The 72,089-nt window shown below is 32.4% G+C and overlaps 5 protein-coding genes across 5 annotated transcripts in view; 2 read left to right on the forward strand and 3 right to left on the reverse strand.

The window, feature by feature from the left end:
- The window catches only part of LOC124935002 (FCS-Like Zinc finger 8-like), a 7,588-nt gene extending 2,872 nt beyond the window's left edge, over positions 1-4,716 (reverse strand). Inside the window, exons 1-2 of the mRNA XM_047475470.1 lie at positions 3,930-4,716; positions 3,595-3,688 (exon numbers count right to left, since the gene is read on the reverse strand). Coding sequence (XP_047331426.1) covers positions 3,595-3,688; positions 3,930-4,567 — 732 coding nt within the window. The 5' untranslated portion in view covers positions 4,568-4,716. The remainder of the gene's footprint in view (positions 1-3,594; positions 3,689-3,929) is intronic.
- Positions 4,717-21,762: 17,046 nt separating this feature from the next.
- On the forward strand, positions 21,763-22,355 carry LOC124936323 (uncharacterized N-acetyltransferase p20-like). The gene has a single exon (XM_047476810.1). It carries the CDS (start codon positions 21,775-21,777, stop codon positions 22,297-22,299), a length of 525 nt encoding a protein of 174 aa, XP_047332766.1. The 5' UTR covers positions 21,763-21,774; the 3' UTR covers positions 22,300-22,355.
- Positions 22,356-24,561: 2,206 nt separating this feature from the next.
- LOC124935003 (non-specific lipid transfer protein GPI-anchored 5-like) lies at positions 24,562-25,219 on the reverse strand. The gene is made up of 3 exons (XM_047475471.1): positions 24,901-25,219; positions 24,759-24,818; positions 24,562-24,680 (listed from the first exon to the last, which is right to left on the reverse strand). Exons 1-3 carry the CDS (start codon positions 25,217-25,219, stop codon positions 24,562-24,564), a joined length of 498 nt encoding a protein of 165 aa, XP_047331427.1.
- Positions 25,220-42,563: 17,344 nt separating this feature from the next.
- LOC124936359 (uncharacterized N-acetyltransferase p20-like) lies at positions 42,564-43,257 on the forward strand. Its single transcript, XM_047476854.1, has one exon. It carries the CDS (start codon positions 42,579-42,581, stop codon positions 43,101-43,103), a length of 525 nt encoding a protein of 174 aa, XP_047332810.1. The 5' UTR covers positions 42,564-42,578; the 3' UTR covers positions 43,104-43,257.
- A 481-nt stretch (positions 43,258-43,738) lies between these two features.
- On the reverse strand, positions 43,739-44,397 carry LOC124935004 (non-specific lipid transfer protein GPI-anchored 5-like). The gene is made up of 3 exons (XM_047475472.1): positions 44,079-44,397; positions 43,937-43,996; positions 43,739-43,857 (listed from the first exon to the last, which is right to left on the reverse strand). Exons 1-3 carry the CDS (start codon positions 44,395-44,397, stop codon positions 43,739-43,741), a joined length of 498 nt encoding a protein of 165 aa, XP_047331428.1.
- Between the last annotated feature and the right edge of the window lie 27,692 nt (positions 44,398-72,089).

The raw sequence follows: 72,089 nt of genomic DNA on the forward strand, positions 1-72,089 counted from the left end.
GAGCTGCTCAAAGAGGTCTCTGAACCGGTCATTACGGGTACATCGCAGCAAGCCGACCAAGTCGAGGACGAAGTCGAAGAACAACTGCGGTCCCGGTCTAAAAGGCGACGATCTTCCGAACCGACCGGGCAACAACAACCGAAGAAGAAAAAGAAGAGCGTCTATGACTTCACGGACTCTGAATAGGGACTATCCTTCTTTCTCTTATTGGCCTTAGTATTTCTATATATTTTGTCTTTTCCGGTCATCTATATATAAATATATAAAGTTATTTTTGAATCCGGCCTTATTTTGCATTTCTACTTAGTTTTGATCATTTTAAATAAAATAATCAAAAGGGGAGAAATTGATAAGATAAAAGATAGAGACTCTTATAAAGACTTTTCCAAAAATTTTCTCAAACACTTTTCGAAAAATTCTCCCAAGTCAAAAATCCGGCCAAACAAAACAACCGGCCTACGGTTGCAAACTTACATGATTTTGATAATTTTAAATAAAATAATCAAAAAGGGAGAAATTGTTAGATAAAATAAGACCGGTTCAAATAAACCTAACTTAAATAAACCTTTCATGCAGGAACAAGGAACCGGACCGGATGAACAAGAGAACCGACTAAAGAAACCAAACCGGTCAAGCTACCAAACCGATCAAGAGTATTCGGAACGTGACCGCACAACGAAAGGATCGGTCAAAGCTCAAAACCGGAATCATCAAACAGCCGATCATCCACAAGACAAGAATAACCGGAAGAAGTCCGGTTACATCACTACCAAAAGACATTCGGCCAAGTCAAATGACCGACCAGCACAAGAAGACAATTTGGGTATCTGTTGAGAATGATACCAAAGGAACAGACTGAATACTTCCATATCCATGCAAGTCTGAGGAAAGACTGTAGGCTGCAGAAAACAGTACTACCGGATCCTTCTACTTCGGGATAAGCCAGAAAGGAAATCTTCCAAGTACAGACAATTGTCCAAACAGACAGTGCCTATATCAAGTAAAAGACAAACCCGGCAGGTTTGTCTTACACACCGGAAGAACAGACTGCCAGGTCTGAGACATAATACCAGGTCTGAGATTGACCATCAGGTCTGAGGAAACGACCGCAGGTCTGAACCTCTGAAACACTGAATCACTGCACTTCTGTTCAGCCAATCAGATTCAAGGCAGTGAAATATGACCGTTGGCATATTTCACCTATAAAAGGGGTAGCTGAAGAAGAGTAAATGCAGTGACTTAAGCGGGACATTAAGAGACAACAGTGTGATATTGAGATATTAAGAGCATTTACTACAAGTGATAAGAGTGTGCTGTTCTAGAAAGCCTAAGTGTTGAAAGTTAAAGTGTGTTTTACAATTTCGGTGTAAATTGTAAGAGTGTTATCGAGCAGGAAATAAGTCTCGATCGGCCTGTATTTGTATTCCTTAGTGAATATCCTTCTCGCGGTTTCGAGAGGAAGGGGTGACGTAGGAGTTTTATCTTCGAACATCCATAAAATCTGTCTTGCTATTTACTTTCTGCCGGCTTCATTATCTAACCGATTAACTTAACCACACCGCTCCAAACCGACTCTATACTAACCATACCGAATATCCAGATTACCGAAACCGACCCACCATTTCCAAATCTTCATCATCCAAAACCGACCGTGCCTATCATACAAGCGTGCCGCTTCAACCTGAAAGCAAACTTCTTCCGCGCTTGAACCTAGTTCAAGGGTTTGTGACAGGTTGTGTAGTATTGAAACCCCGGTGTTAATCTCTAATCGGATTAACCACCACCCTACGAGTGTGAACCTCTAACCGGTCCAACCCCCGGTTCACCAGCGGCGATCTAGATCCTAACACTTATTTATTTAAAGATTAAAATAATACTTATTTACAAATAACTAAGTGAAAAATTATTTATTTATTTTTTAATAATTTTTTGTTTTCAATATTCAATATAATATATTTTATTTATATTAACACAAAAAATAATAATATAATAAGAATTGGAATTTTGTAGGAATATATATTGTAGAATTACTATACGGACGGGTCGGATGTCTTTCTATTTTTTCATTCAGTCAATCAAAATATATATATATATATATATATATATATATATATATATATATATATATATATATATATATATATATATATATATATATATATATATATGAATATTTTAAAAATATTTTAATTAGTGAATTTAATGAAATAATTAATGGGATATCAAAATAATTATATTTGATTATATTTACAAAATGTATATTAAATCAAAATTTTATTTTATTTTAAAATGAGGACATGACTTAACTATAATATCTTTATAAAATTCTAAAATCTTTGTAAACAATCTCTTTCACAAGTCTCATTATCTCCTTAAATAATTTTAAGGCCACGTTCGAATTGGGGTTATTATAATAACCTAAAGGGAAAAAATAAATAATGATCGATGATGATTTTGAGGAAATAAAAATATTTTTGGTAAAATTATTTAAAAGGTATTGATATATAATAATAAAATAATAAATAATAATTTAAAATATATGGTATTTTAGTATTTTGAGTAATGAATTGAATAATGTGATTGATAAGAGGGGAGTGAAAAAATGTTTTAGTGGGTTGAGTTATTTAAATAACCACAACTGAACAAGGCATAGTCTATTATTATTATTATGGACTCGACTGATGGGTAAGTTAACTTATATTACTAGTTAAATAAAATAATTATAGTTAGAAATAGTGTTGGAAGAAAAAATGTTATTAATTTTTATTTTATTTTGTTTAAATTAAGAATCTTTATATCATACTCTTATTATTTGAAAGATAAAAATCTTTTATAAATATATATATATAAAGATAAATGATTTGGAGAGAGAATTTGGGTAAAGAATATGAGAGGAAATAACAATTAATAAGTTGATACCACATTATTCTCTCTTCCAAATTTCCTCCACTTGTCACTTCTATATATATATATATATATATATATATATATATATATATATATATATATATATATATTTATTAAAATAAATATTATTTTTTTTTGTTAAAAATTAAGACGTTTTAAATGAGCCTCTTATTATTTGAACTAATAGAATAAAAATGTTAGTATGTTAATATATATATTAAGATGTATTTTAAAACATTATCTAATCTAAATATTCTCATAAAATTTTTAAAATATTTTTTTTTAAATTAATTTAAAAAAAAAATTAATTCAAACCCAAATCCAATTCTAAAACTAAATTTTACAAAAATATATATATATATATATATATATATATATATATATATATATATATATATATATATATATATATATATATATATATATATATATATATATATATATATATATAAGAGAACAATAAATATAGAGAAATGTTGGAGAATATAAAAAATATCAATAAAATATCACTAGAATATTACATATCAAGCATTCAAAATTCATTCAATTTTCCTAACAAAATAAAAGAAACTAATAATTAAATATAAGAAATCCCACCATCCCTTTTTTATTACAACAATCATCCTCAAAACTTTATCTATAATAAAAGAAACTTTAGTAAAAAAATAACTCAAAATCTTTATTGACCCCAACACCAACATGATCTTCTTCTTTTTCTTCTATTTCCTCTAACATGATCTCTATCTGTCTGCATTCATGGCTACAAAAAGCCTTCTCCCCTCTGCAAACAAAACAATTAAAATATTATAAATTGGTTTCAAAATAATATTATTATTAATTATATCTCTAATGAATTATATTATTATGCCCATATCAAATTTCTAATTAAAATTTTGTTTTAAAATGCTATTTCATGCCGATTTACATAAAAAAAAAAAAAAAAAAAACTAGATTCATTTAAAAGTGTTTTCAAATGATCTAAATACATGCATATGCATAGAAGAATATGAACAGTCATAAACCTGTACATGTAGAGGTCTTCTCCTTGCTCGAGATTCTTCTTGCAACGGTAACACGAGAAGCTCAAGAACCTCTCTTTCATATTCATCACCAACCCTTTTCCACAACAGCTTTCCACAACACAATCATCAAAGATATGAATCGTTCTAGGATTCGGACCATACGAGGTTACACGAGTATAATCCTCAGAAAGCACCATCTCACTCGCCGACAAAGATTCCGACAGGGTTTTCTTCCATGCTGACAGTGAAACGGGATTCCTCCTAGTCTTGATACCGAAATCGGTCTGGGATTTGGCTGGAGAAGAATGGGAAAACAGGGGAAGATGAGGGATTTTTATCTTTAGATTATTGGATGCTAATAGAACTAGTGAGGATTTGGTGGGTTTGGGGAAATTTGAGCTGGATTCCTCATTTTTCAGAAGAACATTAGCAATTGCAAGACCGATTCCTTTAATGGAGTCAAACTGGTCCCGGTTTGTTTGAATTTGAGTTCGAGTTGCAGGGCCGAATGTGTTTCTTCTGAAAGTTAGGCTTGAAAATGATTCTGTTTGTTCTCTAAAGGGTTTCAATGTAAAACCATTGAGTAGTAATATAGGAAATAGAAAGAGATTCGAATTTTCAATTCCATAATCTTCCATTGGAGATTGCTTTCTGCAGATCTATTCTTTGAAGCTGATAATCTGCAAATCAAAATGAAACCTTTAGTGGGTTTTAATAATAGATTTTCAACCCACTTACTACTAAAAATGCTTTCTTGTCTCCATAGATTTCTCAAACAGAAGGTACGAGGAAGATGTAGATTTTCAGAGAACGCGGGAGAGAGAAGAAGATGCAAGGAAGGTGGGCGGATTGGGGGAGATATAAAGTCTTATTGCATTGGGATGAATAAGGTCAATAGGAGAGACTAGTATTTATAATTTATTCCTTTTTAATGTTTTGTGCATCATTAATCACTCCTTAAAAATTAAATTAATTTTATTTCAATTTTATAACATTTAAACAAAATATTAAATACTTTCACGATACAAATTATTATCAAAAACTAATTTATTTGGAAAAAAATCTCAATTTTTGAAAAACAAAATCCCATATCAAACAAGTCATTAAATATGAACATATATTGGTAATATTATTATTGTATTATAAATGAATTACTTGATAAATAATTATTTTCCTTTATTATATAAGATTGTACTTCTATTTTATTAACAAATACGTACTGGAGTACTAGGAAAAATAATTTACAACTAAGTAAATATGTTTCTTATAAGAGTATTGATATGGGAGCGAAATATTTGTAGCCAAAGAGTAGCAAATGAATGACATGGAGCGATGATTCGACTTGCTAACTAAGTATATATTTATTTTTCTTTTTTTTATTCATTAATAAATTTCTCCCTCTTATAACTACCCCTCCCTCTTAAATTATAAGACGTATTTAATAATATAAAAAAGTTTATTATTAAAAAATAATTAATAATTAATAATTTATCTTTTTAAATTTTTTATTATTATAAATATATATTTTTTTTAAATTATTGTAAATGTATTTTAATTATTTCTCTCTATATAATTTTTTTTATTTAAAAATTAAAATTTATTTTTAATAATAAAAATGATTCAAATTAAAATAAATATAATTAATTAAAAACATTTACTTGAGTAAATTTTTCTCTCCTCTCAATATTTATATTTCTTTTCTCTTAAATATATAAAATGGCACATTTAATATATTTTTTTTATAATTTTTATTATTAAAAAACTCTTAATAATTTCTCTTTTCAATTTTTTATTATTATAAATATATTTCTTTTAATTATTATACATGCAACTATAAATGTATTTTAATTATCAAATAATATTAGAACATACTCCAAGATTTTTTTTTATCTAGATTGAATATTAGTAATTTGAGTTTTATTTATTAGTTTATAGTTTAAGTCTAAATAATTTATCTCATGATACAATTTTAAATAAAGTAAATATTTATAATAATTTTAAAATAAAAAAATTAAAGAAAGAAATTATTAAATAATTTTTTAAAATAATAAAAAAAATTTAAGAGAGAAAAATTATTAAATATTTTTAGGTGATATACAATTTAAAATTAAAGAGAGAGAAAATGATAGACGTTTTTTTTTATGGTGACATGTGCATTGTCACATTATTCGCTGCCTCCAATCTCTACACTTTTTATCGCTCCATATCATTATCATCTTGATAATGATAGGGTGAGCGAAATATTTGTAGCCAAAGAGTAGCAAATGAATAATGAATGACGTGTAACGATGATTTTGATGACTAAGTATATATTTATTTTTCTTTTTTTTATTCATTAATAAATTTCTCCCTCTTATAACTCCTTATATTTTCTCCATCCCTCTTAAATTATAAGTCGTATTTAATAATATAAAAAGTTTATTACTAAAAAATAATTAATAATTAATAATTTATCTGTTTTTAATTTTTTATTATTATAAATATATATATATTTTTTAATTATTGTAAACGTATTTTAATTATTTCTCTCTATATAATTTTTTTTATTTAAAAATTAAAATTTATTTTCAATAATAAAAATGATTCAAATTAAAATAAATAATAATTAATTAAAAACATTTACTTGAGTTAATTTTTTTCACTTCTCAATATTTACATTTTTTTCTCCTAAATATTTAAAATGGCACATTTAATATATATTTTTTTATAATTTTTATTATTAAAAAACTCTTAATAATTTCTCTTTTTAATTTTTTATTATTATAATTTTTTTTTAATTATTATACATGCAACTATAAATGTATTTTAATTATTAAATAATATTAGAACATACTCCAAGATTTTTTTTATCTAGATTGAATATTAGTAATTTGAGTTTTATTTATTAGTTTATAGTTTAAGTCTAAATAATTTATCTCATGATCCAATTTTAAATAAAGTAAATATTTATAGAAATTTTATAATAAAAAAATTAAAGAGATAAATTATTAAATAGTTTTTTAAAATAATAAAAAAATTTAAGAGAGAGAAATTATTAAATATTTTTAAGCGACATATATAATTTAAAATTAAAGAGAGAGAAAATAATAAACGTTTCTCTTTTCATGGTGACATGTGCATTGTCACATCATTCGCTGTCCATTCTCTACATTTTTTTTAGCTCCCCTATCATTACTCTTTTTATAATTATAATTATGAGTTTAGGAATTAATAGTAAAATGATATTAAGAGGATCAAATGTGGTTAAGGTTTACAAATAATAGTGGTCGATATAAGTTTATTTTTAATTTTTTTTCAAAACTTTTTTTTATTATTCTAAATAGTTGTGGGTTACCTTAAAAGATGTTTAATTCTCTTAAATTAACTAAGTAGATTTTTCTTTTACAAAAAATAGTTTAATTGATTTGTTTATTGGGCCGCCTAAATGAAAAGGGATTTAGTGCAATTTCTTCAATTTCATCACTTGCTTTGCAGGAATGTACATGAAAGGTGCATTATTGCGGGAAAGAAGTCTTAAGAAATTTATTTTTCTTATGGACATCATTGTAACTTTGTTACTTTGACAATTCATAGGCTAAACATTTTCACCGGGTTCATACTCAAATAGGAAGACACGTAGACATAAATCTTGTTGCGTTGAATGAACCACCCTAGATTTTCACAACAAGCCCACAAGCGGTTCCACTTGAGCACGCCACTTTTGTCGCGTCAAATCCCGTAATGGAATCTTTAGAAACTCATGATTTGGGCAGCTTTGAGGAATCCATTCGATGTGGGGAAGAAATGAGACCAAAGGATACTAGGGAATGCCATATTGAGGAGACTGATGAGGTCGATCTGAATATCACCCCGAGAGATACGGTTAAGTTATGAGTGCACATTCATATTATTATAATCTCAATTCTTAAATTTGTTTTGTAAAAGTTTTCACTAAAAGAATGTTTTGATTTAAAAGAAAGTTATGATGGTGCGGATTGTTAGTCAATTCTAGACTATATAATGGTGATAAAAAAAAATCTTGTTTGATATTATTATTTAGAAAAACTTTTGATTATATGAAGAAAAAAGTACTTGTTGAACATAAATGTGGTTTACTTATATTTTTAAAATATTTGTAATATTTAATATTTTTTTAATATAAAAAATTGAATATATTGTTTTTTAAATTAATAAATGTAAAAATGTAATATTTGATGAGAAATTAAATTATTTGAAAATAATAGTAAAAATATCAATTCCAAATGCTATAATAAAAATCATTTTGGTAAAACAAATCAAAATTAGTCATGTTAATTGAAAAAATTATTGATTTATTTCCAAAATGTAAGATTATTGATTTATTTCCAAAATGTAAGATGTTTGTTTAGTCTAGATAAAAAATAGTATTCTTTAATTTCCAAAAAAAAAATAGTATTCTTTGAGTTTTCACCTTGTTGACTGTTCATTCAAGCTAAATAGAAAAAAAATAAAAAACTTACAAATGAAAATCACATAAACATTTTAATTATTCATTTCAATATATTAATGTGATGTTTGAGTGTGTCTTAAATCTTCAAATTTAAATTTCTTATCCATTTAAATTTCCATGACTTATTCATAGTTGACCGGTGGAAAGATGTTATTGCCTCAATTTGTTTTTATTGCTGTTTGATTTGTTTTTTTAAGTACTAGGTATGTCAATTTCTTTTTTCAATACTGTTTGTATATTTTTTTATGGTAAATTATTTAAACCCTGATAGTTCAGAATGAAGGGCTTTGAAGAAGGCAGAACAAATCAATATGAGTAATTTTAGGCATATATATTGGATCGGACTATATTTTTTCATATAGAAAAATTTAAGCCATAAAACAGATAGAATAATTCATATGATCAAATTGCTCACTTTCTAGATTTCTTCCAATATATATATTATATAACTAATGAGAAACCATCTAGGTTGAGGAAATGATCACTTAAGAGTCTAAAGTTTAGACACATATTTATATTTAATCCCTAAAACAAGTTGAATGATTATTTAGGCATATCTAGTTCATGTTTTTTGAGATGTATTCATCTCGTGTATTTTTTCCATCAAAACATGGATCTAAATCTTAATTACTATTTATTAACAGTTGTACGATATATTAGTCAATTCACTTCTCAAAAAGCAGTTTTATTTCTTAGGCCTTGTTCTTGTAAAGTTTTTTTATTTAATCTATACCAAATTAGTTTTTCAATCAATCACTTTTTACCAATCACATCACTCATTTCATCAACCAAAATACTAAAATACCCTCTATTTTAAATTATAATTTTATATTTTATTTATATATATTAATACCTTTTAAGTCATTTTACCAAAAATAATCATTATTTTCTCAAAATAATCAACCATCATTATTTTTCACTCTCTCCAGGTTATTCAAATAACCCCAATCAGAACAAGGCCTTAGGTTAGAAACTTCATATGTAACTATAGAAGATTAGGTTGTATATAGTTCTTTTAGTTAATGTATACAACTATTTAGAACTAATATTTCCACATACAAACGGGTCCTTGCATTGCAAATGGCAAGAGGATTAACAAGTATCACATATTAATCATTTCTAAAATCCTAACCCGTAACAAAACGTGGACCAATAATAAATTTGATGGGCGTCGAGTGTCTAATTGTCTATGACGTCCAGTGATCGCAAAAAATTGAATTTCATATAATTCCACCTGAAATTGAGTAGACCCAATTATTTAATTAGATAAAAAAATTAAGGGTCTAAATATTATCTATGTTGAAATTTTAAATTAATTCTATTAATTAAATAAAAATGAGAATTTAGATTAATAAATTAAATATAATTTAATTCAAATAAATATTAATTCATGCCAAATTCTGAATTTTTGGTGAATTATGAGTCATTTAATTGTTAAATGAATTTATTGTAATTATTTAATTTCCAACTATAAATATCCCTCTTATTGGAACTCTTAGTTCATCTCATATCCCTTCTTCAATATTTCATTATCTCTAGAATTCGAAAGATTTTTGTTTTTGTTTTATAGTATTCTTTGAGTTTTTCACTCAATTGAGTGTTATTTAAATTTTTCACTCAATTGAGTGTTTTTCAAGTTTTTCACTCGTCGCATTTCCGTTAAAACCTGGTGATCGATTTAGTTACTTTGTCAAGTTCGTAGTGATTCTGGTACTAAATCACTGCTAGATTTGTTATACCCTAAGAGACAACTATCTGTGATAAATTCCAGCACAAGGGAAGACGGTAGAACATTTTTTAAGAGAAATGTGTTAAGCACATGCCTCAAATCAACAATTTATTACGTTATATTATTTTTCATATTGTTTGTAACATCATATTATATATATATATATATATATATATATTATTTCAAGACAATATATCTAATAATATTAAAACAGTTTTATGTGCTAAGTTATTTAGTAGCTTTTGTCGTCAAATTTTTTTATTTTTGATGATTCAGAAATACGAGTTGCGATGTTGCAAAAGAGATGACGACTCATTTCGAAAGCTGAAATTATTCATCTCAAAAAGGAGAAGAATCAATTATTAAAGATAAGTCTTTATTATACACGTGTATATATATATATATATATTAATATATATATATATATATTAATATATATATATATATATATATATATATATATGTTAATTATTAACATTTTTTTTGTGTTGTGAAAAGTTTAATTTATAAACTAATTTATGTTGACATACAATTTTTCTTAAAGAAAGATTAGAAAACAAAAATTTGTTATCTTTTAAACTAAAAATGTGTTGATTACTAAAATTATTATTAATAATAAAAAAATATAACTAAAATGTTAAATTTTAATTTTCAGAAATTAATGGTTATATTTATTAATAGTAATAAAAAATAATCATAATTGAACGTATGGTTTCAATTTTAAAATAATTAATTATAATATATACATTCTTAAATTAATTAAGCGTTATAATTAATAAGAATACAGTACGATGATTATTATATAAAGATAGATGATCTATTTATTTATACATGTATATATACACATTGTTTTATATACTATATATTTTTTTATTATGGTATTGATATATTATTTTTGAATGTGTATATATTTATTTGTTGACAGAGTTGAGTCAAAGAAAAAGGATAATTTTTTCTAATTAAAGGAAATAGAAGGTCGTAATAGTAATAAAAACTAGAGACCAAGAAGTTGAGAGTTGTGTAGACTGAATTTGAAGACCCAAAAAGAACTCATAATTATGTGGTATTAATAGAGAGGGCCTATGTGGCTCTAGATCACAATAATAAGATCTTGTTTGATTTGGTCTTATAAGAAAAAATCTTAATTGATTTGATAAATGATGTGGCATATGTGCCGACATCATCGGATGTGTTGGGTCAAATTATTTTGACTAAACGTCAAAGTTCTTTGACTAATAGAATTTTGATGATATGTTGGGTGAAAACTTAATCTAAGCCGTCTAATCGTTTTTGGTGAAGGTTAATCGAAAACATGCTATATTAGACTAAGTCTAAATGAGGTTCATTAGACTAATTGGCCATTAGATGCATTGAGTTAGACGTGCAGTCTAACAGACGTAGTTAGACGTGCAGTCTAACAAGCGTAGTTAGACATGTAGTCTAATAGATACGTAGTTAGACGTGTAGTCTAACAGACGTAGTTAGACGTACAATCTAACAGATACGTAGTTAGACGTGCAGTCTAACATGCGTAGTTAGACGTGTAGTCTAACAGATACGTAGTTAGACGTACAGTCTAACAGGCGTAGTTAGACGTGTAGTCTAATAGATAAGTAGTTAGACGTGCAGTCTAACAGGCATAGTTAGACGTGTAGTCTAACAGGCGTAGTTAGACGTGCAGTCTAACAGATACGTAGTTAGACGTGTAGTTTAACAGGCGTAGTTAGACATGCAGTCTAACAGGCATAGTTAGACGTGCAGTCTAACAAGCGTAGTTAAATGTGTAGTCTAACAGGCATAGTTAGACGTGCAGTCTAACAAGCGTAGTTAGACGTGCAGTCTAACAGATGAAAGTTAGACGTGCAGTCTAACTCCTTCAGATTAGCCTGAAGGGATGCGTAGTTAGACGTGCCGTCTAACAGATGAAAGTTAGACGTGTAGTCTAACTCCTTCAGATTAGTCTGAAGGGATGCGTATTTAGACGTTCCGTCTGACAGATGAGAGTTAGACGTGCAGTCTAAATCCTTTAGATTAGTCTGAAGGGATGCGTGTTAGACGTGCCGTCTAATAGATGAAAGTTAGACGTGCAGTCTAACTTTTTCAAATTAGTCTGAAGGGAACCGTAATTAGACGTGTCGTCTAATCCCATTAGACCAGGTGATCTAATGGATCCTACTATTAGACGTGGGCGTCTAACTTCATTAGACTTGTCTGTCTAAGTGAAAAATGTTTAATGCCATTCTTAAGCAGTTGCTTGAAGCTAGCATCCGTCTACCCACGATCAACTAGCTATATGCTACTCTTGCTCCACTTTCCAGTGAAGATTAGTACGACAACCAATTAACTAATTCCACGTTAGTAAATATTCTTCCCATTACTTGTTTCTTGCAGAAATATCCTAGAAGAATATTTGACGCACTACCATATTGGTACAGCCACGATCCTGGTTCTCATAGTGTGTTGTGTACTATGGAGGCGTTCCAATGGAAGTTTGCCACATGCCATTATGGAAGATTCGACCGTTGGTACCTGTTCTCTATTTTAAGACTCCCAAGGACAACGGATGAACAATCGATCCATCGATACTCAGAGAATCATATGCAAACATACAAGACATATACATTGCTAAACATTGAAAAATAAGCATAAGAGAGATCTACTGAATTTACAATCTAAAGAGTTGCTTTCTTGCTTTACTGTGTGTTTATCAAGAGAGAGTTAGAATTAAAGTATTGTCTAACTAAGTGATATTCTTCAATATATTGTAAGTTGAACATAGTCGGTTCTGTTCAACAGTGAACTAGCCTTCAACTGTATTTGATTATAAAGAAACGTATAGTGAATCCTTCCGGTGGTTTGAAGAAGGGGTGACATAGGAGAGTTTGCTTCGAACATTTATAAACAAACTGCTGTGTTGTTTACATTCTGTCATCTTCTCATTCATTGGTTCTTAGCTTCAAACATGAGCAAACATTTCCGCACTTGAATCGTTCAAGAGTTTGCAAGGGTTTGTGAAGAATAGAAAGTGATTTAAATCCCTAACAGGATTTCTATCAAATCGTTTATCCGAAGTCGTCATCAATAGTCAGACACCCGTCTCTATTGATTACGTCGATCCTATCAATTGGTATCAGAGCCCTGTTTCTATTCTCAAGCTTTCACTAAGATTGTCGACCATAACCAAAGATGCCAGTGCTACCGCAATTCCCACATTCTTTAGAGAAAACTATATCGTGTGGAAGAAGAGTGTTCGTGCTCATCTCTCTTCTCTTCATGACGACATGTGGAGTATTATCACAGATGGTCCTATCAAGATCGATAAGGAGAAATCCGAATGGACCAGTGAAGACAAGAGGAAGAACAATCTCAACAACATGGCTTTAGATGTTCTGTATAGATCTCTTGATGATAGTATGCTCAACTACATCATTGTGTGTGATACTGCTAAGGAGATCTGGGACAGACTCACCCAACTGTGTGAGGGCAATGAGCAAATCAAGGAGAACAAGATTATGGTTTCCACTCAACAGTTTGACAGTTTCAAAATGCGTCCCGGAGAAACGATGAACGAGTTCGACACAAGGTTCAGCCAAGTTGTCTCCACTTTATCTATTCTTGGCAAGACCTATAGCAATAGGGAGCTTGCTATCAAGGTCATGAGTGTTCTTCCAATAGAATGGGACATAAAAACGATGTCTATGAAGGAATCCAAAGACCTCAACAAGATCTCGCTCTTCGATTTGTTCGCTGATCTCAAGGCCTACGAGTTCGAGTTGAACTCTAGGATTGAAGAAGATCAATCCACATCCATTATCATTGCCAAAGAGTTGGTGACCTATGAAGAGCTCCATACCGCTCCTGACGCGCAAACAACGGATCAGCAGCTTAGCAGCGATGCTATCTCTCTCTTCGTGAAGAAGTTTGGCGACTTCATGAAGAAGAAAACTCTAACTCAAGCTCTTCAAATTATATTGATAATAAGAAATTAAAAGCTAATGTTAAGTGTTACAACTGTGGCATTTTATGTCATTACCAATCGGAATGTCGGAAGCCGAAGCGTAAAGAGAAGAAAAATGACAATGAAAAGGAACTGAAGGCTCTTATGGCAGGGGACGGGAAGAACAAATGAAACCACCGTGATTCTTACTTCTCATCTAGCGACAATGATGAAGACGAGGTGGCTTGCTTCATGGCAAGAGAAGAAGAAGAAACTCAGGAAACTGAGGTATTTGATTTCTCTTCTGAAAAGTTTTCAAGGGAACAACTGGTAGCTGCACTAGATGACATGGTCATAAAGTACAGAAAGTTAGAAGAATCTCTAAATGAAACAAAATCTTCACCCAAAGTGTCTCAACCGGTTTTATCTCAAACTAAAGAATCAACTGTTTTTGAAAAGAAGGTAGTAGAGATCTCATCCGAGAATGAGATGCTCAAGGAACAAATCCAAACACTCTCTTCTGAAAATAAAAGATTAAACTATGTTATTAGTGCTTAGACGATGTCTGGAGAAGCTGTCAAATATCATATCAGTCTGTTGAAACCTGCTGGATCTAAATCTGGTTGAGTATTTGATGGCAATGACCCAAACCGGTCCTGCAAAACGTCAAACTCAACAACCAACAAGCTTTATTAAAGGGAGTTTAACTGATATTGAATCTGATCTCATTCATGAAGAAGTAGTTTTGAAGAATGAAATAACTTATGTTCCGTCGATTGTTAGCTGACTGAAAAATAAGTTAGAAGCAGCCAGTAAGTCTGGCAATCTAAAACCTGGCTCAAAGTCATGGAGTTTTAAAAGAAAATCATCTTCAAAAGCTAAGGGATCAGTGACTAGCAGGAATGCGTTTGCTAAGTCAAAATCATACGCATTAATCACAACACAAAATGGGAAATCCATCAGAATATCTCAAATATGGATTCCTAAGGGACTAATTGATCGAGGACCCAATTGAATGTGGGTACCAAAGTTTGTAAATAGTTTCTTGTGTAGGTGATGTAGGAGAGCTACAGGAAGGAAGCATGGAGCATACTCTTCTGAGTATACATTTTAGAAGATCAACAATGACATTTGCCATTCTAGAGGACTAAGTGTTTTTATGTTTTAGAAAATATTTTTGGTCCTAAGGACCTCAAAACATCTGTTAATTCATTTTGTTGATGCACAAAATGAGAGGGAAAATTTATCTTTGAAATAAAGATATATTCAGACGAAAGGCCTTAATCGGTCTAGTAGACAAGGTCGTCTAAGAGAAAATGCATGTACTTAGACATATTTTTACTCACACTCTATGCATCTAAGTCTATGTGTCTTGGTTAATAACCTGTGCGGTTAGACGTATACGTCTAATAGACGTTAGACACTTTTATGGCAAGAGAAAGTGGAAGCTCACGTCTAACCAAACACACGTCTAATACGTGTTGTTCATGCGTAATTAGACGTCGACGTCTAATAGACGTTAGACGTTTATAAGACACGTGATTAGACGCTTGCGTCTAATAGACCCATGCGTCTAATAGATGTTTAGATTTCATAGTTGTATGAGTAAGAAAAATGTCTAACTACGTGTGTATTAGACCCAAGGACAACTATCCCACGTGATGTGATATCTAATTTTCCCGCTCAAACATAAACAAAGTCATCTCCGAATAAAATGAAGACACGTGTCTTTCAAGTTAAGAGAGAATGACTAATATGCCCTCAATATAAAAGGAGAGACGATGAAACTGTTTTAAAAGAAATGTGCTAAACAATGCCTCGAATCAACTATTTATTCGATGATATTGTTCTTTATATATTTTATTTATTTCATTTATTTGTAACATTATATATATATTTATTATTTCAAGACAAGATATCTAACACTATCCAACCAAAATCTAATATTTTAATTAGTATTTAACGGTCTTATTTTCACAATTTAGTTATGAAAACAATCATCTTACAAAATGAATGAGCTCATTATTTGTTAAATAAAACATTCTCAAATGAGGAAAAAGACAAAATAGTCACTCAAAGACTGTGATTGGATTTAAATGTTTTGAAATAGACCGGCATCTATCAAAATATGTATAACTCATTCCCACCCTATTTTCTTATCTGCCAATTAATGTATGTTTTTGTTTCGGAAAATAATTTCTTTTAAAAATATTCCTAAATTTATTTAGAGCATTCAAAACATAAATACTTGAGCTGACCATTATTTCCTTTTTAACTTTAATAATATTGAAATATAGTAGTACATTTTTTTTGATATATATATATATATATATAAAAATACCATAACTATCTCCCTAATATTATGCCTATAAATACATCTAGAATATTTGACCAAATAATACAGCTAATATTATTCCTATAGTTACGTCCAAAATATTGGACCAAATAATACAGCTAATACTTTCCCTCAAGTGAGAGTAGAGAGATCACGAATGCCCAATTTGCGAAGAAGAAAAGTAAAAAATGAAAGTCCCAATGCCTTAGTCAATACGTCAGCTAACTGATGACCATTAGAAACATATTGGATGACAATGTCTCCAGAAATCATTTCATCTCGAATAAAGTGACAATCAATCTCAATATGCTTTGTACGATCATAAAAAACATGGTTACTAACGATGTGCAGAGTCGACTAATTGTCACAGAAAAAGTACATAGGGAACGTATGCAAAATGCCAAGAGTATTAAACAAAGATTTGAGACATTTTAGTTCGCAAGTAGTAACTGACATAGCACGATATTCAACTTTAGCAAAGGAACGAGCAACAATATGTTGCTTTTGGTACACCAAGAAATAGGAGAATGTCCAAGAAAAACTACATAGCCAATAAGAGAGCGAAGAGTGAAAGGACATACAACCCAATCACTATCCGAGTACGCTCGCAGAGTCAAAGACGATGTAGGTCGCAAACAAATACATTGGCCCGGATGACCCTTAAGATACCAAAGAACTCGCAAAGCAGCATTCAAATGGTGTTGCATCAGATTACTTAGAAACTGTGCTAGAGTGTGAACAACATAACTCAAATATAGGTGAGTAACCGAATGATATATACTAAGCGACCAACCAAACACCGATATTGGTCAGGTTGACCGAAGATATCAGTAGTAGACAAAGCAAAATGATGATTTTTCTCCATAGGTGTGTCAATAAGGCGACACCCAAACATACCAACTTTAGTTAATAAATCTAGCACATACTTGCGTTGGGATAAAAAAATCTCATCGAGACCTCGAGCCACCTAAATACCAAGAAAATACTTCAAACGCCCCAAGTATTTCATATGAAAATACGAGTGCAAGTAATCCTTGAAACGGGAAATCAGAGTGGAAGAATTACCAGCAATAATTAAATCATCCACATAAACCAACATATGGATAGAATATACATCTCAAATAATGCTAAATAGGGCATAACCAACATATGATTGAGTAGACCCATATGATCAAAATGCATCAGAAAACTTAGAGAACCACTACCAAGGAGCCTAGCGTAACCTATATAAAGATTTGCGTATGTGACAAACCATACCGAAAGGAGTAGAATAGCCTAGAGGAGGGTGTATATACACTTCCTCAGACAAGTCACCGTGCAAAAAATCCTTATGCACATCCATCTGATGAAGTTTCCAAGTAAAATAGCAGCAACAACAAGAAAAATGCATACCGTACCCATTTTTGTAATTGGAGCAATTTTTTATATAATCAATGTCAGCACGTTGTCGGTTACCATGAACCATTAGACGTGATTTATAACGTTCCACCGTTCCAGAAGAGGTACATTTAATTTTATAAACCTAATCGCTATTAATTGCTTGCTTACTAGTAGGCAACCAGGTTAAAGTCCAAGTACCGTTGTATTCCAAAGTAGACATTTCCTTAGTCATTGTTGTTTGCCATTACGATGATTTAATAGCCTCCAAAAGAGATGAATGCTCTTTTCTATCCGAAAGAGCTGCTAGATAACACTGATGAGTGACAAAAAATTATTATAATTTATATTACACTCAATGTCAACGGGCTTACCTAAGGTCCCTGAAGGTGATGGTGGTGTAGTAGTAGGGGGTCTATATTTTGTTGAACCACAATATTAGTCACATGAATGCGAACATGAGTCAAAAAAGTTTTGGTACGCAAGACACGACCCAATTCCTAGGGGACGAGGTAGTAGTTATGGACTGAGAGTGGTTGACCGAATTCCCCCTAAAGCCAATACCTATGTCATCATCCGAATAAACCCATAATGATGATTGATTAAAATATTTTTCCCATTTAGTTTTAGACATATCCGAAAGAGAATCCAAGTAAGGAAACTGATCTTCAAAAAATTGAACGTCACGACTTACAATTTTTTTTTGGAATTTAAGATCATATAACCGCCAACCTTTTTTACCAAACGGATGTCCCATAAATATACAACAACGTAAGCGTGTGTCAAATTTATCTTTAATATACGGGGAATTGGAGGCATAACATAAACAACCAAAAACCTTAAGAGAAGAATGAGGTGGCAGTTTACCAAAAAGACATTCATATAGAGTCTTAACATCTAACAAAGGTGTTGGCGTGAAATTGATTAGGTGCGCAATAGTAAATACACATTCTCCCAAAAATATCATAGAAGTTTAGCTTGAAAACGTAATGCACATGCCACATTAAGAATATGACGGTGCTTACGTTCAACTCTACCGTTTTGTTGATCCGTATCAACACAAGAAGTTTGTAAAAGAATGCATTTTTCGACAAAAAATGATTCCAAGGAGGTAAATTCACGACCATTATCCGAACGAAACACATGAATACGTTTATCAAATTGTGTTTTTACCATCTTATCAAATTCCTTAATCAAAGCACCAACTTTACTTTTGCAAAGCATAAAAAATAGCCACGTAGTGCGTGAAAAATCATCAATAAGATTAAGAAAATAACGAGCTCCATAACTCGATAAAACCTTGTTTGGTCTTCAAATATCAGAATGGACTAAAACAAAAACAATAGTAGCACGGGTAAAACTAATAGAAAAAGGAGAACGTATTTGTTTGCTCAAAGAACAAATATGACAGTTCATAGAACAACCTTTATTCAAAGTCTTTGAAATAAAAGGTAAAACAGAAATAACTTTTATAGAGGGATGACCTAAGCGTTGGTTCCATAACACATCAGATCCTTTATTAGAAACTGCATGAGCTTGAATTGTTGGAGCCACAATCAGATGAAAAATATAGACCCCTCAAGATAACACCTCCACTCCAATCAGGTTCCTCAAAGTGCTGTCCTGAATAAAACAAAGCGTATCAATAAAAATATTAATATAACGGTGGGAAACATTGAGTTGAGATATTGATAATAAATTACAAGTCATCGACGAGACATATAACACATTATCAAGAGACAATCTATAAAGCAAAACACTACCAATCTTTGTCACAAAGATCGCAAAACCATTAGGTAAACCAACACTAATATTAATTGAGCTAGTGTTTGTAAAAAAAAATAAGTTACCCGTCATATGATTCGAAACTAAGACATACTCTAGTATCAATAATCTAATTATTGTAAAAAGACATACTCGATAATTTGTTAGAAGAAGCATTGATGCTATTCATAGTTTGTAACAATTGTGACCAATGCTCATTGAAAATAGACAGAAAATATGCACAATCAATCGAACCGGTATACACTTCACTGGAGGAGGCGAATACCATGTGAGAGTCAAGGCTACACCCTGGAGTTGTGGTATTGCGACGAGGATCAGCCTGAGATGCGCGACCAGGTTGTGGTTGCTGTCCACCATGACCACCGTGAGCACCACTCTTAGCACGACGTTCTTGATACCACTTTGGATAGCCATAAATCCCAAAGAAACTATTATTCGCATGTCTATTTTTTTTATTACAATGGCTACAAACCAGCTTATTCGAGCCATTGTCGGACCTGTTAGGATGCCCTAAGACTGCAACATTGGCTGAAAAACCGACAACCTCAGTCCTAGGAGTAGATTTCCCTTCCGAAACAATCTGCTTTCGTTCCTCAAAAATAACCTTAGCATATGCAATATTAAGTGCATGTAAAGGATCCATCATTAGATTAGTGGATACACAATTACCAAATTTAGTAGCATCCAATCCCATACAAAATTGATGGAGAATAGCATGATTCCGAATCCATGTATACTCAAGTGCAGCTTCACATGTGCACTTTGGAAACTTCTCAATCGCAGCTAAATCATCCTTCAAACGACGCAATTTGGAATAGTATTAAAAACAGACTTATCATGTTGCTTACACTTAGCAATTTGAGACTTAAGCTCTAGAATGCGCGGTCCATTGCCCATGGAAAATTGCTCATGAAGATCATCCCACAAATCCTTAACCCTATCTGAATAAAGAATGCGACCCGAATCGATTCATCCAATGTATTCACGATCCACGCGTTAAGCATCGAATTAACGATACCCCATTGAGCAAAATCTTGATGAGTGGCTACTAGAGGTGTGATATCACCATCAAGGAAGCCTAGTTTATTCTTCACATGAAGATTGTTACGTATCATACGCCTCCAATCTTCATAATTATCACTAGTTAATATAACCAGACTAATAATCGAACTCGTACCTTCACTAGGATGAAGGTAATATGGAGAGAAAGGCTCATAACGAGCGTTAGAGGAGGTTGCAATAGTTGGTTCAGATTCCATGGCTGGGTTTAGAGCCGACTATGATTAATTAGAGGGAGAAGAGATTGAAAGAAAAAATTAACGTTGAAAATTTAAAAGAAAAATGAAATCTCTCACCGAGAGAGCTTTGATACCATAATAAGATGAAAAAGGGTATGTATATTTTTTTTATGTCTGCATTGTGAAATAATTCATACATATAAATAAATGATTCTATAACTACTCCTTAAATTATGTCTAGAATATTTGATCAAATAATACAACTATTATGCTTTTAATTACGTTCAGAATATTGGACCAAATAATACTGCTAATACTCTCTCAAGTGAGAGCAAAGAGATCAATGTTTTGAGATTCCAAAATCAAGCCATTGAATAAATAGGACTTATAAAACTCATGGACTTCTTTTTCGAAAGAAAAAAATATCTCAAGCGATAAGTATCTACTTCATTTTTTGTTGATGAATCACACCATACTTGCACATTAGTGTCATTCACATTGCTCTATAATAGCTGGTCAGTCTACATTCAAATAAAGTATTTATGATCAATTAACAAAGAATAAAAAATAAAAATATACAAAAATAAAATAAAATAAAAAGGGTCCTTTTCATCCAAATAGGGGGAAATATTTTCAATAAAAATAAAAAAGAGAAAATGATGAGAGTAAAAATCTTACCATTGGAGCTCACTTGAAAGACACATATATAAGTTTCACGTCATTCCAGACCAATTTCGCCTCTATTCTACAAGAATGTATCAATGAGAATTCTAAAATATAGAGAGCATTGATTTATTATGTTTTTCAATGTTTAAGAATTATTCTTCCTTTTAAAAATTTTAGGGTCTTAAAAGATCTTTGTATACAAGTTCAAGGGGTTTATTTATTCTTCTTCGTCAACGATCGAATTTTCCGTATATATGACTTGACACTGGAAAATCGAAGAAATATAATTTTGATCAAACTGATAATTCTAATGGAGGAAGAAACTTCGGTTGCTGCCAATCCTCTTGAAATTACTCTTCGACCGTTCGAACTCACCGACGTGGACGATTTCATGGTTTGGGCAACAGATGATCGGGTAACCCGATTTTGCTCATGGGACACGTATACTTCAATAGAATCCGCCGTCAAATGCATAACGGAGAACATCTTGCCCCATCCCTGGATTCGAGCTATATGCTTGAAAAACCGTCCGGTCGGATCTATCTCAGTAACACCAAACAAGGAAGACAAATTCCGGGGAGAGATTGGGTATACGTTGGCGGCAGATTATTGGGGGAGAGGGATTGCGACGGCGGCGGTGAAGATGGCAGTCAAGATAGTTTTCCGGGAATGGGTCTGGTTGGAGAGATTGGAAGCTTTGGTGGATGTGGAGAATTGGGGATCTCAAAGGGTCTTGGAAAAGTCTGGGTTTGAGAAAGAAGGGGTTTTGAGAAAGTTTTATTTGCATAAAGGGAAATTGAAGGATATGGTTATGTTTAGTCTTCTCCGTTCATAGGAATGAACTATTTTTATATTCCCTATTTGATTGTAATTTTTATTATCTGTGTTGGGTTAATACCAATTTATATTTCCTATGTTAAATGCTAATATTGTCATTTGTAATATGTTAACTTGTTTTGCTTGTATGCTTTATGTTTGTACTGATTTTCTTGTTTTAAAGATCAGATTTTTTGCTACCGAAGGGAGTGTTCCCCTGTTGCGAACCAATCAAAACTCAGCATCATTATTATATTAATAAATTAAAACTGGGTTGAAAGAAAAAGAGAGAATCCGGAACCCGTATTTTATTTCGGGTTCAGCAGAAACGGAATGAGTGAAGTTTCTTTCGCTTCACTCCGTTTTACATGACCATTGAAGAGACAGTCTACACTATTTTACATGAGGTTGTTCATGTAAAACTGATTGATATATATTCACGGTTGAGTGAAGCGAACTTAAATTGACTCTGATTAATAAATTATTCTTATAAATTTATTTGTGAGATATTTAAATGATTAAATAATAATTTATATAATTTTATTTTAAGATTAGTTTAAAATAATAATAATAAATTATATGATTTAAGATATTTAAATTAATTTTTATGAATGATTATAATTATATGTTATAATTGTGATATATTCAAATGAATTTGTACAAATTATTTCATAATGTATATATTTATATATTTAATATGCACAAATTTTTTATAATGTATTGAAATATATTTTGACAAATTATTAAAAAATTTATATAATTATATATTAAATATATACATATAAAAATATATTTTTAATTATTTTTGAAAGATATTTAAATTATTTTGTAAATATGTTTAAATGAATTTGTAAGACAAAAATATTTAGTTTTTTTTTTGTAATATATTTAAATAAATTAAAAAAATTTAAATTTTTTTTTAAGATATTTAAAAAATATATTTAAATTATTTTATATTATATATAATTATATATTAAATATAAATAAATGTTCATGTAAAACCACTAACACAATTATGTAAAAACATTTATACGTTAATGTAAAAACATTTATGCCTTCATGTAAGTCTGCAAAAAATAAAAAAAAACAAGCGCTACCAGGTGAAGCTTGCTTCACCCGGGTATTTACAACACTCAAATGTGTGAAACAAGCACTACCAGGTGAATCTTGCATCACTCAATATTTACACTGCTGATAAAAGTGAAGCAAACTTCACTAGGTATTTATATTTGTAAGATATTTAAATTATTTTGTAAATATATTTAAATGAATTTGTAAAACAAAATATTCAAATTTTTTTAATATATTTAAATAAATTTGTAAAACAAAATATTTTAAAATTTATTTTTAAGATATTTTAAAAAAATATTTAAATTATTTTATATTGTATATAATTATATATTAAATATATATAAATGTTCATGTAAACCACTAATATATTTATGTAAAAACATTTATACGTTCATGTAAAATCATTTATGCCTTCATGTAAATCTGCAAAAGAATAAAAAAAAAACAAGCGCTATCAGGTGAAGTTTGCTTCACCTGGTAGCTTATTTTTATTTTTTTATTCTTTTGAAGACTTACATGAAGACATAAATACTTTTACATGAACATATAAATGCTTTTACGTAAATGTGTTAATGGTTTTACATAAACATTTATATATATTTAATATATAATTATATACAATATAAAATAATTTAAATATTTTTTTTAAAATATCTTAAAAATAGATTTTAAAATATTTTGTTTTACAAATTTATTTAAATATATTACAAAATTTTTGGAACATGTTTGTTTTAGATTTGGTTTTCTCTTCTTTTGGTTGATGTAATCTAAGAGTTCCTTTAATTTTGTGTCCAGTACTATGTAATCTCAGACTATGTACCCACAAAAATCTTCAAAATAGTACATGATCAAACTTGCTATTATTGTCCAGTAATATGTACATAATCTATTTTTCATTTGGGCGATAACTTTTTTAAATATATAAAATCACAATATTTTTTCTAAATAAGTGTCATTTTTAAGACATAACAAATGCTCAATATCAACTAGAAATTTGTGATTAGTTTTAAAAATTAGACTAGTTTATATATAATAAACAAAACCATGGTGTAGTAAAACTAACCAATAAACATGTTTATTTATGAATAGAAGAGGAGGTGGAACTTCTATAGTCATACAAAAAAAAAAAATAACCCCTAAAGAGGTCACAAATAATAAATAATAAAGTCTATAGAACGACCAAAAAAATAAACGAAACTATTGAACATTCTCAAAATAACGATAGGTTAGATCCGAAATAAGCAATACATATGGCTACAAAGAGCAGGGAGATTGTCATCTTTGAAGAAGAGCCATTGTTGGTTGAAGGTATAGTTTTGGACCCAGAATCTGTAACATTCACAAGTAACTGTTAGTAAATAGTAAATGTAACATTTGTTATATTTATGTTATAATGTGTACTTTTACCTGAAGGGACTCTGTTTTGATTTCCTGGAGAACCTGCTGGAGAATTTGCTGGTGAACCAACTGCTCAATTGACAAATCACATAGAAAGTGAGGAATCTTACCACTAATAGTGTTTTGTGTGTGAATTTGTCAAGGTTCTTACCATTACAGCTTCTTAAGGAAGAAGTTTGAACATTACAAGCTCCCAGAAGTGCAATTGCTCGTGTTTGATCAATGTTAAACCTGGAAGAGGAGCTACCTTCGTTGAGAGCCTCACAAAGACACTGTGGTGATGATTGAACAACGGTTCCAAGCTGAGAGCAGCAGCTTGAAGAAGGAGTCGAAGAGTTCTTTGAGAGGTAGTTAAGGCACGGTGACAAGCTAATCAGGATAGGTGTGCAGCTCAAAGACTGAGCCATGACTCCTGTTATACAAAGCATAGCCGACACCACCAAAATCATCTCAATTTTCTGAATTGCCATTTGCGTATTGACTTTTGAAATTTATGTAGATTGAAGGTTTAGTTGTATTTGATCTAGGTTTGTGGTTTTTTTTGTAGTGGTGTAATGAAGGTGGCAAAATGTTTGTGACTGACTTTCAGCTACTTTGCTACCAAAGAGTATGACTTTAAATTAAAGGTTATGTATGTAATGGTAGTCAACTTCTAAAAGAAGTAGTTTACATTTTTATTTTTAAATAATAAATAACGTTTTCATATAGAGTTGTTAACTACATTCAGTCAAAGTAATGTCCCATTTTATTAAGAGTTTATCTTAGAGTATTTTAAGAGTTTATCTTATAATATTTTAAAATAAGTCAAAGCTTGTAAAATATTTACAAAAAATTAGAATCTAATTAAAAATGAAAAGTGTTGGCATTTTCTAAATATGTATATTAGTTTAGAAGAAATAGTTCAAATTATGAATATGTAATTAACTATCCAAATTAGAAATTTAAGACATAAATTACTGAACAATATTTTTATTTTGAAAAAATTAATTAATTAGATATAAATGTTAGTGGTTTAATTTTAGCAATAAAAATATGTCTAATTAAATAATGTAATTTAATAATAAGAATAAATTCCTTCAAAACATTTGGTGCGAATATTAATAGAAAAATGTATTAAAAGTTAGAAATAAAAGAGATTTTACTATCGAGCGAGATTTCTGTATATTTGTACGGTTAAAAATAAAATTATTACAATTATAATATACCAATCACCGTCTTATAAATTATCCTTATTACTCAACCATCTATTCTTTATCGACATTTATCAAGTTTATTTTGAAATATTTTTAAAAAAAAAAATCAAAGAGTAAAATATTTACAAAATTTCACATCTAATTAAAAAAGAAAAGTGTTGGCATTTATCTAACTAAGTATATTATTTTAGAAGAAATAGTTCAAATTATGAATATGTAATTAATTATTTAAATTAGAAATTTAAGATATAGATAAGTAGAGAACAATATTTTTATTTAAAAAAAATCAATTTAATTAGATATAAATTAAGTTGTTTAATTTTAACAACAAAAATATGTCTAATTAAATAATGTAAGTTAATAATGAGAATAAATTCCTCCAAAAAATTTAGTGCGGAATTTAATAGAAAAATGTATTAAAAGTTAGAAAGAAAAAAGATTTTACCAAAATTAATATAACTAGCGAGATTTTTGTACATTTGTACGATTACAAACAAAATAATCACAATTATAATATACCCCACCGTCTTATAAATTATCTTTATTACCCAACCATCTATTTTTTACCGACCTTTATCAAGTTTATCTTGAAACATTTAAAAATAAGTCAAAACTTGTAAAATATTTACAAAATTTCGAATCTAATTAAAATGGAAAAGGGTTGGCATTTATCTGACTAAATATATTAGTTTAGAAAAATAGTTCATATTATGAATACGTAATTAACTATTCAAATTAAAATTTTAAGATATAGAATAATGAATAATATTTTTATTTTGAAAAAAATCAATTTAATTAGAAATAAATGTTAGTTATTTAATTTTAATAACAAAAAAAATGTCTAATTAAATAATGTAAGTTAATAATGAGAATAAATTCCTACAAAAGATTTGGTGGTGCAAAAATTAATAGAAAAAGTAATAAAAGTTAGTAAGAAAAGAGATTTTATCGAGATTATTATAACTAGCTAGATTTTGTTAAAAACATAATTATCTTAATTATAATATACCACACAGTCTTATAAATTATTCTTATTACCCAACAATCAATCTTTTACCGATCTTAATCAAGTTTATTTTGAAATATTTTTAAAAAAGTCAAAGCTTATAAAATATTTATAAAATTTCAAATCTAATTATAAAAGAAAAGTGTTTGGCATTTATCTAACTAAGTTTAGAAGAAATAGTTCAAATTATGAATATGTAATTAACTATCTAAATTAAAAATTTAAGATATAGAGTGGTGAATAATATTTTTATTTAAAAAAAATTTATATAATTAGATATAAATGTTAGTTGTTTAATTTAGCAACAAAAACATGTCTAATTAAATAAGGTAAATTAATAATGAGAGTAAATCCCTTCTAAAGATTTTTGGTGCGGAAATTACTAGAAAAATGTATTAAAAGTTAGAAAGAAAAGTAATTTTATCAAGATTAATATAACTAGCGAGATTTATGTACGATTAAAAACAAAATTATTACAATCATAATATACCTAATCGTCTTATAAATTATCTTTATTATTCAACCATTTATTTTTTACCAACCTTTATCAACTTTATCTTGAAATATTTTTAAATAAGTCAAAGCTTGTAAAATATTTACAAAATTTGGAATCTAATTAAAAAGAAAAGTGTTGGCATTTATCTAACTAAGTATATTAGTTTAGAAGAAATAGTTCAAATTATGAATATGTAATTAACTATCCAAATTAGAAATCTAAGATATAGAGCAGTGAATAATATTTTTATTTTAAAAAAAATTAATATAATTATATAAATGTTAGTTGTTTAATTTTAGAAACAAAAATATGTCTAATTAAATAATGTAAGTTAATAATGAGAATAAATACCTTCAAAAGATTTGGTGCAAAAATTAATAAAAAAAATATATTAAAAATTAAAAGGAAAAGATATTTTACCAAGATTAGTATAACTAGTTAAAAACAAAATTGTCATAATCATGATATATCCCACCGTCTTATAAATTATCCTTATTACTTAACCATCTGTTCTTTACCGACCTTTATCAACTATTTTCATAAAAAAATAATCTTATTCTCATGCATTTACTTACCAACTCACTTCATACCAACTCACTTCCATTAAGAAATAATCTTATTCTAATGCATCCACTTACCAACTCACTTCCATCAAATAATATATTTATCTTATTCTCTTTATAATTATTATAAATTTGTATGGATGGTGATTTGAACCTCGATTTCATTATGCATTAGTACATGATTTATGATTATTAATTTATATTTATAATTTAATATGTTAATATAATTGATATATATATATATATATTATATAAATATAAATATAAATATAAATATAAATATAAATATAAATATAAATATAATTATAATTATAATTATAATTATAATGAGAGAAAAATTGTATCATAAAAGGTAAAATGTATTTATATAAGAAAAATAATATTATATATATATATATATATATAAAAGTAAATAATTAATTAATGAAAACAAATAATTACAAAATAATTTAATTAAAAGAGGGAGGAAGTAAGAGAGAGATATGGATGATTAGCTTAAATTTGCAATATATATATATATATTTCAATTTTTATGATATATTTCAATTTTTTTATATTTCATTATTTTGGGTGAATCTCATATTTATTGTCATTTTATATTAATCAACTCAGGACAAGTTGTGATTAAAAAACATATCAGGTCTTCTAGAAACACTTTTAATTTTGGAGTTGGGATAGATTTGAGTTTTATCAAAATAGAGAAATAATATTTGGATAAGTTTTATTTTTATTTTTTATGTACGTTGTTAACAGAGTGATTGGATGAGACATAGATATTTTAAAAAATATATTTTTTTTTGTTTAAGTGTATATTTTTATTTTTACAATTAAAATATTTAAACTATTATGTATTATTATTATTTAATATATTCATTACAAAATGACATTATTTTTAGAGAAATGACAGGAAATATAATTTGGTAGAGGAATGAGAGAACCATTACTAACTAGAAAATGATAAAAATGTGAGAGAGAAAATATATAAAATTTGTTATTTTTTCATAGAATCCAATTGCGTCAATCACTCGTATTTCTTCTCAAATTCTTTCTCTAAATTCTCTCATTTCTCTTATTTTTATAATATTTTTTTTAAATGTAAACTTAACTTTATTAAATAACATATACATTTAGTTTACAATATTCTCATACACATTTTCTTTTTCCCTTTAAATTATCATTATCACTAATGTTTAAATATATATATTTTCTCAAAAAAAATAGTATATATATATATATAATTAATTTTGACTAAAATTATTAGACGAAAATTAATTCTAAAAATATATAATTCTTAATAAAATTAAATAGAAATATTTAAAATATTAATTTTTATGAAAGTAAAAAAAAATTTAATCAAATTAAAGTTAAGATCAACGCAATAAAATGTCAATAGTAATAAAATGTCAATAGAATAATTTAAAGAAATAACTTAAAATATTTAATTATAAAAATATATGAAATATGTTCATATTATAATTTTTATTTACAATGATATACTATTTTGTTATTATTTTAAACATATAAATACATAAATATATTTTTTTTTAAATAAAATTTAATCAATTAATTAAATAATAATAATTTTCTGTAATATAATAGTTAACTAATTACTATATTTGATTATTTCATCAAAAAAAAATACATAAATAACATGTACTTTTCTAAAATTGTATCAATATTACATTAATCTATGTTTGTGAAAAAAATTCATCACAATTCTATAAAATCCATTTTTTTTAATATTTCAGTTACAATTCATTTAAAAAAAATAATTTTTTGGGTTAAATTAAACAAAGAAAAAAAAATTAATTAACATAAAAGAAGATGCACAACATAATTTTGATGATATGGTTTGAATAAAACTAAGTTGGGTTGCCATTGTGCAGGTACAGATCTAAAAAAGACTATCAATTCGGACGCCGTCTAACTTCTTTAGACATGGTCTAAAAGAAAGAATAGTTAGACTCGGTCTAACTTCTTTAGACGTGGTCTAAAGGGAAGCATAGTTAGACGCGGTCTAACTCCTTTAGACGTGGTCTAAAAGGAATCATAGTTAGACACGGTCTAACTCATTTAGACGTGGTCTAATGGGAAGCGCTGTTAGAGGCAGTCTAACTCCTTTAGATGTGGTCTAAAGGGAATCGTAGTTAGACACGGTTTAACTCCCTTAGACGTGGTCTAAAGGGAAGCACAATTATACGCGGTGTAACTCCTTTAGACATGGTCTAAAGGGAAGTGTAGTTAGACACGGTCTAACTCCTTTAGACGTAGTCTAAAGGAAAGCTAAGTTAGACATAGTCAAACACTTTTAGACGTGGTCTAAAGAGAAGTGCAATTACACGCGGTCTAACTCCTTTAGACGTGGTCTAAAGGAAAGCGTAGTTAGACATCGTCTAACTCTTTTAGACGTGGTCTAAAGGGAAGCACAATTAGACGTTGTCTAACTCCTTTAGACGTCGTCTAAAGGGAAGCGCATTTTTACTCTGTCTAACTCCTTTCGACATCTGAAGAAGCGTCTAATTACATTCTCACTCAGCTCATCTACCGTTTTCAATAGTCTAACAAGCCAGATGATCTGAACGAATGAACAACTATCACGTGCGCCAATATTCAAATTGCCCACGATATTTTGTACGTTCCTGTACAAAATTTTATTATAGGATATTTAGCGCACTAATTGTCTTGTACGGCCACGATCTCAATGCTCAGTCTGATGTACCTTCGTACTATTGGCGACTGTCCAACAAAAGAAGGACACGTGTCCTCAAAAAAGATTTGACTGTTGGTATACTTAAACTATAAATAGATTCTCAAGGGCAACGGGCGAACTGTCAAACTAGAACTGCTTAATGAATCACTTGATCTACACAAGTTATCAACTTACCATCTCTCATTCATTCTTGTAGCTTGCTGAACTTGTTGAACTTGCTCATGGCTATCAAGCCATATTCTCTATCTAAAGCGTTGTGCATAAATTGACAAGAGAATTTTCTGTAATTCATTCACTGTTCTTTCTGTGTGAAATCTAAGTATTGTAAGTTGAATAAAGGGTATTCTATCCAACAGATTGTTCGCTAGAAGTTTAGAAGTAGACATTTGTTACGTCCTGTGATTTCTGACTGGGTTTGGGTAGAGTGTTCTATACCGATCAAAGTCTTTTAGTGAATATCCTTCATTTTGAGGAAGAAGGGGGTGACGTAGGAGTTTTATCTCCGAACATTCATAAAATTCTTTGTGTTCTTTACTTTCTGCCATTGACATTTATTCATCTAAAGATTCAAATCCAACAAACAGTTCTTCACTTGAACTTGTTCAAGAGTTTGTGAAGAATAGAAACACATTTTAACTTCTAACAGAGTTAAAATCGAATTGGAGTGTATAAGTTGTTCACAATAGTCAGACTCCTTTCTCTATTGTCAACACCAATCCTAATAAGTGGTATCAAAGCCTCATTTTCTATTCTCAAGCATCATCAGATCCGAAATCTTGTCTATGGCTGCCACCAACAAGGTTCCTATGTTCTCTAAGGAAAACTACAAAGGATGGAAGATGAGGGTGCAAACTCATCTATCTTCCATAGATGATGACATGTGGTTTGTCATCACAAATGGTCCGATAAAGATTGAGAACCCGAGATCCGAGTGGACTAGTGAAGATAAGATGGTGAACAACCTCGACAACATGGAAAAAGACATCCTCTAAAAGACATAGGATGATAACATGGTCAACAAGATCATACTGCCAAAGAAATTTGGGAGAAACTGACTCAATGTTGTGAAGGCAACGAGCAAACCAAAGAAAACAAACTTATGGTTGCCACACAATAAATTGATAACATCAAGATGCATACTAGAGAGACGATGAGAGATTTAGTAAGATTATCAATACTCTCTCCACTTTGGGCAAGACTTACAGCAACAAAGAGGTTGCGTTCAAAGTCATGCGTGCTCTGCCTAGAGAGTGGGATATTAAGACGATGGATATGAGGGAATCTAAAGACCTCAACAAGATAGAGCTCTATGATTTGCTAGCCGATCTGAACGCCTATGAGTTTGAGATAAACTTTAGGAACGAAGAGGAACATTCCACATTTGTCATTTCTACCAAGGCACTAGTGGCTATTGAGGAGACACCTGTTTCCAATGATGTGAAGATTGTTGCCGAGCAGACCAACAGCGACACTATGGCTCTCTTCGTGAAAAAAATTCGAAATTCATGAAGAAGAGCAATCCTAACTCAAGCTCTTCAAATAATAACAATGATGATAAGAGTAACTATATGGGTAAATTGAAGTGTTTTAACTGTGATAAACTAGAACACTTCAAAGCGGAATGTAGGAAGTCAAAGCATGATGGAAAAAGAGAGGACAACAAGAAGAACCAGAAAGAGCTGAAGGTTCTCATGGCTGCTGATAGCAAGGCCAAGTGGGCCCCAAGCGACTCAGATGATTCATCATCCAAATACGGCGATGATGAAAATGTTAAATGCTTCATGGAAAAGGAAGAATCTGAGGTATTTGGCATCTCCTCTAAAGAGTTTACAAGAGATGAATTAACTGCTACACTTAATGACATGGTTATTTAGTACAAGAAGTTTTCAGACTCTTGTAATAAAATGAGATTGAAATATGAAACTGATAACTCTTCTTCATCTCAAACTTCTATACCAAACGATTTTGAAAACAAAGTGGCTGAGCTCTCATCTAAGAATGAGAAGCTCAAGGATAAGGTTCAAACAATTTCTTCTGAAAACCAACGTTTGAATTATGTGGTCAGTTTTTGGACTAGGTCTGGAGATGCAGTCAGACAACAAATAAGTATTCTAAGGCCTGCCAGATGCAAATCCGGTTTAGGATTTGACAATGCCAGCCCAGACAAGTCTTATGAAAAGTTAAACCCGGTGAAAGACAAGTTTAAGCCAATAATCTTTGTTAAGGGTAGTTTAACTGATAAAGGAACTGATTTAAACTGTGAAGATATAACAGTAAAGGATGAGATAGTTTATGTTAAGCCAACTGAAAGCTGGCTGAAGCCTAAGAAGGGAGCAGCCAGCAAGTCTAGCAAACTAAAACCTGATAGGAAGTCAAGGAGTTTTAGACAAAAACCATCCTCTAAGGTTAACGGATCAACTACTATCAGGAAGACATCTACTAAGCCTAAATCGTACGCACTTATTACAAAACAACATGTGAAATCCATCAAGATAACTCAAATATGGATTCCCAAAGGACTAATTGACCGAAGACCCAATTAAATGTGGGTACCAAATAGTTGTAAATATGGATTTTTATAGGTACAACAAGTCTGTTGAATGAAGGAATCTGGGATTATGTAAATTAGTAGCATGTTCGTCTAGAATATGTCCTAGCGGATCATCAAGTGGTAGACGTGTTCACGAAGACACTCCCCGAGACTAAGCATTCTTACTAATTTGGGTCTTGTGGACCTCAATTAATTTATTTTAATCAAACATGCACAAATTGATGGGGGGAATTTGTTGATTAAGGTGGTTGGACAGACGTAGGTACACAGATGTACTAATTGGACTAATTAGATTACTCGTTTAAAAATATCATGTACTTAGACAAGTTGTTGCTTTAGCAACTTGTTGTTTTAGCATGGTTAGACGTTTGTAGACGAGGGTGCTTAGACGTCGTCCGAACAAGACGTCTACCCAGTTAGACGCAAGGCATGTAGATAACATAGACGTGGTCTAAAGGAAAGCGTAGTTAGATGCAGTCTAACTCCTTTAGACATACACTAAAGAGAAGCGTAGTTAGACGCGGTCTAACTCCTTTTGACGTGGTCTAAAGGGAAGCGTAGTTAGACGCGGTCTAACTCCTTTGGACGTGGTCTAAAGGGAAGCGTAGTTAGACGCAATCTAACTCCTTTAGACGTGGTCTAAAGGGAAGCGCGGTTAGACGTAGTCTAATTCCTTTAGACGTGGTCTAAAGGAAAGCGTAGTTAGACGATGTCTAACTCCTTTAGACGTGGTCTAAAGGGAAGTGTAGTTAGATGCGGTCTAAAAGAAAACGTAATTAAATGCGGTCTAACTCCTTTAGACGTGGTCTAAAAGGAAGCGCAGTTAGACGTCGTCTAACTCCTTTAGACGTGGTCTAAAGGTAAGCGCAGTTAGACGTCGTATAACTCCTTTAGACGTGGTATAAAGTCTAACTCCTTTAGACGTCCGAAGAAGTGTCAAAATACATTCTCCCTCAGCTCATCTACAGTTACCGTTTTCAATAGTCTTACAAGACAGCTGATCTGAACGAATGAACAACTTCCACATATGCCAATATTCAAATTGCCCACGATGTGTTGTACGTTCCTGTACAACATTCTATAAGAGGATATTCGGTGCACTACCTATCTTGTACGGCCATGATCCCAATGCTCAGTCTGTTGTACCTTTGTACTATTCGCGACGTCCAACAAAAGAAGGACACATGTCCTCAAAGAAGATTTGACCGTTGATATACTTCAACTATAAATAGATTCTCAAGGGCAACAGGCGAACTGTCAAACTAGAACTGTTTAACGAATCACTTGATCTACACAAGTTATCAACTTACCATCTCTCATTCATTCTTGATAGCTTGCTAAACTTGTTCACTACTATCAAGTCATATTCTCTGTCTAAAGCATTGTGTATATATTGACAAGAGAATATTATGTCATTCATTCACTGTTCTTTCTGTGTGAAATCTCAATGTTTTAAGTTGAATAGAGGGTGTTCTGTTCAATAGAGTGTTAGCTAGAATCTTAAAAGTAGATAGTTGTCAATTCATGTGGTTTCTGACTGAGTTTATGTAGTGTATTTTATACCGATCAAAGTCTTCTAGTGAATATCATTCCTGCTGAGGAATAAGGGGTGACGTAGGAGTTTTATCTCTGAACATCCATTAAACTCCCTGTGTTCTTTACTTTCTGCCATTGACATTTATTCATCTGAAGCTTTAAATCTAACAAACGGTTCCGCATTTGTACTTGTTCAAGAGTTTGTGAAGATTTATAAAGTATAGAAACAAAATTTAACTTCTAATAGAGTTAAAATTGAATTGTAGTATATAATTTGTTCACAATAGTCATACCCCTTTCTCTATTGTCAACACCGATCATATCCTAACAAGTGGTATTAGAGCCTCATTTTCTATTCTCAAGCATCATCAAATCCGAAATCATGTTTATGGCTGCCACTAACAAGGTTCCTATATTCTCCAAGGAAAACTACAACGGATGGAAGGTGAGAGTGCAAACTCATCTATCTGCCATAGATGATGACATGTGGTTGGTCATCACAGATTGTCTGATAAAGTTTGAGAAGCCGAGATCGAGTGGACTAGTGAAGATAAGAGGAAGAACAACCTCGACAACAAGGAAAAAGACATCCTCTACAAGACATTGGATGATAACATGTTCAAAAGGTTAATCATCACCTACCCCACTACCAAAGAAATTTGGGAGAAGCCAACTCAACTGTGTGAAGGCAACGAGCAAACCAAATAAAAAAACTTATGGTTGCCACACAGTAGTTTGATAACATCAAAATGCGTCCTGGAAAGACGGTGACTTACTTCGATAAGAGATTCAGTAAGATTATCACTACTCTATCCACTTTGGGCAAGACTTACAGTAATAGAGATGTTGCGATTAAAGTCATGCGTGCTTTGCCTAGAGAGTGAGATATTAAGACAATGGCCATGAGGGAATCTAAAGACCTCAACAAGATAGAGCTCTATGATTTGCTAACCGATCTGAAGACCTATGAGTTTGAGATAAACTCTAAGAAAGAAGAGGAGCATTCTACGTCTATCATTTTTACCAAGGCACTAGTGACTGCTGAGGAGCCATCTGCTGCCAATGATGTGTAGAGTGTTACCGAGTAGATTAGCTGCAAATCCATGGGTCTTTTCATGAAGAAATTCGAAAAATTCATGAAGAAGAGAAATCCCAACTCAAGATCTTCAAATAATAACAATGATTATAATAGTAACTATAAGGCTAACTTTTAGAGTTTTAACTGTGATAAACTAGAACACTTCAAAGCGGAATGCAGGAAGCCAAAGCGTGATGACAAAAGAAAGGATGACAAGAAGAAACAAAAAGAGTTAAAGGCTCTCATGGATGCTGATTGCAAGGCCAAGTGGGCCCAAAGTGACTCAGATGATTCATCATCCAGCGACAACGTTGATGAAAACATTACATGCTTTGTGGTATAGGAAGAATTTGAGATATTTGACTTCTCCTCTATTGAGTTTACAAAAGATGAATTAACTGTTGCACTTAATGACATAGTCATTGAGTACAAGAAGTTGTTAGACTCTTGTAATGAAATGAGATTTAAATATAAAACGTATAACTATTCTTCATCTCAAACTTCTGAACCAAAAGATTTTGAAAACAAAGTGGTTGAGCTCTCATCTGAGAATGAGAAGCTCAAGGAAAAGGTTCAAACAATTTCTTCTGAAAACCAACGTTTGACTTATGTGGTCAGTTCTTCGACTAGGTCTGGAGATGTAGCCAGACAACAAATAAGTATGTTGAGGCATGCTGGATGCAAATCCGGTTTAGGATTTGACAATGCCAGCCCAGACAAGTCTTGTGAAAAGTTAAACTCGATGAAAGACAAGTTTAAGACAATAAGCTTTGTCAAGGATATTTTAACTAATAAAGGAACTTATCTAAGCTGTGAAGATTTAACATTAAAGGATAAGATAGTTTATGTTAAGCCAATTGAAAGCTGGATGAAACACATGAAAGGAACAACTAGTAAGTTTGGCAAACCAAAACCTGACAGGTAGTGAAGGAGTTTTAGACAAAAACCATCATCTAAGGCTAACAGATCAACTGCTATCAGGAAGACGCCTACTAAGCCTAAATCATATGCTTTAAATATAACACAACAAAGGAAATCCATCAAGATAACTCAAATATGAATTCCTAAAGGACTGATTGACCGAGGACTCAATTAAATGTGGGTACCAAAAAGTTGTAAATATGCATTTTTATAGGTACAACAGGTCAGCTGCATGAAAGAATCCGGAAACATGTCAGTCAGAAGCATATTCGTCTAGAATATGTCCCAACAGATCAGCAAGTGGCAGACGTGTTCACAAAGCCACTCCCCAAGACTAAGCTTTCTTACTAATTTGAGTCGTGTAGACCTCAATTAATTTATTTTAATCAAACATGCACAAATTGAAGGGGGAAATTGGTTGATTAAGGTGGTTGGACAGACGTAGGTAGACGGATGTACTAATCAAACTGATTAGATCAGTCGTCTAAAAATATTATGTACTTAGACGAGATGTTGCTTAAGCAACTTGCTTTTTTAACGTGGTTAGATGTTTGTAGACGAGTGTGCTTAGACGCCGTCCGAACAAGACGTCTACCCAGTTAGACGTAATGCATGTGGATAGCATAGACGTCTAACTACGTGTGTCGATTAGATTTCTCATCTTTGGACGAGTTGAGGACAGTTGTCATTTTTCTATGCGCTGTCATTTTTATTTCCCGCCCAAACAGTAAATAACAGTCATTATTTTCAAAATTATTTGGAGATAATAAATTTATTAAATAAAATAAAATATGATAAATATTTCCAAATATTAAATAACATTGAGACATGTGTCTTTTAATGTTAAGAACATGAGTAATATTTTTGATGGCTTAATAAAGTATTTTTTTGCATTTATAAGGGATTTTGTGAAAGAGTTTTTAATGATGCACTTTTAAATGATGACCCTTCTTGGAAAAAGCTCTTAAATTAAGTGACGGTTTTATTTCAAATGATGTCTTTAAGACACGTGACTGTTCGAGTTATATTTAAGAACATATTGCATGCCAAAATAACTTTTCATGCCATCCTTGAAATTTTTTCTGAAAAACTCTTGATTATCCTATGTCTTCTCTCTAAAGATACCCTAATCCTCTCTTCCACATTCTCTAAGATGACTTCAAAGAAGACTGTTTCTCTTTCTCAAAATATATTTCAGGTAGACTTTGAATCTATCTATGTTTATGAACAACAAGATATTGTTGATATGTTCAAAATCCTGGAGGCGTCTGGCCTCAGGAAGGTCCTCGACAGCCCGTTCATTCTCTATGAAGAGGAACTCTAAGAGCTCTTGAGTTCAGGGAAAGTTATTGGAGATCCTATTGAGGTGACTGTGAAGGGCGTCCAAATATTCATTTTCGAAGCCTTATTCTACGAATTCTTCGAACTTTCAACGTAGGGCCACTCTTTCGACGTCGTGATTTCGGCCGAAACTATTTCAAAAAGGCAGACCCTCTTTATGGACCTGAGCGGATCGGTTAACATCAACCGGAAGAAGAAAGTTCTAAAATACAATTTATGCATTCTGAACGATATTGTTACTAAGTCGCTTCAAGGAAGGGTAGGGTCCTTCGATCCTTATAGTCAAGACCGGTTTGACTATATGGTGGCTATAACTAAAAGGATTCCAATCAATTGAGCGTCTGTTCTCTTCTCAACTCTATGTCAGATGGTTTCTTCATCGAGCAAGTAGAGTACGGGCTTCTTAGTCCAACTCGGCTAGCTCTTGGAGTATCTGCAAGTTCTTATGGGTGGGGACGACTATTAACCCCTACCGAATAATGACAATAATCTCTGTGAAAAGCTTCTTGGCTCGGATGAGACTCGTGAAGGAGTCGAAGCCCGAATCCTATGTTCCTCAAACGAGTGATCAGTCGATCACTCGATCCAAGCGCCCGACGATCTGTAGCCGAAAGACTCCTGCTAAGAGGGCTAGGCCTTCTACTATGGATTCCACTGCCAGTTCAAACAGCTAGAAGAGGGCATTTATTAAGGACTCTAGAGAAGTTGACTCCGCTCTAAAAAGGGAGAGAGTCGAATGAAACCCTATTCCTGTCATTCCTTTGACCTCTTACTCTCCATCACCTTCTACTAGCCCAATGAAGGAGCGGGCTGTGACATCTACTCCTGTTGCTAATAAGTGGGAGGCATCTACAAAATATAAGACATCCTCCACGGTGTCTCCACGTCAATCATTGAGCGATGTTTTGGACGGTCAGCGCAAGTGGGTGCTGGAATCAATTGCTCGAGGTGACGTTTAACCTATTTTCAAGGTAACCCCTTCCGTCCCTATGGCCGTAGTGCCCAATGTTGAAGTTCCTGTGGTGGAAAAAGTTGATGGATCAACTGTTGAGTCAATTGGTCACCCTATTGAAAATTTTCATGAGGAAGACACGGTTGTCTTCTCTACTGAACCAGTAGCCGACAAAGTTGTTGTTGTCATTGAAGTAACTATTTCTGAAGCGGAGCAGGAGGTTGTGCCTACTGCTGCTTATGTTAATAATCAAGAAGCACCCGTCTAAACGGTTGCTGCCCCTACCGCTGCTATTGTAGAGAATGTTCTTGCTAAAAACATGTTTCCATTCGCTCTGCTCAGACAATTCCTACCCCTAAACTTGCCGAAGTATTGTCCATATCATAAATTTAATTGTGAAAGATGGCTTAAAAGAAGATAATGACTTCGTTGAAAGATTTAGAGCAATAATTAAATATGTAAGGCAAACACCATTTAGACTGAAAAATTATGACATTTGCAGATTTAGAAAAATATGATTGATGTATGAGAATTCTTTTGAGAGGTTATGTTTGGAGGATGATTGATACAGAGATGATCTTGTCAAACATGGTCATGGGGTTCAACTAGTTACGATTGGAAACATGTTAAGAGTCTCTCTATTTTCTTCTGAATTTTTTATCTTTTTACATTAAAGGTTTCTAGTTCAAAACATATTATTGTAAGTACATACTTGGATGATATTTCTGAGATTTATGGAGTATTGGAAGAATATTTGTCATATAAAGATGATGACTTTAGACTTATGGTAGTAAAGATGAAGAAAAAAATTGATAAATATTGGGGGAATTTAGAGAAGTTTAATATAATGATTTTTTATTACTTGTGCATTTGACCCTATGCACAAATTTGACTATTGTAAAATTGTTCTTTGCAATATGTAAGGTGAAGAGGAAGGTAAGAAGATTTCTGAAATTTTGAAGAGTGCCTTATATGAACTATTTATTGATTACAAAAGAATTCATTCTAGAACTATTGGATCTTCATCTTTCATTTTAGTTTCTGAATCTGCTTTGATTGCTCCAAGTTCTTTTGAGGTTGGTAATGATGTTAATCCTATGATAAAAATGAGACGAACAATTTTGACTGAATTGAATAGGAGAAAGAAATCAAGTGGTGTAACTAGAGAAACTAAGTCAGAGTTTGATAGATATTTGATTGAGAATGATGAAGAAGATAAATATATACTTGAGAATTCATCATTTAGTCTTTTGGATTGGCGGAAGAAAAATAGTTCATCATTTCTTATATTGTCATTACTTGCTTGTGATATTTTAGCTATTCCAGTTTCTACGGTTGCTTCGGAGTTAGTCTTTAGTATCGGAGGAAGAATTCTTGATGCATTTAGTAGTTCTTTAACTCCTAGAATGGTACACACATTGATTTGTGGCCAATATTGAATTTGTTCTTGTGAATCCCCAATAAACATAGAAAAAAACATGGAGGGGCTTAAAAATTTTGAACAAAGTAATCTTTTGAATATCTCTTATTTAATTATTAATAATTTGTATAATATAAATTTTCAATTTATTGCATAATTGAAATAATCGATATCTGAGTCCAATGTAGTTGATGTTTAGTGAATAATCTAAATTTTAGTGGCCAAAGAATGATGATCCAAGGCTGGTTAATGTTTTATTTACTGATGAATTAAATTTTAAATATGAAAATTATGATTTTAACTTATGTAATTTAATTTTTATGTTAGTTTAATTGTTCTTGATAATTTAATTGAAAAAATTCAAATTTTATTTTAATTATAATAATTCGAATTCAAGATTTTACAATAAATAAATAAAAAATTATGTTCAGATCGAATTATTCGAATTCGAACCTATTTCGAATTCAAATCAAAAAATCGAATTTGAATTCGGTTTAGTTTAATAGAATTTATTCGAATTTAGTTCAGTTTTCAAATTGCCTAATGAAATCGAAGAACCCGAACCGAAGAACTCAAATAACCCGAAAACTGAACCGATGAACACCCTAACCGAATCTAAAGATGAATGTGAAGTCAGCCTTTCTAAATAGAGTGCAAAGGAAGAGATGTACATTGAACAACCACTCGGGTACATGAAGAGAGGGATGAGAAGAAGGTACTGAGATTGAGAAAAACCCTACATGTCTAAAGTTGACTCCTCATGCCTGGAATGAGAGATTTGACAGGTATTTCAAGAAAAATGGGTATGAACAATGTCTGTACGAGCATGCCTTGTACACAAGGAAATTAGAAATGGATATAATGGTAATTGTTATTTATGTCGATGACCTCATATTTACCGGAAGCAACGCAAAATTGATTAAGGAGTTCAAGGAAGTAATGACGAAATAGTTTGAGATGACAAACATAGGCTTGAAAAAATATTTTCTTAGCTTATAAGTGAAGCAGTCAGAGGAAGGAGGACTACAAGTCGGTTTCTACTCCAATGGAAACCGAGCACTAAATTCTCAAAAATTGATGGAGGAGAACGAGATAATTCTAGGAGATATCGAAGCTTAATCAGAAGTCTGAGGTATCTTACAAGCACGAGACCTAACCTAGTGTTGAGTGTTTGGATAGCAAGAAAATTTATAGAGGATCTAAGTGACACACATTTGAAGGCTTTGAAGAGAATTTAGAGAATGTTTGAGTTACCCTTTCACTTGGTCTCTTTTCTATTCAAAATCAGATGACTATTGATTATTGGGTTACTCGGATAGTGATTGGTGTGATGATGTTGATGACCAAAAAAGTACTTTAGGTTAAATATTTTTACTCGGGAATACGTCTTCTACTTAGTTGTCAAAGAAGCGACATATTGTAACTCTATCGACATTCAACGTCGAGTATGTGGCGGCATCTTAGAGCGTGTGTAATGCATACTGTTTTCAAATTTGCTAAGGCATCTAATAGTGATCCGAGACGAAGGGACTGTGATCCGAGTTGATAACAAGTCGGCGATGAAGTTGGCAAAGAACTCGGTTAATCATGGAAGGAGCAAGCACATCGACATCCAATTTCATTTCATCCGAGAACAATTCAGAGAAGGAAAGGTCGAGCTCAAGCCACAGACGTATTCACCAAGCCATTGTCGACCACACTAAGAAAACTTGAAATAAGAGATGGGATGAGTATTTAAGTTTAGGAAGGAGATTTGTTGAAAAAATTTAAATTAAGAAAATTGTTTTTTATGCTTAGTAGTAATGGTTTTAGAACCAAAAGATATGGATGTGAGACATACTTAATAGGTAAGTAATACTTTGTCTATAAAAATTTAAAGAGAAAGATTATAAGAGAACAATCTGTCAACTTTTATATATATATATTTTATTTTGTGGTATTGTTACCAACCAGTTAATGGGGTTGATTTATTCTTCTTCGTCAACGATCGATTTCCGTATAAATTATATAATACTGGAAAACCGAATAAATATATATAATTTTGATCAAACTGATATTTCTAATGGAGGAAGAAGCTTCGGTTGCAGCCAATCTTCTTGATCTTACTCTTCGACCGTTCGAACTCACCGACGTGGACGATTTCATGGTTTGGGCAACAGATGATCGGGTAACCCGATTTTGCTCATGGGACACGTATACTTCAATAGAATCCGCCGTCAAATGCATAACGGAGAACATCTTGCCCCATCCCTGGATTCGAGCTATATGCTTGAAAAACCGTCCGGTCGGATCTATCTCAGTAACACCAAACAAGGAAGACAAATTCCGGGGAGAGATTGGGTATACGTTGGCGGCAGATTATTGGGGGAGAGGGATTGCGACGGCGGCGGTGAAGATGGCAGTCAAGATAGTTTTCCGGGAATGGGTCTGGTTGGAGAGATTGGAAGCTTTGGTGGATGTGGAGAATTGGGGATCTCAAAGGGTCTTGGAAAAGTCTGGGTTTGAGAAAGAAGGGGTTTTGAGAAAGTTTTATTTGCATAAAGGGAAATTGAAGGATATGGTTATGTTCAGTCTTCTCCGTTCATAAGATTATGAACTATTTTTATTTTCCCTATTTGATTGTAATTTCTATTATCTATGTTGTTGGGTTAATACCAATTTATAATTCCTATGCTAAATGCTAATAATGTCATTTGTAATATGTTAACTTGTTTTGATTGTATGCTCTATGTTTGTACTGATTTTCTTCTTTTAGATTTGTTTTTCTTTTCTTTTGGTTGATTTAATCTAAGAGCTTCTTTAATTTTGTGTCCAGTACTATGTAATCTCAAAATAAAGGGGACTATGTACCCACAAAAATCTTCAAAATAATACATTATCAAACTTTCTAGTATGTATGAAATCTATTTTTCATTTGGGCGATAACTTTTGTAAATATATAAAATCACAATATATTTTCTAAATAAGTGTCATTTTTAAGACATAACAAATGCTCCATATCAACTTGAAATTTGTGATTAGTTTTAAAAATTAGACTAGTTTATATATAATAAACAAAACCATGGTGTAGTAAAACTAACCAATAAACATGTTTATTTATGAATAGAAGAGGAGGTGGAACTTCTATAGTCATACAAAAAAATAACCCATAAAGAGGTCACAAACAATAAATAAGAAAGTCTATAGAACGACAAAAAAAACAAACGAAACGATTGAACATTCTCAAAATAACGATAGGTTAGATCCGAAATAAGCAATACATATGGCTACAAAGAGCAGGGAGATTGTCATCTTTGAAGAAGAGCCATTGTTGGTTGAAGGTATAGTTTTGGACCCAGAATCTGTAACATTCACAAGTAACTGTTCGTAAATAATATTTTGTAACATTTGTTATATTTATGTTATAATGTGTACTTTTACCTGAAGGGACTCTGTTTTGATTTCCTGGAGAACCTGCTGGAGAATTTGCTGGTGAACCAACTGCTCAATTGACAAATCACATAGAAAGTAAGGAATCTTACCACTAGTAGTGTTTTGTGTGTGCATTTGTCAAGGTTCTTACCATTACAGCTGCTTAAGGGAAAAGTTTGAACATTACAAGCTCCCAGAAGTGCAATTGCTCGCGTTTGATCAATGTTAAGCCCGAAAGAGGAGCCACCTTGGTTGAGAGCCTCACAAAGACACTGTGGTGATGATCGAACAATGGTTCCAAGCTGAGAGCAACAACTCGAAGAAGGAGTCAAAGTGTTTTTAGAGAGGTAGTTAAGGCACGGTGACAAGCTAATGAGGATAGGTATGCAGCTCGAAGACTGAGCCATAACTCCTGCTATACAAAGCATAGCCGACACCACCAAAATCATCTCAATTCTCAGAATTGCCATTTGCATATTGACCGTGATTGTCTTGACTTTTGAAATTTATGAAGATTGAAGGTTTAGTTGTATTTGAATGGGATGAAATGATCTAGGTTAGTGATTTTTTTATAGTGGTGTATTTAGATATGAGATATGTGACTGGCTTTCAGCTACTTTGCTACCAATGAGTATGACTTTAAATTAAATGTTATGCATGTAATGGTGGTCAACTTCTAAAAAATGTAGCTTACATTTTTATTTTTAAATAATAAATAACGTTTTCATATTGAATTGTTAACTACATTTAGTCAAAGTAAGAGTTTATCTTGAAATATTTAAAATAAGTCAAAGCTTGTAAAGTATTTACAAAATTTTGAATCTAATTAAAAAGGAAAAGTGTTGGCATTTATCTAACTAAGTATATTAGTTTAGAAGAAATAGTTCAAATTATGAATTTGTAAGTAACTATCCAAATTAGAAATTTATGATATAGAGTAGTGAATAATATTTTTATTTTGAAAAAAATCAATTTAATTAGATATAAATGTTAGTGGTTTAATTTTAGCAACAAAAACATGTATAATTAAATAATGTAAGTTAATAATGAGAATAAATCCCTCTAAAAGATTTGGTGCGAAAATTAATAGAAAAATGCATTAAGAGTTAGAAAGAAAAGAGATTTTACCAAGATTAGTATAACTAATGTACAATTAAAAACAAAATTATCACAATCATAATATACAATATACACCACCATCTATTCTTTATCGACCTTTATCAAGTTTATCTTGAAATATTTTAAAATAAGTCAAAGCTTATAAAATATTTACAAAATTTCGAATTTATTTATAAAGGAAAAATGTTATTTATCTAACTAAGTATATTAGTTTTGAAGAAATAGTTCAAATTACGAATATATAATTAACTATCCAAATTAGAAATTGAAGATAACTAATTAAAAATAGTGAATATATAATATTTTTATTTTGAATAAAATCAATTTAAGTAGATATAAATGTTAGTTGTTTAATTTTAATAACAAAAACATATCTAATTAAATAATATAAATTAATAATGAGAATAAATCCCATCCAAAGATTTGGTGCAAAAATAGAAAAATGTATTAAAAGTTATAAATAAAAGAGATTTTACGCAGATTAGTATAACTAGCGAGATATTCATACGGTTAAAAACAAAATTATCACAATCATAATATACCCCACAGTCTTATAAATTATCCTTATTACCCAATCATCTATTCTTTACCGACCTTTATCAACTCACTTCCGTCAAAAAATAATCTTATTCTCATGCACCCACTTACCGACTCACTTCCATCAAGGAATAATCTTATTCTCATACACCCACTTACCAACTCACTTTCGTCAAGGAATAATCTTATTCTCATGCACCCAATTACCAACTCACTTCCATCAAACACCATATTTATCTTATTATCTCTTTATAATTATTGTAAATTTGTACCCGGTGTAATTTGAACCATCGATTTTCGTTATGGATTATTACATCACTTATAATTCTTAATTTATATTTATAATTTAATGTATGAAGGTATAATTGATATGAATATATATATATATATATATATTTATATATATTATAAATTACTGATAAAAAAATATATTTAATATGATTAGTGAGAATATTTATATATATAATAAGCGAAAAAATTTAATTAAGAAAGAAAGTATAAGACCAGACATGGATGATTAGCTTAAATATTAAGTATTAATTATATATATTTTATTTTTTATGAAATATTTTATTAAATATTAAGTATTAATTATATATATATATATATATTTTAATTTTTATGAAATATTTTAATTTTTTTTAACTTTCATTATTTTGTATGAATCTCATATGTATTGCCCTTCCAAATCATTTTATATTAATCCACTTGGGACAAGTTATGATTAAAAAACATATCAGGTCTTCTGGAAACAACTCTAATTTTGGAGTCGGAATAGATTTGTGTTTTATCAAAATCGAGAAATGATATTTGGATAAGCTTTTTTTTATCAATAGTGTGATTGGATGAGACATAAATCATTTAAAAATATTTAATCCTTAATAAAATTAAATAGAAATATTTAAATTAAATATATTAATTTTTATGGAAGTAAAAAAAAGTCAAATCAAATTAAAGTTAAGATCAATGCAATAAAATGTCAATAGAATAATTAAAAGTAATAACTTAAAACATTTAATTATAAAAATATATGAAATATGTTCATATAATAATTTTTTTTATTTATAATGATATACTATTTTATTTTTATTTTAAACATATAAATACATAAAAAATATTTTATTAAAAATACAATTTAATCAATTAATTAAATAATAATTTTGTTTTGGTAATATAATAGTTAACTAATTACAGAAATAAATTTGATTATTTTGAAAATATATTTGTTTATTTCATCAAAAAATACATAAATAACATGTACTTTTCTAAAATTGTATCAATATTACATCAATCTATGTTTGTGGAAAAAAATCATCACAATTCTGTAAAATACATTATTTATTTTTTATATTTCAAAGTTACAATTCATTTTAAAAAAGAGAGTTTATTAACTTTCCAAATATAAAACTAAATAATTTACATATAACATTGTTCAATTGAGTTATAAATATGACCAAAATTAAAACATTTAATTCATTCTATATCAATCTCATCATATATTTATTAACCATGACAATAAAATATTATTTATTTATTTAAAAATATATATTATTATATATATATTATATATATATATATATATATATATATAATTCACTCCTCAAAATTACCTTAATCAATCATAACTTTATATTACCTTTATTTTCACTTTAAAATATTATACAAATACATTTATACATTTCCTATAGACCCATCATATTGGCTAAGTAGAAAGATTCGACAGATAAAAATATGTTATAGGTTCGATATTTTTTAATTGTTTTGAATGGAGGTAATATCATGCTAGTTCTCCTTATTTAAAAAGAAAAACACAAATATATTTTTCTAGAAAAATAACTTAGAATTATTTTATTAAAAAAAAAGTTCTAAAAGATGGAATACATTCACTATATGGATAATATAATTTATTTACCTAAGTAATCAATTTTCAAATAATATATTCATGTTATAATCATCTATTCACTTAAATTTTGTTTGTAGGGATTTTCTCTAAAATAAAAATACTTTCATTTAAACGAGAGGTATGGTTCTAAGATTTTGGAGAATATATCCCAGAAAAAAAGTTTTGATTATATTTGTAAGTATGAAAATTTGAGTTACCCTATTTTCAAATAATAATATTATTTTTAATAATATTAAAATAATATTTTGGATTTTTATATTCAAAATAACTTAAGAAAAGAATTAAAACTTAATTAAGGGTTAATTATTGTGTATTTAAGTCCTAATTAAGGAAATTATTCCAAATTCCAAAAATAATTTGAGGATAAAATATTGTATTGATTTTACCCAAAATAGACCAAAAAAGAGATTAAAAATATTTAATTGTGATTTAATCATGAATTATGTTTAATATTTGACTTAAAGAAATTAAATAAAATTCCAAAAAATACCAAAGAAAATAAATTATGATCATAAATGTTATTATGATTCGAAAAATATTTTTTTTTTCAAGAAATGGATTTAAAAGCGATTAAAAATCGACTATTAATAACCTTTTAAATAAAAATAAAATTTTATAATCCTGTATAGCAGAAATTTTGTTAAATATTTGCAGCAGGATTCTGGACCATTAGATGAGCGCCCAAATCTCATCCAACAGCCCAGACACTGCCACGCCGCCGAATGTAGCGGAGCCACGCCCGCGCGCCCGCATTGGCAACTAACGGGACAGACTAACCCCATTAGTCAAGCCGCTGACCGCCAACGGAACGCAGTATGCCGTTAGCTGAAACGACGTCGTTCTAGACGTCTTCTTCGGTGGGACGCATGCCTCACCGAAAACGTGACCTCGCCGGTGTGCGATCTTCTAGAAGCTCTAGCTTCCTTCATAGGCGATCAAATGCCTTGATTTTTTCGGCCACGTTCTCCTCTCGTCAGCGCCTATGTTAGTCCTCTATCTAGAAGCTTTATCCTGCCCTAGATAAGGTTGCCAACTTCTGTATAGAAATTTGAAGATAAGCTCGCCGGATGTTAAAATCGTCTCGAATTATCCAAGTAGTTGCTATACATGTTTGTTAAAATGTTTGAATGATTTCTAAGCATCTTTCATGTTTGATCAAACAATTTTTTTTAAAAATAATGCTTGAAAATTGGATTTTTGAATTTCCGTGTGATTGCTTTTAATCCGGATTTTTTGATCCAATTAGTTGTTATACATGTTTGTTAACATGTTAGGATGAATTTTAAGCAACTGTTTCATCACTTTAATCATGTTTGATCAAATTGAGTGTTTGAAATTTTTTGAATTTTGATTCAATCTTCAAAAACTATTCTAATGATGTTATAATGTTCTACTTTTGGTTTAGATCAACTATATTCATCATTACAAAGCTAATGTAAAAAGAATTAGACCTTATAATGGCCCAATTTAAAAGATCCAAAATTTTACATAGAAATGGTGTTTTAAAATTGATCATTTTAAGAGCTTCAAAATCGTGATTTATGCTAGGCTTTTATTCTTCATTATCATATGAACATACCGTAGCTTACGGATCATGATTTCATTATCTCAATCAAAAGTTATGGACTTCTGAAATTTTGGACCAAAATAATAACATTCGGTCCTATGGTTTTAGACCAGAACCAAGAAAATAGACCTAGGACCGTGGAGCAAGACTAGTGTTCTTCAGCTAGGACCGAGAACCACAACCGGTGTTCTTCAGCTAGGAATGAGGACCACGACCAATATTCTTTAGCTAGGACCAAGGACTAGAACCGAGCTTTCTAACCCTATAACCAAGGACTAAGATCGAGCTCTCTAACCCTAGGACTAAGGACTAGGACCGATAAACCTAACCCTAAGACCGGGCATTCACTTAGACCAGGACTGATAAACCTAACCCTAGGATCGAGCACTCACTTGACCTAGGACCGATAAACTTAACCCTGACCCTTGACCTAGGATCGATAACTACTTAACCCTATGACCGAGTACTTAGACCGTTAGACTAGACCCATGACTGAGCTTCCTCGGTCTTCGACTAAGACACCCGAGTTTGGGACCGAACCTCCCGAGCCCATGGTCTGAACCCCACCGGTCTTGAACGAGCCCGACCGACCTTAGATCGGAAAAACCGAACCCAGACCCTAGGACTAGAGTCCTATGCCTGTTTGGTTCTCCTTTTCATAATCCAAAATTATTTTTGTAATTTTAGACCCGAACCCATTTTCAAATAATCCTGAAAGGTCAGAAAATCATATTTGTTTTTTATATTTTAGGGATATTTCCTAAACCAATATTTTGGAAAAGGACCCGTTTGAAATTTTTGTTTAAATTCTAACATTCTCTTCTAATATTTTCAGGTTTTGTTAAATCTAAACACCAACGCAACAAGTACACACCCCTTTTAAATAATTTTATACAATTATATAAATCCTACCCTTACGTAGGACCCTTGAACTACTAATTAAAGATAAGGAATGTTATAATTGGATTTATAAAAGTCAGATTTTGTTTATTTTAAAAGAATTTTGAAAACCGTCCTTAGGCGGACCAGAGGACATAGCGCGAAAGCCCTTTCCCGAGCGTAAATAGACAACAAACTACTTTTTTCAGAAACTCTAGTATAAATACGTTTGTACACATATCGTTTTATTAATTTTCATAAAATCTCTTGGCGACTCTAATTTTCAAATAAATAATCTTTAAATTGATTATGTTTAATTAATTTAAATCGGGTTCAGGTTAAATTGTTATTTAGCTTCCCAAATTATTTAAAATTTGAACAAAGGATTAATTATTTTACATAATTAATTTCTTACCGCTCTAGGTATTTTCAAAATCTTTTAAAAATTAATTGTTTCATTTTAAATGATATAATATGCAAACTAAGGTTGAAACGCATCGAACCTCGAGCTTTCTCACGATAGTTCCTCTATATTGCCTCGTGTCTCTTGACACGTGCTAAGCTATGGAACGGGATATAGACCGGAGGATTTGCATTACAACTTTCATGGCGACTCTTCTGGGGACCGTACTTGTTATTTTAAAATGAATAAAATAAACAAAACTCAGATTGTTTATAAATTTTCATTTATAACATTCCACACTCATAATAGTGCGCCTCATGGGGTCCATCACCCCAACAGGTACTTAAGCTTTACCCTATACCTAGGGTCTACCCTGATACCTTCCTATAATGGGGACATCACCCATACTTATGTGAAGGAGTATCAGATCGGAATTTTGTATTCTTACAATTACGTGAAGACTGATCATATTGGTCTATGACTGAGAGATGTTGCGTGACGAAAAACTAGGAACCCAGAGTAGATCTCCTCTGTCGGTTTTGATACATCCTTTGAGATGTGATCTTAGCGATGGTGGAGAGAGATTCCCACCCAAACCTTGACAGAAACCTTAGCACACAAAACCTGGTTACTTTTATCCAACCGTTGTTTGGACATGCCCAAACAACAAGGCTTTGACAAGTCAACTCAGTACGTACTTATTTATTATACATGCATATATTTATAATAAATATACTAAACATCTATAAGCATGTTTACTTTCATAAAAAATCACACGACATGTTTATCAAATTTGATTCTACTCGCAGAATTACCTTGTTAGACAACGAAGATCTATTCATGTGGACTCAACCCTTCAATGAGTCACCATGGTATTATGACTCATTTAGGCTCAATACCGCTCTCAATTACACTAATCATCGCCTCCATCATGGCTTCATGATGGAGATGCAACACAAATGGGATCTGGAGCACCTTAGCTTTATGCTAGGGGATGGCCAGATTTGTCCAACTATTGAAGAGTTTAAAGCCATATTGATGATCTAGAGCAAGAAAATCTTGAGGATCAAACCCTTCACTGAATCCATTTGTCTCAAATAACTCCTCTAAGATAAGCTTGACTACACAAGAACCGTGGCGGACAAGATTCTCGCTGGGTCGATGTGGCAACCCAAGCCGGAGAAATCCCTCCACTATGTTTTGGCGCTCCTCTACTCACCAAGTCCATTATGGTAGCTCATTTCCTTCTCTCTCCATCGAGCTATCACCCTCCATTTTCAAGAATCTTTGAGGTAGTCTATCATCTTAGAGGTGGAAATAAGGATCCTACTAAGATCATCCTTGAGGAGACACTGATGGGTCTTAACGAGTGTTAAGTAAAAATAGTAAAAATAGTTAATTAAGTATTAGTATTAATTAACCATTTAAATAAAGAACCAAACTATGTCAATTTAATCACGTGCATGATCGGCCCTTTGAATAAGTCGGTTTTTATCAAGATCGGTATTTTTCAAAGCCGCAATCGTTTTATCAAAATCGGTATTTTTCAAAGGCGCAATCAGTTTTTTATCAAGATAGGTATTTTTTAAAGGCTCAATCGATTTTTATCAAGATCGGTATTTTTTTAAAGGCGCAAATAGTTTTTAATCAAGATCAGTATTTTTTAAAAGCGCAATCGTTTTTTATCATGATCGATATTTTTCAAAGGCGCAATCAGTTTTTATCAAGATCGGTATTTTTCAAAGGCGCAATCGGTTTTTATCAAGATCAGTATTTTTCAAAGGCGCAATCGGTTTTAATCAAGATAAGTATTTTTCAAAGGCGCAATCAGTTTTTATCAAGATCGGTATTTTTCAAAGGCGCAATCGGTTTTTATCAAGATCGGTAATTTTCAAAGGCACAATTGGGTTTTATCAAGATAGGTATTTTTCAAAGGAAAAATCGGTTTTATCAAAGATCAGTATTTTGCAAACACGGAACCGGTAGTTTGCATTTCGGTTTTATTTTAAATCGAAGTCAGTAATGTTCTCAGATCGATCTTATATCAAAATGAAGCGCGTCCGATAATTTTCTAGTTTGGTGATACATTGGAATGCTTCCAGTTTTATCAGAAATCAACTTTAGACTTCTTCAGCAATTGTTTCTATTTTGGTACAAAGACTGATGAAGACATTTTGGCAACAGCAGAGCTTTGCTAAAAGAATCAAAGACAAGTAAAACTTCTGAGATTTACGCTCCTCGTAAATCATAATCTCATTAATTACAATTTGGCTTATTATCATCTAAGTACATACAAGATTAAAGAATATCTCATCTAATGTACTATTCTGAACCTCAACTATCATGATTAAGACTCATATCTTTTGAAGAAAAATATGTCCGCTGAGCAGCAAATTATGTCCGTTGACATTTGCCTATTTAAGAAGACAAAGGATAACTTGCTTAAAAAAAAACCAACAACGATAACATAACACACATGATCTTTTACACGAACTTTGATCTTTGAACAACTAGCTTTACAAGATTTACAATCTCTCAAGTTCTAAAAGCATTCAAACATACAAGAGTATTAAAAGTGTATTATAATACTAGCTATTCTGTGTGAGTTGGTTAACATTGTAAGTTGAAAGAATTTATTTCTACTCAACAGAGTGAGTGTGCTAGGAGTTCGAAAACAGACAGTAACTAAGTCCTGGTTGTTCGACTGGGTTGTGTACAAGTGTTATTCAATCAAATTTTCTAATGGATATCCTTATCAAGGTTGAGAAGAAGGGGTGATGTAGGAGCTTTATCTCCGAACATCTGTTGGGTCAAATTATTTTGACTAAGGGTTGAAATAATTTAACCACTGATATTTTGATGATGAAATAACTTAAGAGTTTTGATACAGGTGTAATGAGACAATTTGTTATAAGACTTGGATCTAATGAGGATCATTAGACTGATTTTGGCCTTCATTGCATGAAATTAGACGTAAGTCTAATAGAATTAGACGTACAGTCTAACTCATCGGAGTTAGACGTGTAGTCTAATAGACGTGTAAAGAATTAGACGGATGGTCTAATGAATACACAAAATTAGACGTAAGTCTAATAGAATTAGACGTACAGTCTAACTCATCGGAGTTAGACGTGTAGTCTAATAGACATGTAAAGAATTAGACGGATGGTCTAATGAATACACAGAATTAGACGTACAGTCTAACTCATCGGAGTTAGACGTGTAGTCTAATAGACGTGTAAAGAATTAGACGGATGGTCTAATGAATACACGAAATTAGACGTAAGTCTAATAGAATTAGACGTACAGTCTAACTCATCGGAGTTAGACGTGTAGTCTAATAGAAAGTGAAAGTTAGACGTGCGTCTAACTCCTTCAAACAAGTCTAAGGTAGAACCGGAATTAGACATGTCAGTCTAACTCAGTGGAGTTAGACGTGCCAGTCTATGGTTATTGAATAATTAGACGTGTGGTCTAATTAATGAAAGTTAGATGTGCATCTAACTCCTTCAGACAAGTCTGAGGTAGAACCGGAATTAGACGTGCCAGTCTAACTCAGTAGAGTTAGACGTGTCAATCTAATGGTTATTGTAATTAGACGTAAGTCTAATTCTATTAGACCAGGCGATCTAATAGACGTTTTTCTATTAGAAGGGGATGACCTATTTCATTAGACTGATTTTCACAATCCGTCTAACTGAAATACGTCTAATGCTCAGTTTAAGTAGTACGCTTGAATCTAGCATTTCTCCTACCCACGTGCTATAGTTATACCCTACTTCTGCTCCACTTTCTAGTGAAGATTAGTACAACAACTATATGCATCCAATCAAGGAATGCCACGTAAGAGAATTTTCCTCACATTACCCGTTTTGCAGGTACATCCCTGATGGAATATTCGACGCACTGCCAGTTCTGTAAGGCCACGATCCTTGAGATCAGAACCTGCTGTGTACAATGGAGGCTTTCCAATGGAAGAGTGTCACGTATCATTCTTGAATATTCGACCGTTAGCTCCTGCTCAGTACTTAATCAATCCTAAGAACAACGGACGAAGCACCTTAACCTTACGAGTGACTTTGCCTTACACAACGAACAAGCAATCTGATTTTGCAAAGAGAGAAACTACTCAATCATCTTGCTTACTGAATTCAATCTGTGAAGCTTCTTTCTGATTGTACTGTGTGTGAATCGAGAGAGAGAGCTAGAATCAAAGCACCTTTAGCTGAGTGATATTCTTCATCTTGTAATCGAACAGAAAGTGTTCTGTTCAATAGTGAGCTAAGTGTGTGTAAACTGTATTTGATTCTAATCATCTTATAGTGAATCCTTCCGGTGGTTGGAAGAAGGGGTGACGTAGGAGAGTTTCTCCGAACATCCATAAACAAACTGTTGTGTTCTTCATTTCTGTCATCTTTTCATGTTTCATCTTGTGCTTCAAACCCAAGTAAACAATTCTACCTTGAATCCGTTTCAAGTGTTTACACAAGTTTGCGTAGAATAGAAAGCGAATTAAATCCCTAAAAGGATTTATTTCAAACTGTTTTTCATAAGCCTTCATCCTTAGCCAGACCCCCGTCTCTATCGATAAAGCCGATCCTAACAACATCCATAAACTTCATTTGTATTGTGTGTTCTTTCCTATTGCATTACGATAATCTTGTAATGTGCTTCAAGTCGAAACAAACATTTCCGCACTTGAACTCCGTTCAAGAGTTTGTGATGTCTTGCGAAGAATAAAAACAATATATTAACTTCTAACAGAGTTAATATATAACGAAGAGTGTGTAAGCGTTCAACTTTGTGAGACCTCCGTCTCTATCGTTGATCCCGATCCCAACAACGAGTCATACTTTTCCTAGTCTCTCAATCAAAGATTAGGTCCTATCATCCTCTACGTCTAGCTTCTAAATAAGATGGAGCGCATTCCTCCTCCACTTCTTGACAATGTGATGGGTGCTGCCCTCCAGAATTGACGCTTTAGGCATATCAAACTGGAGCTCCCCGTCCACGATGACAACACCATTCGAGAGCTTCTGCCATGGTACAGTAACAAGAAGATGGTCCATTTGATGAGCGACCAACCCATAATTATACTCATGGGCCTCAAATGGATTACTGCAAACTAAACTAGTGAACTGTTCAAATAGTGCGAGCGCGACTGCATGCCCCTTTCCATGACTATGTGGTGGCCATAAATAGGACAATCCAACATAATGTCTTTTTTGACTATCTAGAGCTCTAGAATGATTGTGTCAAGATGGGAATCCCCAAGGATCACAAAGACTATATCGACCAAATCATGGATGAATTCCACTACCAACAACAACAAGAAGAAAGTGTAGGTTTTGTCACCTCACATTATTTAGTCGAACTCGCTCCCTTTGAAGAGGAGCCCTAAGTCTTACCCTTTTTGTACAAAGCGACAAAAGCTTAGAAGCCTAGTGTAGTCAACTAAGCGAACACTAAATAACTCCGAAATTTTGAAATGTAACATCGAAAGCTCTTTTTTTAAAGCAAATATGTATAAAACCTTACGAGATGTTTATCTATAGGTCATGTTATTTTCATATGAATTTTCTTTTGTTGTTATAATTGCAATACATTCTCTCTTCTACTATCACAATTATCTACGATGTCTATGCTGATGGATGCCGAACTACTCCTTGGACGAAGCACTTTCGCGAAAATCATTGGTACTTTGAAGACTAGGTCTCAACCCCATCCTGATGTTTCTTAAATACGAAGTCAAACCTAACTTCATGATGGAAATGAAACAAAGGTGGATTCATGATCAAAGAGCCTACATCCTCTATAGCTGTAGCAGGATCATGCGTCCCACCATAGAAGAATTTCAGGCTATTCTAATGATAGATAACAAGAATGGTATACATCTAAAGTCGTTCATAGACTCGATATTCATGGAAGACTTCTACAAAATGAGTATCACTACTTCGAAGCAACCTCTAATGCCATGATCTCTAGCATGAGCATCAATTTTCCAGTTTGGTTCGAACTAGAAATCAAAGATGGAGAAGTCCTAATAAAAATAGAATAATCTATAATTACGATGTTTGTCCTACTCTCTCACTACTTCATCAGGACAACAAATAACAATCCTTCTTCAATGATCATTGAGGTGACACATTAGTTGCGGAAAGACAACAAAGAGGGGCTCTCCCCTGATCCTCTACATCTGGTTGCTTGACAAACTCAAGCGTGTACCGCCAGTTCTATCTAGTAGCGTCCTATCCCCCTTTGTTCAATATCAAAGGATGAGGAAAGATTTACATGAAATTCCAATACTGGATGATAATGTAACCTAGGAAATCCTTCTGTGGTACCCCATCAAGAAGATGACCTTGATGATGCACGCCAAGGCTCTTGTTATACTCTTCCATGGTACCCCATCAAGGGTTTAGAGTGGACCACTTATTACTATACCCATGAACTGTTCAAACAGTTTGGTCACAACCATGTCAAACCTACTATTGCAACCAATAGGCCTATAACCCGAAGGCTCCACACAGAGTACATCGTCCAATGGCACAATGGCTTTCAGCTTAATATCATGACAAAACGAAAGAAATACCAGGATCTTATCACCAACTAGTATGAGAAAGCTCGCTAAGCTGAAGTAGAGGAGAATGCTCATATCGAACTAGACTATATCTAGACTTGGGAAGTTTTCACTTTCATATGGGACTTTTTCCCGTTTAGTCTCTTTTGTAAAATATCAATAAGAGAGTCTCTCTATAACAAATGATGTGAGTATGTTTATATACAACTCTTTGTTTGTATATCCTATCTAAAATATGAAAACGATCATTGTTCTCTTAAATTCATGTCTCATGTTTTGTATTTGTATTTTTAAATCTGCAAAAGTTTCATCTCTCTCTCTTTTTAACCGTGTGTCAGTCGTTTTTGAACAAGTACGGCCCCACGAAGAAGAGATCCAAGATTTGGACATTTTGTGCGCCAAGCCATGGCCGAAGGAACTCCAAATAATGATAAGGATACAATATCTCCAACTGAATATACTAAGATGAAAGCTACCCTTCATTAAGTAATTAAATATTTGGAAATTTTAATGAGCTTGATGACTAAGTCTGCCATCCCTATCCCGTAGCAGCCATCCTCGTCATGACAACAACCACTGGCCATACCTATTGCCACTCGGATCATGATCAACCCTCAAAATCGTTATGTGGAAGAAGCCTTTCTTTATGAAGAGGCTTCTAAAGATGATAATAAGTCAGCAAGGACTCAGCCAAATTTTTTTTATAACCCCAACGTCCAAGAAGGGGAAGACCATACGATCATTCCACCTACGGAGTACGAGGTCTAAATGGCTAAATTGAATGCTAAATTAGGACAAGTTTTAAGAGAAGCTTAATCAATTAACCAAAGGTAGTTTGGATGAAGACCATGATTTGAAAAATGCCATTAAAAAATTCGAACTTGCAATGATCCCTTTTGGGATAAAGCTACCATCTCTATCAAAGTATGTAGGCAAGACTAACCATACTACTTTCTTTTTGATAACTTATTTTGGGAAAAATTAAAACAAGAAAAGAAAGAATGTTAATAAAGAAAGACATAATTTAATTAACTTTAAAAGAATATAAAAGTCTTTTATATTTTGGAACATGATTTTGATGTTGTTATTAAGTTCAAGGTGAGTGGTCTATTATTTTGTGCAAGATCAAATATAAAAGACAACGCTACCTTAGACGCGGTGTAAAACAAGCTTTCTTAGATATTTTACGTAGTTAGAGGAGGTCTAACTCCTTTAGACGAAGTCTAAAGGGAAACATAGTTAGACGAGGACTAACTCCTTAAGAAGAAGTCTAAATGGACACGTGGTTAGATGAGGTCTAAAGGGAAACTAAGTTAGACACAGTCTAACTCATTTAGACGGAGTCTAAAGGAAATCGTAGTTAGACGAGGTTTAACTCCTTTAGATAGAGTCTAAAGGGAAACGTAGTTAGACGAGGTCTAAATCCTTTAGACGGAGTCAAAAAGGAAACGTAGTTAGACGGGGTCTAACTCCTTTGGACGGAGTCTAAAGGGAAACGTAGTTAGACGAGGTCTAACTCCTTTAGACAGAGTCTAAAGGGAAACATAGTTAGACGAGGTTTAACTCCTTTAGACAAGGTCTAAAGGGAAACATAGTTAGATGAGGTCTAACTCCTTTAGACGAGGTCTAAAGGGAAACGTATTTAGACGAGGTTTAACTCCTTTAGACGCGGTCTGAAAGGATGCGTAGTTAGACGATGTCTAAGTCCTTTAGACGCGATCTGAAGGGATGCGTAGTTAAACGACGTCTAACTCCTTCAGACGCGGTTTGAAGGGATGCGTAGTTAGACGACGTCTAACTTCTTTAGATATGGTCTAAAGGGAAGCGTGGTTAGACGATGTATAACCCCTTTAGACGTGATCTAAAGAAGAACGTTTGATGCCTTGCTTTAGCAGCTGTCTAAAGGAAGCATCATTTTAACTACGATCAATTAGCTGTCTGCTTCACTTCCTTCTGCTCCACTTCTTTCAGCAGTTTGAAAAGCCAGCTAATTCTTTCAATAAACGAATTCCAAGACAAGATTAGAGAATATTCGGCGCACTACTCATTCAGTACGGCCACAATCCAATTATTCGGAGCCTGCTGTACTCTCGTACTATAGGCGGCCTTCCAACGGACACATGCCATGTGTCCTCATAGAATATTCTACTGTTGGTGTATCTCAACTATATATGGAAGCCAAAGGACAACGGTTAAACCGCCAGTTTTTCACACAATTCTAAAACACACTCTGCTCAAAGCATACACTAAATCTCTTATTGTCTTTTCTGTGAGAAATCTTAGTGCTGTAAGTTAAACAAAAATTGTTTTGTTTAATAGAGAGTTAGCTAGATCAGTGAGTTATATTTGATTCAAAGTATTTATTGGATATCCTTCTGGTTGTTAAAGTGACGTAGGAGTTTTATCTCTGAACATCCATAAAACTCCTGATGTTCTTTACTTTCTTCCATTTACATTCAGTTATCTAAAGCTTCAAATCCAACGAACAATTTCGCACTTTAATTTGTTTCAAGAGTTTGGAGGATTTGTGAAGAATAGAAACAGATACTAATCCCTCACAAGATTATTATCGAAAAATTTATCATAAGTTGTTCACAATAGTCAGACCCTAAACTCTATTGGTAACACCAATCCTATCAACTTTTTTACAAGCTTCTATAATGATCATACATTCTACCTCTATAGTAGAAAACATGTACGTACTTTTTAGAGTAGCTTTCCAACTAATTACATAAACGCTAATACAAAAAAAACCTATAAGCGACCTTCTTTCGTCAAGATCGCCAAAATAATTAGAGTCGACATAACCGACAACTCTATCTCTACTTCTACCAAATTATAGGTGAATATCCGTTGAACCTTTCAAATAATATAAGATCCACTGAACTTCTCACCAATACTCTTTACCTGGATTCGCAAGATATTTACTAACTACACTTACTGAATATGTCAAATCTGGTCGAGTACAAACCATTGCATACATAAGTGATTCAGCTGCACTGGAATATGGAACTCGTGACATATACTCGATATCCTCATTAGACTGTTGTGACATAGAAGAAGAAAGTTTAAATTGAGTTGTTAATAGAGAACCCACTGGACTAACATTATTCATATTGAACCAACGAAGGACTTTCTCAATATACCCTTTCTAACTTAGGAATAATTTTCTAGTTGCTCTATCTCTAGAAATCTCCATTCTGAGTATTTTCTTTGTAATTCCTAAATACTTCATATCAAACTCTCTACCAAGTTATATCATTACCTTCTTTATTTCCTCGTGATCATTAACCGCTATTAGTATATCATCAACGTATAGGAGGAGATAAACAAACGATCCGTCGTTACCAATTTTAAAATAGACACAACTATCAAAATGACTTCTTTTGAAATTATGAGTGATCATAAAATAATCAAATATTTTATACCAAAACATTAGCAATTGTTTTAAACCATAGAGAGATTTCTTCAAATAACATACGCAATCTTCTTGTTCTAAGATTGTAAATCCCTCAAGTTGATGCATATAGATGTCCGCATTTAGATCTCCATGTAGAGATGCGGTCTTCAAATCTAGTAGTTCAATATTCAAATTATACATTGCCACGATGCCAAGTAATGCTCGAATTGAAGTATGCTTCACAACTGGAGAAAACATGTTAGTAAAATCAATCACTGGAATTTGACTGTAACCTTTCGCAACTAGTCTCTCTTTAAACCTTGTATCTTCAATGCCAGGTGTACCTTCATTTCTTTTATACACCCACTAACAACGAATAACCTTCTTTCCAACGAGTAATTTTACGAGGTTCCACATGTCATTCTTATGAAGAGATTCCATCTCTTTTGCATGGAAATCATCCACTTATCAGAGTCATCACAAGTGACTACATCCGAATATGAAAAACGTTCTTCATAAGAATCAATGTCTTCTGCAAAAATAAATGCATGAATAACCAAATCATCTTCACCGAGTCTTCGAGGAGGTCAAATATCACGTCTTGGTATGTCAATAGAAATAGAATATTGTGATGGTACAGGTAGTGGTGAAGTATTAGACAACTCTGGTCTAATTTTTTTTCTCAAATTCCACATGTGTACTAGATTCTTATTGAGTATTATTACCAAAAGTGCTAGATTCTTGTTGAACCTTATCACAAAAAGATATAGATGATGTAGCATGTAACATATGTGTTTCATCAAAAGTAACATATCGACTAATGATTACATTTCTAGTTTCTAGACACCATAGCTTGTACCCCTTTACAACGAATTTATAACCGATGAAAGTACACTTCACAGATCGAGGTTCCAATTTTCCTTGATCAATATGAATGTACGTTGAACAGCCAAAAATTCTCAAATCAGAATAACTAAAAGGAATGTCATACCATACTTCTTGCGGAGTCTATTTATTAATTTTAGTTGATGGAGAACGGTTGACGAGGAAGCATGTTAAGATGCAGCTTCAGCCTAAAAAGATTTTGATAAATCAACATTAAGGAGCATACAACGCACCTTCTCGATCAAAGTTTTATTCATCCTCTCTCCCACACCATTCTGTTGTGGATTCTTAGGCACTATGTGGTGTCTTACATTTTCTTTAGTTCTGCATAAACCATTAAATTCTTCATAACATAACTCCAAGTAGTTATCAGTACGTAAACATTTTATTGGTTTCCCTGTCTATTTCTCAATCATAGTCTTCCACTCCTTAAACTTAGAGAACACACCACTCTTTTGCTTTAAGAAGAAAACCCAAACTTTTCTAGAGAAATCATGGATAATCGTCAGCATATAATAAGCACCTCCCATAAATGGCACTCTAGACGGTCCCCATAGATCATAATGTATATAATCAAGTGTTCCTTCAGTATTGTGGATGCCTTTAGAAAATTTGACTCTTTTGTGTTTTCCGAGAACACAGTGTTCACAATTTAATTTGGTACTACTTTGCCAATCAAGAATTCCTTGTTTTCTTAATTCGGTTATGCCATTTTCATTCATATGACCAAGTCGCATATGTCACAATTTTGTGACATCATCATCAGATAAGGAAGAGGTGGTGACAACAACATCACCTAAAACATTATAGCCTTTCAAAATATATAACATGTTAGATTTTGTTTCACCCTTCATCAAGACAAGAACATCTTTATTAATCTACATCACCCCTACTTTAGTAGTGTATTTGTACCCTTTTAAATTGAGAGTACTAAGAGAAATTAGATTTCTCTTCAAATCAGGAACATGTCTTTTATCACCAAGTGTCCGTGTAACTCCATCAAATATCTTAATCTTTATTTTTCCTATACCCACGACCTTACAGGATAAACTGTTTGGAAATTGTATCATATGTTGAAAACTAGTCCCGATTGGCACATATATGATACGTACAGCCAGGATTTAGTATCCATTTATCTTGCGATCTCGCGTCACAAATAGAAGCCATAAGGAGTTCACTGTCTTCAACTTTGACAATACTAGATTCAACAAAATTTCCAGCTTGCTTTTTAGTCGAATTACTATCCTCTTTCCTACCTTTATTTTATAGTTTCCAACACTCAGATTTGATGTGGACTTCTTTCTTGCAGTAATTGCAAGTCTTCCAAGGTTTTCTTGACTTCAATCTATCTCTCTAATAACTTTTTGAACTTTTTTCTTGGGTTTTTCCTCGAGAAGTAAGACCCTTTATCAGACCAAAAAAATGACTAACAATATGTTTTATCTTCTCCTTAAAGAATAATGCATCATAAACATTAGTAGCGGTGACTACATCATGACTAAATATAATAGTATCCCGAAAAGTGACATATGATTAGGCAACAAATACAGAAGAATCAAGGTTAAATCTTCATTGTCATACTTGACTTCCAAGGCTTCCAAATCAGCAACAATTTCTTTAGATATCAATATATGCTCTGGTAGAGGCGTACCTTCTGACATACAATGAAAATATAATCGCTGCTTCATATGTCACTTACTAGTAAGACTTTTTGTCATACATAGTTGTTCCAACTTCAGCCATAAGCAAACAACACTCGTCTCCTTTAGAACATCTTTTAGAATATTTGATAAATGTAGATGTATATAAGACAATGCCTTACGATCTTTTCTCTTTTTCTCTTTTGTTGTCTATGAACTGGACATATTATCAAACCCTAGTAGAGTTTTATCCAAATCCATCTGAGTGAGCAAACCTCACATCTTTATCTTCCATAAAGAAAATATGGAGTTGTGATTCAATATTGGAATATCGTACTTCATACTTGACATCTCCAAAAATAAATATAGTCTCAAAATAAAAAAACTCAAGGCTCTGTTACCAATTGTTGAAAAATAAGATAGAAATCTAAGACTAATAAGATAAATAAGAGATGAAGTATCAACCAAAAAAGCACGATAAATAATACAAGATTTATGTGGAAACCCAAGACGGGAAAAACCACGGGCAGAGGAGGAAAAATTCAATTTGGTTAAAGTAAAAGATTACAAATTAGAGAGAGAGAAAAATAATGATAAATATTATATGTGTCAAATTGTGATGTACATGTGAATAAAATTCTAACTAAGACCATATATTTATAATCACATAATTGGGCCTAGTGGACGCAATATCAAATAGTTATGATTTTATTTTATTTTATATTATATTATTTTATTATATCGCAATCCTAGGCTCAGACCCCGATCAAAACCCATCCAGGTCACCATAATCTAACAGTCTCCACATTAACACGAATCTAGTATGTCAAAATAAAAATTGATCTTCAAAATATAGACAATAACCATAGACAACATGGCCTTATAAGGCAATGAACATTGAATTCTAAACTGAAAAAAAAGTTTTTTTCAACATAAAAAAGTTCCAAACATGGCATTGTTCAGCGCTGAACAAGGCCATGTTTGGGATGTTTTTATGGACTTTTTTCAACATAACAAGACCATGTTTGGCGTCAAAACAACTAAAATAAATCAGTTCAAAACAATATAAACTTTAACAAGATAATAACATAACAATAATGGAATCTATCAACCAAACTACAGAAGTAATAAAAATGGTAACTTTTGGGTTTAATGGATAAATTGTTCAATGTTCATGTTCTGCGACATTGTCTTTGCTATATTCTAAACATTAAACCTAAAGAATATCGTTATCTATACAAAATAAAAATAAAATCTATGTTTGGTATAACTAAAGTTGAAAATTCTACTATTTCGGCGAAAACAATTGTGTTTTTTAGCTCACGCAATGAATAAATCAGGGGTTTTGGGGTTTGGAGACAATTTTTGCCAACGAGAGTTGAGAAAGAGATGATTTGCAACAATAAACGAAAATTGAATTAAGACATTTTTCTTTCTCTCATGCACATGTGCCAGACCACGTCGAATTCATGGTTTTACTTTTCATAAAATTTATTGTTTTATAACTACTGTTATTCTTTTTAAGTAGCCATACTTATAGTACTAAGATTTCGATTTTAATAAATATAACTTAAACCTATATGAAATTTAATAATGAGGAACATATTAGTTAATTAACTTCATAAATTTAACGCACCTATTAGAACTTACTACTATATTAATTATTATTTTTATTTTTTTTAAAAAACTACTTAACGTTATTTCAATAAAAATTCCCAAAAACAAAAAATAAATAAATGAGTTTATGTATTTTGCTAGACAGCCTAGAAAAATTAAGTTCATTACGGTCTAAAAACAAATAAATTACAAACAATCATCGAAATTACAAACAAATTGAAATTAAGTTTATCTCGCTAAAAAAAATCTTTGGTGACTTCGTGATATGATACCTTCTAGTTCCTGTAGAGGTTCCACTTATGTTCATTTTCAGGACTCTTTTCTACGTCTGGATGTTCGCGCTACAGTCAATTACAATATCATCCCAGGTCTTCTCTAGACTTCTTCGATTTCTCAAGTATGCCCTTGCGTTTCTCTCCCGCTAGATGTTGTAAACTGTTGAGCTGAATCCGTATTTGAAAATCTTTGACTTAAACATTGTTCCCTTCGCTTTCTTCACAACCAATTCCTTGATTTATTTCCAGTCTCATGGGAATATGGTCATCTCCATATTTTTTGAAAATTTATTCCAAAGTTTCGATGCAAATGAACAGTTCCCGGAGAAATGATCAGTGGTTTCACTATTCCCTTCACACAGTAGACAACTTGAATTCGGAATTTGCATGTACTTCCTGACGTGATCTCTTATATTTAAACTTTCCCGAAATGCAAGTCATATCATGAATTGGTGTCTCGTAATAACCTTTGAAGACCATACCAGATTAGCCCAATCTATTGTTTGCTCCTTCTCTCGGATGGTGTTCCACACTTTGCTTGAAATCATCTTCCGTTTTCCTCGTCTTTCCATCGGTGTACGTATGTTCTTTGGTTGAATTGAATGTTACTAATATATTTGAGAATGCACCGCTCCATCAATATTCGTCTAATGAGCGAATTCCATACCCCGCCTTAATGTATCAAACATTGGAAGGTAGGTAGTCCCATTTGATCCTCACGTTTCTGAATTCCTCTTAATTAGCGGATGGTCCTCATACCAGGAATTATGCTAAAACAGTTTGTTTCTGACGTCTCCCTAGCTAATATCATAAAGTCCTATAATATTGTTACTTAGCTTAAGGATTTTCTTTAAACACCATCACATACTATCGCTTATTTTGGATGTCTAAACGCTTAATTCGTGTTTCATAAACGGGGTGTGGACCTACTCAACGCAAAATGTGGTCTACTTATTCTTCTTCCGCCTCTCCCGCTGCTTCCCCAAATAAAATTTCTCATTAACGCGTTAAGTTCTTTCATTACCTTGTTCGGGAGCACGAGTTGCTGTGACCAGAAACCGATGATTCATATTACCACGCTTTTGACCAACTCAATTCTTCCCGTGTATGTAAGTTTCTTTGCTACCCAACTAGAAATTGAGTTCCTCACTTTTTCGATCAGTGGTCTGTAGTGCTAGATTTGGATATATTTTTCCGTGAGTGGTTTTCCTAAGTATCTTACCGGGAAGCTTCCTTATGCGATAACCATGATGTTTAAGATGTTTGATTTCGTTTCCTCTTTTACTCCTCCGTAGAATGCCAAGCTCTTGTTCTCATTGATAGTCAAGCCTGTAACCTCAGAAAAAATGTTAGTGTAGCTCTTACAGTTTCGATCGATCTACATCAGCATGTGCGAGAATGAACAAATCATTAGCAAAGAAAAATGGGTGATCTCCTCCTCCTCACAGAATGGGTGGAAGATGTATGGTCGATTCTTTTGGAACGTCGTAAAGACACTTTCAAATATCGCCATGATGATGACAAAAAGGTAAGATGATAGGGGATCTTCCTGCCTCACGTCGTTTTCACCCTTGAAGTTTCCTCCTTGAATCCCATTAACACTAACTACAAAACGAGATGTAGAAACGCATTGCATGATCCATTCAATAAAAATCATGGGAAAACCCGATACGACCATAAAGTCCTGGATGGATTCTCATCTAACAAAATCAAAGGTTTTTTTTATATCAATTTTGAAAGTCACTCTTGGGGATATTTTTCTCTTCCCATAACCTTTGAGGAGGTTTTACATGAGCAGAATGTTATGTGAGATAGTTCAACCGGGAATGAATGCTGATTGATTTAAACTAACAATTTTACCAATTACATTTTTAAATCATTTTGAAAGAATTTTTGAAATTATTTTGTAAACGACATTGCAGCATAAAATCGGTCTGAAATCTTGAACCTTTAAGGGATTTGAGGTTTTGGGTAAAAGAGTCAGGACTGTAGTATTTCACTACTTCAGAATCATCCTATTCTTAAAGAATTCCAGAACCCCTTCCGTAATATTGTGACCCACAACCGACCAGTTTTCCTTAAGAATTGAGCATTAAAATCGTCTGGACTTGGGCTTTTATTACCGTTGATGCTGAATAGAACCTCTTTTACTTCATCTAGTGTGGCAACCCTTATTAGATCATGACTGTCTTTAGTGGAAACTCTTTCATCAATAATATGGTATAAGTTGTTCAAATGACTTGGTTGCGTTTTCTTTGTACCCCTAAGCTCTTTATAGAAGCCGATGGGGAGATCTTGTACCCCTTTTTGTCCCTATATATATTCACCCTCATCATTATTAAACTTGTAAATATTGTTCCTCAAATTTCAAATCATACATTTTCGATAGAAGAAGGCTGTATTCTTGTCATCGAGAGAAAGCCAATTTTACCTTGATTTCTATTTCACAAAATTCTCTTCTAATAAGCTAAGCTATCTGAAATTGTCAAGGGCATCTTTTTATTCCTCGTTAAGTTGCTCATTATTTTCTTCCCGAAGTAACCTGCTTTGGACTTCTTCTAACTCAATTCTGAATATTTGGACTTGTTTGGAGATGTTATTGAACTTCTTCTTGTCAAAATTTTTCAGTTGGATTTTTAGAAGTCTGAGCTTTTCTAAGACTCTGGACATGTTTGAACCCTCCATATTTTAGGCTCACACTTTACCTAGTATATCTTTGAAATTATTACTCTCCATTCAGAAATTAAAGAACTTGAAGTGTCTTTTGAACCTCTCCTTCTTCTCCCAGAAGAGTTTGATAGGGCTATGATCCGAGATTCCATGATTCAAAACGTGTAGTTGGCTTCTCGGTAATTGAGCAATATACTTAACATTTATAATACTTCTATCAATTCTTCTTTTCTGAATATGTCCATCTCCTTGAGTTGAAGACCATGTAAAGAAGTTCCCTAAGTTGGTTGGTTCGATGCATCCTAAGTCTCTGATGCAATTGTTGAAGTCAATCATATCTTGGGTAATATCAGACTCCAAGCTTCAGTCAATTTCTCTTCTCGTAGAATTAGAATCACCAACGACAACCCATGGTTTATCTCCATCAATCCAGTTCCTAAGACAACTCCAGAGTAGTCTTCTCTCGGTATTAGAATTGCTACAATAGATGATAGCAATTTGGAACTCAATTCTAGTGATTTTTTCATTGACCCCAACTAGTATTGTTTGATCATTGGAGAAAAGAGACTTGAATTCGGCAACCATTGGATCCAAGACAACCCAAATTCTTCTATTATTGAGTTCGAATTATGAATGAGTTCCCAACTTCTATCAACGCACAACATGCGAACCTTGTCAATATTATTGCTTTTGACTTTCGTTTCCTAAATCCCCATGATTGTAACCTTCTAATTCTCAATAATCCTATTAATTTCTTTGTATTTGAGAGGATCATTAAGTCCTCTTATGTTACATGTTATGATATTCATGAATGTATATAGGGTGTTAGGATCTAGGTCGAGGCTGGGGAACCGGGGTTGGCCGGTTAGTGCGTCTCACTTAAATGGTGGTGATTAATCCGGTTAGAGATTAACATCGGGGTTTCAATACTACACAAACTGTCACAAACCCTTGAACTGAGTTCAAGTGCGGAAGTGATTTGTTTCAAGTTGAAGCAACACACATACGAGATAGGCAGAACCGGATATGAATAAGACATGTTTGGAGATTGCTGGATCGGTTTTGCAACTTACTAATTCAGTTTAAGTGATGTTTAATCGGTTGGAGCGGTATTAGTAGGTTAGTGCAGATCGGTTAGAATGTAAAGCTGGCGGAAAGTAAATAATAAGACATGTTTTTATGGATGTTCGGAGATGAAACTCCTACGTCACCCCTTCCTCTCGAAACCACGAGAAGGATATTCACTAAGGAATACACACACAATCCGATCGAGACTTATTTTCTGCTCGATAACACCCGTACAATTTTAACCGAAATTGTAATTACTCTTCAAATAAACGCTTAAGCTCTTTAGAGATAGAACACTATTTTTTACTTAGGCTGTAGAAAACTTTCAGAACTTGTAACCGCATTTATTCCTCTTCAGCTCCTTCTTTTATAGGTGAAATGTGCCAACGGTCACATTTCATTTCCTTGAATCTGATTGGTTGAGCAGAGGTTCAGTGATTCAGACCTGGCGGTCTAGTCTTCAAACCTGGCGGTCAAGTCTTCCAGTGTGTAGGTCAAACCGGCTAGGTTTGTCTTTTACTCAATATGGAAACTGTCGGTTGGACAGTTGCCTGTACCTGGAAGATTGCCTTTCTGATTTATCATAGAGTGGAAAGATCATGTAGGACGATCTTCTGCAGCCTGTAGACTTTCCTCAGACTTGTATGAATATGGCAATACTAAGTCTGTTCCTTCGGTATCATTCTCAACAGATACCCGAAGTGTCTTTTTATGTTGGTCGGTTGTTTATGTTAACCGGATGACTTCCGGTTTTTCCATAGCTTCTGATTGACCGACTGTTCAATTATTCTGGCCTTCTGATTTGACCGATCTTGTCTTTCTTGTTCGGTCAGGTTTTTGGTCGGTTTGATTGCTTGACCGGTTAAGTTTCTTAACTGGTTGAGTTCTTTGACTGGTTGAATTCCTTATCCGGTTGAATTCTTTGCCTGTTCCTACACAAGGGATTTGTTTTTGTTAAGTTTTATTTAACCGATCTAATTTTATCTAACAATTTCTCCCTTTTTGATTATTTTATTTAAAATATTCAAAATCATGTAAGAATGCAAATGCAGGCCGGTTTTGTTTTTAAGAGTTTATTTGGCCGGATTTTTGGAAACTAACTTGGGAGAATTTTTCGAAAAATTTTGAGAAAAATTTTGAAATTTTTTATCTTTTATCTTATCTATTTCTCACTTTTAGATTATTTTATGTAAAATATTCAAAATCATGTAAGAATGCAAATGTAGGCCTGTTTCCAAAAATCACTTTATATATATAAGAAATATGCTAAGGCAAAAATACTATATATGTAAAGAAATATGCTCTGATACCAATTGTTAGGATCTAGGTCGAGGTTGGGGAACCGGGGTTGGCCGGTTAGCGCGTCTCACTCAAAGGGTGGTGATTAATCCGGTTAGAGATTAACACAAGAGTTTCAATGCTACAAAAACTGTCACAAACCCTTGAACCGCGAGTTCAAGTGCGGAAGTGGTTTGTTTCAGGTTGAAGCAGCACACATACGAGATAGGCAGAACCGGATTTGAATAAGACAGGTTTGGAGATTGCTGGATCGGTTTTGCAACTTAGTAATTCGGTTTAAGTGATGTTGAATCAGTTGGAGCAGTATTAGTAGGTTAGTGCAGATCGGTTAGAATGTAAAGCTGGCGGAAAGTAAATAATAAGACGGGTTTTTATGGATGTTCGAAGATGAAACTCCTACGTCACCCCTTCCTCTCGAAACCGCGAGAAGGATATTCACTAAGGAATACACACACAATCCGATCGAGACTTATTTTCTGCTCGATAACACCCGTACAATTTTAACCGAAATTGTAATTACTCTTCAAATAAATGCTTAAGCTCTTTAGACATAGAACACGATTTTTGACTTAGGCTGTAGAAAACTTTCAAAACTTGTAACCGCATTTATTCCTCTTCAGCTCCTTCTTTTATAGGTGAAATGTGCCAACGGTCACATTTCATTTCCTTGAATCTGATTGGTTGAGCAGAGGTTCAGTGATTCAGACCTGGCGGTCTAGTCTTCAGACATGGCGGTCTAGACTTCAGACCTGGCGGTCTAGTCTTCAGACCTGGCGGTCTAGTCTTCCATTGTGTAGGTCAAACCGACTAGGTTTGTCTTTTACTCAATATGGCAACTGTCGGTATGACAGTTGCCTGTACCTGGAAGATTGCCTTTCTGATTTATCCTGGAGTGGAAAGATCTTGTAGGACGATCTTCTGCAGCCTGCAGACTTTCCTCAAACTTGTATGAATATTTCAATACTAAGTCTGTTCCTTCCGTATCATTCTCAACAGATACCCGAAGTGTCTTTTTATGCTGGTCGGTTGTTTATGTTAACCGGATGACTTCCAGTTTTTCCATAGCTTCTGATTGACCGACTGTTCAATGATTCTGGCCTTCTGATTTGACCGATCTTGTCTTTCTTGTTTGGTCAGGTTTTTGGTCGGTTTGATTGCTAGACCGGTTGAGTTTCTTAACCGGTTGAGTTCTTTGACCGGTTGAATTCCTTGACCGGTTGAGTTCTTTGACCGGTTGAATTCTTTGCCTGTTCCTGCACAAGGGATTTGTTTTTGTTAAGTTTTATTTAACCGATCTAATTTTATCTAACATAGGGGTTTGGTTCCTGTATTTCAAAATTGTCTTGCACTACATGATTTGTCTCATCATCAGTGAGTCGTATGCATCACTATCCTCATTGTCTTCAATGGCTACAAATTGTGTTCGCTGAAATTCATACTCATCGGTGATTAAATTTTTTACATCCGGATCAACTTTACCAGTGCTAGTAGCCCTTTTTTTCTATTCGTGAGTGTCTGCATGTTATCTTCTGTTTGACCTATTTTGAGTTTAAACTTCTTCACTACTAAATTCTTGAGTAGTTCCTATTTTGTTTCGACCCACTTCGGAGCTTAAGCTTTCTACTTCAATACCTCTCTTGTTTAGGTTCAATTATTGATTTATAAATTCTCCGAATCCAAAGATTTCTAGGCCACGTTCAATATATTCAGCAAGAATTCGACATTTTTGAGCCTTGGATTTTCTTGGTCACAGTTCTGTTTCTAACCCAGATTCTGATGTTTACCAAGACCCTGATTCTGACCCAGACCCTCGTTACCTTCAGCCTATTACTGATCTTGACCCATAGCTGGATCTTGATTCTGACCCTCAGCTTGGTGCTGATCTTGACCCATATTCTGACCCTCAGCCTTGTGATGATCCAGACCCTCATTGCTCTCATCCTTGTAATGACCATGACCTTTGGAACTGACTTCCATACATTAATTATTACCACGACTTTGATTCTCAACATTATTCTGAACCCTGACTCATTTCATCTTTTTTTTCTTTTAACCCTGATCTGTCTTTTGGCTTTGTTGTGCTCTTGATTTATAGCCTTGTTACCTTCTATCTGAATAATTTCTTTAGCCTCAACCCGAGGTTGATTATCTTCCTTGGCAATTTCTGATTGGATTTGATTTTTTGCTGGGACATTGGTTTTGACAAATGATTCTTTTGCTATTCTAGTTCTATTATTCTTATTACCATTGCAAGTATTTTGTTCACTCCTTTTAGCTTCTTGATTGCTTCGATTGGCATTTCGATAACAGTTAACAGGGC

The sequence above is a fragment of the Impatiens glandulifera genome, chromosome 4 (assembly GCF_907164915.1).
Source record: "Impatiens glandulifera chromosome 4, dImpGla2.1, whole genome shotgun sequence".
NCBI classification, from domain to species: domain Eukaryota; kingdom Viridiplantae; phylum Streptophyta; class Magnoliopsida; order Ericales; family Balsaminaceae; genus Impatiens; species Impatiens glandulifera.

What these genes read in the sequence shown, in the direction of transcription:
- LOC124935003 (XM_047475471.1), bottom strand. Translation starts at nt 25,219, where the DNA reads ATGGCAATTCAGAAAATTGAGATGATTTTGGTGGTGTCGGCTATGCTT. An exon ending in TTCCTTAAGAAGCTGTAATG is followed by an intron (nt 24,819 to 24,900) that starts GTAAGAACCTTG and finishes TCAATTGAGCAG; the next exon opens with TTGGTTCACCAGCAAATTCT. An exon ending in TCAAAACAGAGTCCCTTCAG is followed by an intron (nt 24,681 to 24,758) that starts GTAAAAGTACAC and finishes TGAATGTTACAG; the next exon opens with ATTCTGGGTCCAAAACTATA.
- LOC124936323 (XM_047476810.1), top strand. Translation starts at nt 21,775, where the DNA reads ATGGAGGAAGAAACTTCGGTTGCTGCCAATCCTCTTGAAATTACTCTT.
- LOC124935004 (XM_047475472.1), bottom strand. Translation starts at nt 44,397, where the DNA reads ATGGCAATTCTGAGAATTGAGATGATTTTGGTGGTGTCGGCTATGCTT. An exon ending in TCCCTTAAGCAGCTGTAATG is followed by an intron (nt 43,997 to 44,078) that starts GTAAGAACCTTG and finishes TCAATTGAGCAG; the next exon opens with TTGGTTCACCAGCAAATTCT. An exon ending in TCAAAACAGAGTCCCTTCAG is followed by an intron (nt 43,858 to 43,936) that starts GTAAAAGTACAC and finishes TGAATGTTACAG; the next exon opens with ATTCTGGGTCCAAAACTATA.
- LOC124936359 (XM_047476854.1), top strand. Translation starts at nt 42,579, where the DNA reads ATGGAGGAAGAAGCTTCGGTTGCAGCCAATCTTCTTGATCTTACTCTT.